Here is a 69936-nt window from a genome sequence, read left to right on the forward strand (position 1 = left end):
GTGTGAGGCACCCATTTTAATGATGGCTAAGGTCCGAGGACTTTAGAAAGGACCCTGGGTAGGTGTGGCCTGTTATTAGGCGTCGAGAACGGCCAGCGGAAAAGGTGACAACACTTTGTTCGGGAAATGACACCTCAGCACGAACTGCGGGAAGCACAGGGTGTCTTTTAGCCCAGCTGGGCTGTTTGTTGCCCACTGAAGAGAGCGACTCGACGCTTCCAACATGGCTGCGGCGCCAGCGCGGCGAAAAGCAACGGGAAGGAAATGGCGCCGGGACGTGTGGCCAGCTTGGGGCACACGGGGCGTTGGGGCGAGATGCCAAGGCCAATAGAGAGGATCTCAAGACTCCGGGTTCTACTGCCCACAGATCCCCGAAGCCTGACCAAGGCAACATGGACAGCGACTACAGTGTAAGCACAAGCCCGGCCTCAAATGCTGCTTGAGCTCGGAATGCTGGGAAAAGTCCATTCTCTAAACAGAATGCGCTACGAAGACTGCGCATCCTCGCAATAGTGGGCTGGCCAACGGCGCAAACAAAGTTACGTCGTGCAGACGCCTCGCCCCACCCCCAGCCAACGTTCTAGAGCTGGCGGCGCGAGAACGCTACGCCGGTTGCGCACACTGCTTTATTTAGGTGGACGGACAAGAGCACCCATCTCCGTCACTGACGTAAAACGATTCCTAGAATGCCTGTAGCCTCGCGAGGAGCCCTCCAGACGCTGTTTACGTAGGGTCTCGGCCGTGCGTAGCGTAGTTGGAGAAGTATCAGCGGCCGCCGCCATTTTGTGCAGTTGCTGGGAAGGAAAGGAGACGCCTAAACCGTGGCACCGCCCGGTTTGAGCGTGACCAGACCTCCCAACTGTACTAACAACCCCGATTCTCTGAATTTTGCTCCCGTCTCCGACGAGAGAGGCGGCGACGGTGGCGTCTGCGACGGGAGACAGCGCGTCGGAGCGAGACAGCGCCGCGCCTGCCGCCGCCCCAACAGCGGAGGCGCCGCCGCCATCGGTCATCACTAGACCAGAGCCGCAATCTCTCCCAAGCTCAGTCATCCGTGCCCCTCTCCCAGATCTTTATCCGTTTGGGAACATGCGCGGAGGCGGCTTTGGGGATCGGGATCGTGACCGGGACCGTGGAGGGTAAGGGGGAGGTACAGGCGGGGGGCGGGGTGGCCCGTAGAGCCTGAGGCTGGGGGAGTACAATGGCGGCGGTGCTTGGGCCTCAGGCTCGGGCGGGCCCCTCTGCGGACCGCGGGCCTGGCTTCGAAGTGACAGGCTAACCTGGTTTCTCTTGGCCCGCTCGCCGATCATTTGATCCCTGCAAGCCGGCCGCAGCGTCTGTCTGGGGAGAACACGGATGCTCAAATTTTAATCTAGGAAAGACTGCCTTGAGATGGTTTCCTTTCCGCTATGTTAGCCATCCCTATTAGAGAAGGACTGGAATTGGAAAGACCTTTTTGATTCTAAACTAGGTTTTACTCCCCTTCTGTCATATTTCGGTTAAGTGGAAACATCAGAATGGGAGGTGCTGGAGTTGCTTTCTAAAAGATCGAAGTTGGGAGAGCCAGGAGGGCAGGTGACATTTTTTTTTTAATTGCCTTTTAAAGATCCCGTTGACTTTGAGGCCTAAGCTGGGAAGTTTTGTTTTTATATATATTTAAATTAGTTAACGTAGGAAGCTTTGGGTGGTGTATTGCTAGAGAAATCCTTGAATGTGTGCCCTGGAATCAGTACAGCAAAAAGCTTTATGCCAACATTGTTTCTCAAAAATAGAGAATGGAAACTATTCACATTTAGATAAACTCTGGGTGCTTTTTATTTGGATACAATGAAAAGGGGGGCTGGTTGTGGTGGCACATGGACTCGGGAAGCAAAGACATTACAGGTGTATCTCCGAGTTCAAAGCCAGCTGATCTGCATAGTAAGTTCCAGGACTACATAATGAGATTCTACCTAGAAGGAAAAAAAAGAAGAAAAAAACAACCCTTTAAAAGTAACAAAGTGGGACTGGAAAGATGGCTCAGTGGTTAAGAGCACTGATTGTTCTTCCAGAGGTCCTGAGTTCAAATCCCAGCAACCACATGGTGGCTCACAATCATCTGTAATGAGATCTGATGACCTCTTCTGGTGTGTCTGGAGACAGCTACAGTGTACTTACCTATAATAAATAAATCTTTAAAAAAAAAAAAAAAAAAAAAAAAAAAAGGTAACAAAGCTGTTGAACTCCAGATGGACACATACCAGTAATTGCCTCACTTAGAGACTGAGTCAGAAGGTTGGAGTTCAAAGCTAGCCTGGGCAACATGCATCTTGTCTCAAAACAAGACAATGGTTAACCGAGTTCAAAGTGGGGGGCAGTGGTAGGAAAAAAAATTCAGTTAGAATAAACCTTGTAAAGGAATCTTATTTGTGGAAGCTTTATTTTTTCCTAGATCATTAAATGCAAGCATTTTTGGATTCTAGCAAGCACAATGGAAAATAACACATAACCACATTACACTCATTTGAGTTGAGCTTAAACCCTCTTAAAGACTGGGTTTTTCAAGATTGAAAAAGAACTATTTCTTAGAAGTGTTATAGAGTTGGATTAGTTGCTTCATTTACAAGTGGAGTGAATGAGAAGAAGCCCTTGTTCACTGAAGTCTTGAGTTGAAAAGCCTGAGACCTTTTAATGGTCTTGGTGGGTGTGCTCAATTTTATATTTTTCTTTCTAGTAGTGTTGGTTTAGCAGTGTTATTAATAAGGCACCCAAATTCTGCCTGCTCAATATAGATACCCAGTGAGTTCCAGTAACATTTCTGGCCATAAATAATTGCAGGGTGTTTTGTCTCAGTGCTGTGTAGCTAAGGGTTGACCTAGAATGTCCTCACTGTGTCAGTGTCCCAAGTTCAGGAACACAGATGTAGGCTGTCACACCAGGCTCTGATGAAGAGGGTATTATCTGCTACTTTTCCTAATATTAGCAGGTCTTGAAATGATATTTTTTAAAGTAGGTACTATTGAATTTTCTCCAGTGCTGTAGTGGTTTACAAGGAATAAGGAAATGAGATCTGCGGGGCTTGGTGGAAAGAGGGCTCCAGCACAGCAGAGGTTACATATAGAGGAACTCAAAAAACAAAACAAAAAAGGAAATGAGATTTTTTTTAAGCTCTGTACTTAACATAGATTAGACAAAGAGGTTATATTAGGATTGTTCTGGGAAAAGTAGTTTCTAATTTTTTACATCTTGGGTTTGGCAAGTAGCCACATCTATATTGTTTAGCTTGTCTGTCTGTCATAAAGGATATCTAAAAGACAAGACTTACTTTAGATTTGTTGGAAGGGGTTTTGTTTTGACTCGGAATCGACTGGCCTTGAACTCTAACCTTGCCATCTTGAACTTGAAGCTTTCAAGTGCTAGGATTACACATCAGTACCTTTTCTAGCTTTGAATCTTATTAACAAAACAAACACCTGTAACCTACATATTGATGTTTTTTGTTTTGTTTCTGTAACTAAATAGTTTTATTTGACCTTGGGGTGGTGACTCACATTTATAATTCCAGTGTTTAGGAAGCTGAGGCAGGAGAATTGCTGGGAGTTTGAGGGGGGAGTACAGGAAGAATGAGGGTCTGCCTCAAAACAGGAATAGTATTACTATTTTGGGAATAAAAGGGAGATTTAAAGTAAAATATAAAATTTTAAAAAAGGACAACTTTATTCTGGTTCTGTAGAGTAAACTAAACACTATACCCTGATGTCCCAGTAGTTTACCCTTGTAAATTAGAGAAGTTCTTGCCCAGCAAAAGTGGGGAAACTGGACAAAAAGCTGTTGTAAATCTGAAGGACTTCCTTGAAGTATATTTTTCTCCCTGTTGACAGTCTTGCTCTTATAGTTTAAGAGTACCACTTCCTACAAGAGCAGAGACCATTAGTTTTTATTCTATCTAGAATCTCTAGTGCCATTTAAAACTACATTTAGTTGGTGTCAGTAACTTTGTTAAAGAGCTAAAATAGGTGGAAAACTGAGATGCAAGGAAGTCGTCTCCTTTCCTATCAGGAGATGGGTAGTAATGAATCTACGTTTTGTTGTGTCTCTAGGTTTGGAACAAGAGGTGGCAGTGGGCTTCCCCCGAAGAAGTTTGGTAATCCTGGGGAGCGTTTACGAAAAAAGAAGTGGGATTTGAGTGAACTCCCCAAGTTTGAGAAGAACTTTTATGTTGAACATCCAGAAGTAGCAAGACTGACTCCGGTAAGAAGGGAGGGCGGGTGAGTGAATGTTTAAAATTATGTCAGATTTTTTTTAATGTGTTGTGATTTTGTTTTTGTATGTGGGTATTTTGTTTGTTTTCTTTTATTAGTCCTTTGATGTCCTAGCATTCACTCTGTAGACCAGACTGGCCTCAAACTCAAGAGATCCACCTGCCTCTGCTTCCCAAGTCCTGAGATTAAAGGCATGTGCACCATCAGTCAGCTTGTTTAAGTAGTTTTTGTTGTTTTTAGACAGGGTTTTGATTTGTAACCCCAGCAAACCTGGAACTTGCTTTGCAACCCAGGCTGGCCTCAGACTCAGAGATCCACCTGTATCTGTCTCTTGAGTACTAGGACTAAAGAATTCCATCACCATGCCTTGCCTTTGTGTTTTAATTTTTATGTGATAAAATTATTCTCTTTATAGAATGGTCTACATTTTATGTAGTTCCAGGCTGGTCTTTAACTTGCTGTCCTGTTTCTTCAGCTCCTGGACTGCCAGGGTTATAGGCATGGGAAGCTACACCTTGTGATCTTTTCTTGGTCAAACCCTGGCCAACCTTTATCCATGAAGACAGGTGCTCAGCTATTGAGCTATTTTTCTGCCGTGCTGCACTCAAACCTAGCACCATATGCATGTAAAGTTTAAACCACCATTAACCTACATGCTTATAAAATTAGTTTAACATTTTATATTTGTGTACTTTTAACCACCTAATGATGTATTCTCTCCAGAGGATTGTTTGTCCAGAAAAATCATATAATGGAAAGATCATTTGGGCCCGAGTCTGTTGTAGACTGTCTCACTATGTAACCCTGGCTGGTCTGGAACTTGTTTAGAAACCAGGTTAGGTTTGAACTTGATCCTTCTACCTGCTGTGCAGGGATGACAGAGTACCACCTAACCTGGCTAGGAATTACTCTTGAGTGTTTTCTCTTCGCCATGTGCATCACAAACTTGGATTCATGTAGAAAGCATTAGCATATATCATTGTGATAATAAAGCTTCTAAAATGAGGACTTTGTTGTTTTTATTCTCCTCCCCCACAGTATGAGGTTGACGAGCTACGTCGGAAGAAAGAGATTACGGTGAGAGGGGGAGATGTTTGTCCAAAACCTGTCTTTGCCTTCCATCATGCTAACTTTCCACGTAAGTGTTCTTTAATCCTGTGTTAAGGAGGGTGCTTAAAGGTTTTGAAAGTCTCAGGATTTTGTCTAAAAGATAGTAGAAATCTGGGCTGGAGAGATGGCTCAGTAGTTAAGAGCACTGGCTGCTCTTCCAGAGGTCCTGAGTTCAATTCTCAGCAACCACATGGTGGCTCATAATCATCTGTAATGAGATCTGATGCCCTCTTCTGATGTGCCTGAACACAGCAACCATGTATGCATTCACATACATAAAATAAATAAATCTTTTTTTAAAAAAGGAAACATTAAAAAAAAAAGATAGTAGAAATCTTTTATATAGCAAAGATAGTAGCTAGGTGATAGTAGCAGTTGCAGACCTTAGATCCCAGCACTCAGGAGGCAGACACAGGCAGATTTCTGAGTTCCAGGACAGCTAGGGCTACACAGTGAACCAAGTCTTCAAAAAAGGGAAGGCAGGAAAAGAAAGTAATTTAATTGGGAGTTGGGACCAGTCAAGTGGGTAAGGGTGTTTAGACAGTTTGAGTTCACATTTTGGAAATCAAATAAACATGAAAGGAGGACACAGAACCACTTCAGCACACACCCAAAATAATAAAGTTGAGTTTTTAATTTTTAAGATAAAGCCTTACTATATAAATCAGCCTAGCCTGGATCTCAGGGATCCTCCTGCCTCTGCATCCCAAGTGTTGGGATTAAAGTTGTGTGCTACCATGCCTGGCTTTGAATAGTAATTTTCTGTTTCCAGTTTTTTTGAATGGAGATTAATTACTAGTTTCAATAGATATCATGTTGCACAAATTTTTGTGTTTTGAAAGATTATTTTATATAGTTAGGTTCCTGGGGAGTCCAGAAGAAGGCATCAGAATGTCTGAGGTTGGAATTACAGTTACTTGTTAGACTTTCGTGGATCCTGGGAACCAATTTGGATTCTCTGCAAGAACAACTGAGCCATTTCCTCAGCCTCTGCTTTGCCTTTAGTGTGGAAACTTATACTAGTATTTTGCCCCTGTATTTTATAATATTTCTTCTAGGAACTTGGGGAACAGTAAATGAGCCGGTGCTATTCGGTGTGTTAGGATAGTGTTGGGTGGGCCAGAGATTGGGTTTAACGTTCTTGGCAAATAATAAAGCAGAGTAAGTCCTACCATCAGTAAGTGCTACTTTTTAAGACTTCATATGTACCCTTAGTTTTACTAGTAAAGGTAGTAATATGTTTACTTTCTTACAGAGTATGTAATGGATGTGCTGATGGATCAGCACTTTACAGAACCAACTCCCATTCAGTGCCAGGGATTTCCTTTGGCTCTTAGTGGCAGGGATATGGTTGGCATTGCACAGACTGGCTCTGGAAAGACATTGGCGGTAAGTACCAAGTTTTTGACATTGTGGTAACTTACTTTGTTATCCTAGTTGTCTTAGTTTCTCGTTTGTTCTTGGGTTTTTGTGGGTGAGTGGGTGGTTTTCCCAAGATAGTTTCTCTGTGTAGTTCTGACTATTGCTCTGTATACCAGGGTGACCTTGAGCTCAGAACAACCTATCTTGGTCCCCTTCCAAGTGCTAGGATTTAAGGTATGCCACCATGCTTGCCTCACACTTTCTCAGTTCTTAACCTCATAGTCAAAGTGCTGTGTGCAGGCATGGCAAGATGAACCTACTTTTAATCCTAGCACAAGGGAGGCAGAGTCAGGTGGGTGGATTTTTGAGGCCAACATGTAGTGAGTTCCAGGATAGCCAGAGAAGGCCACATGGTGAAACACTATCTCCAAAGAAACAAACAAAAAAAAAAAATCTCAGCTTTATGCTTAACATTGCACTGGAGTGCGGTAATTATTCTATTTTTCCCATTTCCCATTAGGTTATTGTTAATGCTGGTTTAACTTGCATCTGTTAGGCTAATGGCCTAGGTTTGTATGACATTGTTGATTCTCATTTCTCCCCAGTATTTGCTGCCTGCAATTGTTCATATAAACCACCAGCCATACTTGGAAAGAGGAGATGGCCCAATTGTAAGTGTGTTACCCTTTGCAATTTTTCAGAATAACTATTTTGAATGGTGGTTGAATTTTAGGCACTGTGCCCAGTTTAATTCTTATGAATCATCTCTCTGGCCCCTGCTCTTACTCAATTCTCACTTCTTTTCTCCATATGTAGAGATGGTATTGGCCTATCTTATTTGGGATTAAATGACTTGCCCAAAGTTGTGCACAATAAAATATGGATTTAAGGCATTCTTCCTCTTTTGTTTGTAATCTGATTTATGCCCTTGTATGTGCTAAACAGTAATTCCACCACCGAGCTCCACCTCTGAACTGAACCTAGTCTTTGAACCAGTTTTAGTAGCAAACTTAAGTGCAATTCTTTGTTTGGGGTTTTTTGTTTTGTTTTGTTTTGTTTTTTGGTTTTTTTTTTTTTTTTTTTTGGTACTGGGGGTTGAATTTACGGCTTAATGCATGCTAGGTAAGTATTCAACCATTTGTCCCTTGAACATAATTCTTAATTAATAATTTTATTAGGTTTGCTTATTCTTTTGAAAGGATTGGGTACATGCTGCCTTATTTTGTAGAAGTCAAAGGATAACTTGTAAGTGTCAGTTCTTTCCACCATGTGGATCTCGGGATCAGGTTGCCAAACTTAAGAGATTAGAAGTTGAAAGGCCAGAGAGTCTCCATGGCTTAATACTAAAAGATAAAGGGAAATTCGACTACCTTTTGATTCTCAGGGTGGTTGGGATTTGGGGGGTTGTTGGAGTTGGGGTGGCTGTCTCAGGGTTATTTGCTTCTCCCCACCCCCTTTGTTTCAGTGTCTAGTGCTAGCTCCTACCAGAGAGCTTGCTCAGCAGGTGCAGCAGGTGGCTGATGATTATGGAAAATGCTCTAGGTTGAAGAGTACATGCATATATGGAGGTGCTCCTAAAGGTCCTCAGATTCGAGACTTGGAAAGAGGTAAAAAAAAAAAAAAAAAAAAAAAAGCTTGCCAATTTCTATAAATGAAAATGAGCATTGAGTTCTTATGAGAAAATTCAGTATTTTCAATGGTGTAGAAATTCTTGAGATTGTGGTTTTGTTGGGGGAAATGTGTGACTAGGGACTTAATCTACTGTTTGTGACATTGTCCTTACATCGTGTTCTTAGATACTGTAAGTTTAGCAAGTGCTCTAACATTAAATGCAGCCACTAGGCCTGGGGCTTCCTAGTTTCTTTGTGCTGAGGTTGGATATTATGTAAGTAAGAAAGGGTTCTTCATGGACTAGATTTTTTGTTGTTGTTATTGTTGCTTTATAGGTGTTGAGATTTGCATAGCCACTCCTGGGCGTCTAATAGATTTCCTGGAGTCAGGAAAGACAAACCTTCGGCGATGTACTTACCTTGTGTTGGATGAGGCTGACCGGATGCTTGACATGGGCTTTGAACCCCAGATCCGTAAAATTGTTGATCAAATAAGGGTTTGTAAACCTGATCACTATATTTATACTTATTTGTTCCTTAATAGTTTCTTAATCTAAAGGAGAGCCTTCTTTTCTTGATAGCCTGACCGTCAGACACTGATGTGGAGTGCAACCTGGCCAAAGGAAGTAAGGCAGCTTGCAGAGGATTTCCTGCGTGACTACACCCAGATCAATGTGGGCAATCTGGAGCTGAGTGCCAACCACAACATCCTGCAGATTGTGGATGTCTGTATGGAAAGTGAAAAAGATCACAAGTATGGAAAGAGATGTCATAGCATATGATAATATAATTAAGTGTAATCCACTAATTGATACTAAGTTTGGTTTATATTTGAGACAGGGCCACACTAGGTATCCTGTGGTTGTCCTCAAACTCATGATCTCCCTTCCTCAGCCTCCCAAGTGCTAGGTTTACATTTGTATTACAACAGCTGAGAAATTGATTGATTGATTGATTGATTATTCTTTTTTTGGAGGTTGAAAACATTGCATCATACATTAGAACATTGTCTTCATTGATCTTGGATCCTTGCATTTACATGTTGGGCTTTTTTAATGCCCATGGTATAGGTTTTATGTGGGCTTAAGATTAACCTCCTTTCACCTCATTTCTGAGAAATGGGTAATAGCAAATATCTCAGATCTGCTTTGAGTCTAGTATGAATTGGAATTAAACTGTGTTGATTTACTTGAGACAAGGTCTCTATCCTTGGCAGGCCTGGAGCTCATGGTGTAACTAACAGAAGGCAACTTTGAGCCTCTGCCTCCCCCATGCTGAGTGAGATATTAGGCTTATTCCACCAAGCTTGGTTTATATGTTGCTGGAGATTAAGCCTAGGCCATCATGCATGCTAGACAAATACTATGACTACAGTCTGATTAGTTTTTGTTGTTTATTTTCCTGTGCTGTGCCCATAAAATTCAAATCCCCTGGGGCTGGAATTAGAGGTGGTTGTGAGCCACTCAGTGGGTGCCCAGCATTCCAGAAGCAGGCAATTCAAGGACAGTTGGGGCTATACAGAAAAAACCCTGTCTTCAAAAAGGGGGGAGGTAAGGTCTTTTTTCCCCTTTTGGAATAGAAGATTTTTATTATGTAGCTAAGGTTGGTCTTGAACTCTCCATCGTGCTTCAGCCTGTCAAGTGCTCCTGGGATTGTAGACATAAGCCATCACTCTTTGGTGTGTGGCTTTGGAAGTGAATAACATGTGGCTGGTGTATAGGAAGATTTTTTTCTGGGTGATGACAGCATTGTTGTTCATCTTTTCAGATTGATCCAGCTGATGGAGGAAATCATGGCAGAAAAGGAAAATAAGACGATAATATTTGTGGAGACAAAGAGGCGCTGTGATGACCTCACTCGAAGGATGCGCAGAGATGGGTGAGTGTAGCACCTAGATAGCTTTATGCCAGCAGTTCTCAACCTATAGGTCATGATTCCTCAGGTGTGGAGGAGGTTGAAAGACCCTTTCACAGAAGTCGAATACCCTGCATATCAGACATTTATAATTCATAACAGTAACAAAATTACAGTTAGTGATATAACAGTGAAATAATTGTGAGGTTGGGGATCAGCGCTGTATTAAAGGGTGGCAGTATTAGAAAGGCACTGTTATGCCCAGGCAGCTTCCAAATGACTTGTTGTGTGGGTGTGTATTTTATCCTAATGGATAATTGTGTGCATGTGTAAATGAGCAGTCTTCTATTTTGTTGCATAGATAACTTGGATCAGAATTTGTGCTAATATTTTTTTGTAAAGATCTCTAATATATAATAAATATTCTTCTGATAGTTGGCCAGCTATGTGTATCCATGGAGACAAGAGTCAACCAGAAAGAGATTGGGTACTTAATGGTAAGAACAAAACTGGGCTTGCTTTATTTGTTTTGTTTGTTTATAGGCAGGATTTCACTGTGTAGATCAGGCAAGCTTTGAACTCACAGAAATCTACCTGCTTTTGCCTCCCAGGCATTATGTGGGAAAAAGTGTGCTACTATACCTAGCACAATAAAGGTTTTTGACAACTGTCATTGTAGCTGCTGCGTCCTCTCCTCCCCCAACAGTTTATAAAGGACCAGATAATTGTACAGAAACAAGTAGTCGTAGACAGTATTGTAGACATGACCTGGCTGCATCTCCAACAACAGTTTTATTTGCAAAAATAAGTATTGTACTAGATATTATTTGTAGACCAAATACCATACCTAGCCTTGTTCTAGTTAATTGAACCCTAGATATTTTAATACATCTCCAGAGTTAAGTCTTTTTAAATGAAAGGAACTGTAGAGATGGCTCAGCCATAGAGTGTGTACTACTCTTTGAGGGTTCCATCATGCACAGATACACAGAAAATTTTAATTATTTGTTTTTGAGACAAAGTCTTACCATGTACCCTTGACTGTCCCGGGACTCAGTAAAGTTCAGGCCAGCCTTGAAGTCTCAGATCTACCTGCCTCTATGTCCTGAGTGCTGGGATAAAGGCATGTACCACCACTGCAAGCTTAACAATTTTTTTAAATGCTTAAAGTACTTTTTTAAAAATTGAAATGAGTGTGGTATAAGATATATTAAGGTACCGAGCCCATGTTATGAAGGGTGTGGGGGGGGGGCATGTCATTTACACATGTTCTTTAGCCTCACTTCCTCCCTTTTTGTTTCTCTTCCAGAGTTCCGATCTGGGAAGGCTCCTATCCTCATTGCCACAGATGTAGCCTCCCGTGGGCTAGGTTTGTATAGCTAGGTGTCTCTATCGGTGCTTTGTGTATCTTTTGGTTTAAAAATAATTTTTTTGTCATGTCAGATTGACAATTGTATGTACATACGTTTAGTCAAAAGTGGGTATAAGTGTGATTTTTTCCCCTCCCTGCAGTTTTCTTTTAACCTTCGTTGGGGATATTGTTATTAATATGACTGTTATTATTTTGGGTTTTCTGTGGTTCCCACCCCCTTTATTTTCAAAGATCTGTCTGGCTCCTAACAAACAGTCTTTGGTCTGTAGCAAGGCTTAGGCATGACTATTAGATTACAGTTTTCTGGCTGGATAGAGGGAGCCTAATTAGACCTAGCTATCAAGCTGGTTTCTTTAGTTTTTCCCTTTACTATAGATACAAAGAGGCTACTTCCATGAACATTTACTCAAAGGGGTTTGATATATAATGTCATTCTGTTAAATCTGCATTGCTCAGTATTTCTTCAGTAATGTGATTGGCAGTTATTCCTCCCTTTACCCATCATTTGGCCATAGACATGTCTGGTTTAGGAACTTAATCTGAATATGTTCTTCTGATGCTTTTAATTCCTGCTTTAAAATACATACAAATAGCCTGTGATACTTGGACTCTTGTGAACAGAACAAGTTTGACCCAGAATGTTTACATTATAAGGATTATTTTAGCTGGGTGTGGTAATACACGCCTTTGATTCCCACACTTGGGAGACAGAGGCAAGTGGTTTCTATAGTTTGAGGCAAACCTGGTGTGTGTAGTGAGTTGTTGACCAGCCAGGGCTACAGTGTAAGACTGTCTCCAGAAAAATTTTACAGCTAGGCATGGTAGTTATAGGCTTGAGGGCAACCTAGGTTATGTAGCAAGGTCTTGTCTTAGAGAGATGGGGTCATTTCTATTGGGTGGAAACCATTATTGATGTGTTTAATTTCCTGTTGAGTAAGGTGAGAAGTACCAAGTTTCCCTGTGCAATTTAACATAGACATGATACGTAATATGAATTTAGCAGTGATGGAGCCTTTTTATCCATTCGACTTAACTCCTCCTTCAGAGGTAGTGACCTGCAGCCATGGTGGGAAGGTGTCTCTTTCTTCTGAGGTCCTCTCTGCTGGGTCTGTGCCCTTAGAACTGGGGCCTGGGAAAGAAGGCAGAAGCCTGAAAGCAATCTACATAAAAGCTTTCAGTAATGGTGGTTTTTAAAACAGGCTTGCTATGTGCTGGTAGCTTCTTTGTGCATCTTGCCTAGACAATTAAAAATTTGTTCTGTCCTTTTGCATATTTTAAACAAAATCAATTGGCTACCGTTAGAATAACTTAGACTCTTCATCCCACCCTCCCTCATTCAAGTGAGGGGAGAGGGAAGGTGCCTGAGTCTGTTTCTTGTTACTCAACATCAGTGCTTGTTTTGGGCCCCTTTGTTTGCTGCCTTGTAAAAATCAAAAGGAGGGAGAAAACCCACCACAAATGGCAGAATTCTGACCAAGGTCCTACAAGATCCTGGAAAGTGAAGGCTTCTACCTCATAGACAGGGGTGCTATTTTCAGCTGAGTCACCAGGCCTTTTTTCACTTCTGTGGAGCGATGGTCTCTTAAATGATCCCTTCAGGTAAGTTCTTTGACTCCCATAGTTCATAATAGTCATCTTCAGGTGACCACTGTTCCCTTTCCACTGGGATATTTTTTATTTTGCTTTTTTTTCTTTTTTTTTCCTTTTTTTGTTTAAACTACACACTGTTGAACTAAAAGTATTGAATTTATTTCATTTTGTTTTTTAACAGAAGCTTTGATATCAACTGCAGATCACTCAGTACATGGCTGAGGCAAATCTCCATTGGCCCGATGCCACTCTAGATGAGCCTGCTGGCTAGTCCTAGACTCTCCCATTTAGTGAGTGGAGTTTCAGGACATGGCATAGGGCTTTCTAAACCACACGTTCTCCCAGGCCACTGACCAAAACATGTAACTTTCCATTTCTTACCCTGCTGCAGCATCGTCTATAAAGACAGCAAGATAATATTGTGGTAGTGCAACAGTAACCTCAGGGCAGCCTGGGCTGGAGAAACCCGATTCTAGGCTTGCTCTTAGGTGGCCTTCAGTCAGCTGTGCACACTCAGGACACCCTTCTAGCATGAAGACCTTTTGCACCGTGTCACCCCTTATCGAGCCCCTCCAGAAGTACTCCCAGCTGTTAGCATCTGAAGCCCTGGTGCTTGCTGCTTGGAAAGCACACTTCTGTACATCCAGTGCAGTAATTCAGCGTGCTCAGTTTCCCATGGTCACTCAGTGGGAGTGACTAAAGGAGCATTGTTCAAGCTCTGAAGAAGTGTTCATGGAGTTAACCCCCACCCCATCCTGCCCCACCCTTCCATACTTGCCCTGTTACATTTTTTTCTTTGTGGCATCAACGACCCAAGCCGGAGACTCAAGCTGCCCCCTGTGATAAGTGCCTTCTCGTCTTTCTGGTGTGATTCAGGACTTTAGGGGTCAGTAAAGACTGAGGAGCCTTTATTGTAATAAGAAACAGACATAATGCCCCTACTTCACATGCCCCTAACAACAGCTGAATTTTTTTTTTTTAATCTTCTCCCCCTTTCCCCTGAAATTAATCCAGTCTGGGCAATAGATGCAAGTCTGACCCTTTGGATGTAACTTTTTTTTTTTTTTAATTTTTCTACAATCACCCCAATAACCTTGGGGAGGCGTTGGAGGACCTGAAATTTTTACCTGAACCCAGGTTCTCCGGCGCTTGGCAACCAAATGGGGCTACAGAGAAGCATCTAAGCCAGTTCACAGAGCGAGCGTGTGTGGGGACTTCTCACTGCCACGGACCCTTGATGCATGCTCCCCGCGCTCCAGTGGTCCCGTGTCAGAAGGCGGAGTTTTCGAAAGGAGGCCGCCAAATATAAAAGGCAAAGAGACGGGATCGGCTGCAGCGGTTTCCCAAAGGAGGAGGGAGTGTGCATCGGTCTGGTAACAAACAGAGAATGTTTTTTAATTATTTCTATCACAGAAATCTGTGTTTTATCTAGGATATTTTCGGAATATTCTTTGTAAAATGCAGATTTTTTTCCACCAAAAATTAGGATTCTGTTATTAAATTTGCTTGTTAAGTAGGTTAAAAAACTACATTTAGCTGAAAGCATTACACTAACATTTGCATACTTAAAGTTTTAGGGGGTTATTCAGCCATGTGCAGAATAATAAATGTGTGTCTCAAGGTTTCATGGTTTTCCCCACATTCTTTGGCTATTGAATTTTCAGGTCACATAGACAATTTGATTGTTGATACAAGTACTAAGTTTGCAATAACCTTGAGTTGAGTGGAAAAAAACCTCATTTGAGAAGCTGGGCTTGGCAGTAGAGTGAAATTTTAGTGTAATGTGTTCTTGTGATTAAAAAGGGAAAGATAATATGGGTGTTCACACAAAGCAAAATAGGTGTGTATTTTGGCTTTGGTTTGCTTGTTAAATACAAGAGCAAGAGAGAACCCAATTGTTGATCAAGTCTAAGGATGTAGTGAGTAGATGAAGTGCCTTTCCATGGTGCTCTGTGGCTGGTCTGAAGGTAAGTTGGTTGTATTGTTGGTAGACTGTGCCAGGCTTCTCCCAACAGAGTAGAAGTGATTTGGCCCTGCACTTTAGTGGTGGTCACTGAGTTCTCGTTCCAGCTTTAAAAGGGGGGCACTAGGATGTGTCAGTCTGTACTCTGGTCTCAGTGTAGCTCCTGTCAGCGTACCATTACTGAAAAGGCAGGAGTTTTGGGGTACTGAACAAGCTCTATAGAATAATAGCAAAGAAGATGCAGGGCCGTGTGTGTCCTGTGTGGCACTGACCCTCTTTTACTCTGTTGGGATGAGTCTCTTTTGTGCCTACTCAGGGCAGCTACTAACTCCGTCTTCTCTCCTCTCGCTGCCGTCTGCACTTGTGCTCTCCACCTCTTGCCATGTCTTTACCTCCTCTTTCTCTGCTACACCAACCGTCGCAATGTTTCATTGATGTGGAAGATGTGGAAGATGTCAAGTTTGTCATCAACTACGATTATCCAAACAGCTCAGAGGATTATGTTCACCGTATTGGCCGGACGGCCCGCAGCACCAACAAGGGCACTGCCTATACTTTCTTTACCCCGGGCAACCTGAAGCAGGCTAGAGAGCTGATCAAAGTATTGGAAGAGGCCAATCAGGCCATCAATCCAAAATTGATGCAGCTTGTGGACCACAGAGGTGGCGGCGGAGGAGGGGGTAAGGGTAAGTCCTGGAATTTTCCAGGTACTGCCAAGGACTTGTAACACTAATTGTGCCATGGTTTCTGCTGGTTTTTCTTTGTTGGTGAGTTTTTAGTTTTTCTTTTTGTTTGTTTTGATATGGGAGGCCTCTTGTTTGGAGTTGGAAAGAACTTTGTGGCCTTTTGGGTGACCTCATTTTAAGTTGAAAAGCAAGTTTTGTCACTGTGCCACTGTTACAGCTCAGTATTTTTGTAGTTGAAAATTTAAGACCCATTATTTAAAATTTGGGTCACAAGGTGCATGTTCACAACTAGTAGTACGTGCCTGTGAATCTTTTGGTTTTTATTTTTTTAAACAGGGTTTCTCTGTATGATCCTGGCTGTTCTGGAACTCACTTTTTTCTTTTTTTAAGATTCATTTATTATGTATAAGTAGACTGTAGGGGTCTTCAGACACACCAAAAGAGGGCATCAGATCTCATTACAGATGGTTGTGAGCCACCATGTGCTTGCTGGAAGAACAGTCAGTGCTCTTAACCACTGAGCCAACTCTCCAGCCCTAGAACTCACTTTTAAAACCGGGCTGTTCTCAGACTCATAGATCTATCTGCCTCTGCCTCCCCGCTGCTGGCAAGGGCACCACTGTCCAGCCAAGCCTGGGTTTGTTTTATTTGTTTTATGCATGAGTACTCTATCTGCATTTACTCCTGTATGCCAGAAGAGGGCATCGGGTCCCATTACAGATGGTTGTGAGCCACCATGTGGCTGCTGGGAATTGAACTCAGGACCTCTGGAAAAGCAGTCGGTGCTGTTAACCACTGAGCCATCTCTCCAGCCCCAAAGGCATACAGTTGATCCTCAGCTGTGAGGTACTCTCAGGTCTGCACTCTTGGCTCCCTAGTTTGGTGTATTGAGCTTGTTTTTGTTATCCTCATAAATACTCTAAAAGGCACCAAGTTGATATAAATATTAACTTAAGAGTCTAGCATTGCAAAGGAAGATGTGTTGAGTATTTCTGTGCCCCTTTATGTATATTTGTATGTATCACATACTTGGCATTTTCTTCCCACCAGGAGGCCGCTCACGATACCGGACTACTTCTTCAGCCAACAATCCCAATCTGATGTATCAGGATGAGTGTGACCGGAGGCTTCGAGGGGTCAAGGATGGTGGCCGGAGAGATTCTACAAGCTACAGGGATCGTAGTGAAACCGATAGAGCCAGTTATGCTAATGGCAGTGGCTATGGAAGCCCAAATTCTGCCTTTGGGGCACAAGCAGGCCAATACACCTATGCTCAAGGCACCTACGGGGCAGCTGCTTATGGCACCAGTGGCTACACGGCCCAGGAGTATGCTGCTGGCACTTATGGGGCTAGCAGTACCACTTCAGCTGGGAGGAGCTCCCAGAGCTCTAGCCAGCAGTTTAGTGGGATAGGCCGATCTGGGCAGCAGCCACAGCCACTGATGTCACAGCAGTTTGCGCAGCCTCCAGGAGCTACCAATATGATAGGCTATATGGGGCAGACTGCTTACCAGTACCCTCCTCCCCCTCCTCCCCCTCCGCCATCTCGTAAATGAAACTGCTTGGCGGGAGTGACTCTTGCAGATGAATTACATCTAAAGGAACACTGTCTTTTACCCTTCTAGACCTTTTCGTTTTTATTTTTTTCTTTTCCCTACCATTATGGGTTTTTGTTTGTTTGTTTGTTTGTTTGTTTTTTTAATGCAGATAGTTAAAAATTCACTGCCAGGTTTCTTCTGCCCACCCAAAAGATCCAGTCTATAATAACAGATTTTGTAAGAAAGAATATATATACATAACTGACTGGAAAAGATTAGTTTCTTCTCCCCCAACTTAATGCATGTTGAGGATATCGAGCTATTTTTCACCTTAAAGGTATTAGGCGCTTTTGTTGGAGCCTGTTTATCTTTGGGAGGGTGGGTAAGCAAGGATGGACTGCTCTGCAGGAGATGGCGTCTGTCCTTCAGACTGTTCTCCTAACTGGGAGGAGCCAAGAGGGATTTCCATGCACACTGCCCATGTGGGTTTTAAGTTACTGAAGTTAGATTACTCAGGCCTGATGAATTTTTAAGACTGCTTTGTCAGTCATTTGGCTGATGGCTTATGTGCATTCAACAGTTTAAAAATTCCTAATTGGTTTTGTTGCCACCACCACCCCCACACTTTTTCCTGCAGTTATTAAATAATAACCAGGTTAGTGTTAAGTTAGAAATTATATTTCTGAGTTGAAGCGTTGTCTTTTTAAGTTTAAAAAAACTATAAAGTGTTGTTTTACTAGGTAGACTGGCATTTGGGTAGAGGCTGCCTGGTTTTTTCCTCCCATATAACCAGGGGCCATCTGAAAGTCATTTTTCTAGGCAGATAAGCCACTATGAGCAGTAAGCATCAGCGCTGAGCAGAAACTTCCTGAGCAGCATTTAGAAAGCACCTTTAGAAACGGCTGCAAGTGGGCAGATCTTCCTCTTGAGCTCAGTGTTCTTAGAGTAAGAGTGACTTCGTGTGCTGCTCTATCCACTTGGCCAGGCTCTCCTAAACAGGACTGCTGAAGAGCTAGTCTCATAGCCTGTTCTCTGAGGTGCTTTGTAGCAGCTGGAGTCACTTATCCTGGGCTTCCCTCAGTTTTTCACAGGTAGGTAGTGCTCACGGAGGACTGAAGCCCAGGCTCACCTTACTCTGGAGTGTGCAGGTGTGGGTGAGCTTGTCTCATCCTTGTGCTTTCCTCTGGAACTCGGAAGAGCAGCAAACGAAGTTGGAAAGAAAATTCTGCTCTTACATTACCTAAACAGGACAGGACAGCAGATGCCCCAAAGCCTCTAGTAGATGAAAGTGGTGGGGGGCTTGTGTGTGGCTGTTAATCTGTGCTGTTAGTTCACAGTGTAGTTGAAGGGAGGAGGCTCCCTGCACTCCTTGGCTGTACCCTGAGGGTGCTTGCTGCTTTATACAGTAACAGTCAATTGAGGTTTCTTTCAGGAAGAGAAAAGGGATGGTTTTGAGGGGCTCAGAAAATAAGATTCAGTGTGTAACATAACAGGTAGGTTGTCAGCACATGCTGAACATCTGCATGTGAATGCACGCTTGGCATCCTTTTGTTTTCCTTACAGACTATGAAGCCAAGGGGGATGGTGGGCACAGATGTGTGGCAACCCTGCTCTGTGCTCTGAAACCAAAGTGTGTCCTGTCTTGTCTGTCTCTCACCCTGCCAAAAGGAAGTGTCTAGTCACTGACACTGACCAGCCTGTTACAGATACTTTCTACAACCAAATTCAGATTTATTTTTTATTAAGCATTATATCATGGGCTGTCCTGTGCTACTGTAGCTCTTCAAAATACCCCTTCTATTATTGCCTCTGGGGATGAAGCAGTAGCTAGGTTGCTTACCTCCCCTCTCCAGCAGAGACATAATCCAGATAAGTAGCAGATTTCATATCTCATAAGCTCTTTTGGCCCGGGTACAACAGAAAACTAGCAGTTTTCCTACTTAGTGCAAATGACTTCTGCCTCCTGTGTCTGTCCTTTATCAGCACAGGTGCAGGTTAATTGCCTCGTGGTTTACTCCCTTAGGGAAAGGGCTTAGGCATTAGGCTGTGGACTGCTGCTCCCTAACAATCCATTGTGCAGACTTCTCATCTAAAAAGGTTGGTGGCTTTTGCTTGGGATCAGTGCTCTGCTAATACCCTTGCTGGTCTCTCAACACATTCCTGTCATTGAGACTTGAATTGTAGGTGTGATGTTAAGGCACAGGATGCTCAGAGCTATGTTACTACTATTCTTAGTTTGTAAATTGTCCTTTTGATACCATCTTGTTTTCTTTTGTAGGTATAAATAAACACTTGACAATAAAGGTGTGAACTTTTTATTACATTAAAACTTAACAGTTTAAGTGTAGTCCTAATGTTTTCCTCCAAGCAGCCAATGTTTGGAAGCTGAGTGTATTAGTCATCCTATTGAGCACCTCAGACAGGGAGGAAGAGGGTGAAATTGATGGGAGGTGCTCTTGGCACAGAATCTAGTTGCACAGTGGCCATGGTGTCCACCTCAGCTGGCAAGTGCTATTAGAAGTCCTAAACACTGGCAGAGCTGGTTATTTCCATTGTTTACAGCTTAAATGGCAGGTGGATACACTGCTCTTCAGTTCAACACTCTGAACTGGGGAGGGGGCGGTTTGAATGGATCTTCCCATTGGGCAGGAGTCATTATGGAGGAGGTATCTTGTAGGGCACCATGCTTGGGCAGATGGGCCAGGTATTCCTTTATATCCATGATGATATAAAAGGGAAGTGCCACCATTGGTGTTGAGATAGTGCTTTGCTCAGATTCACACCAGTCGTTTTAACATTAAGTCCCAAGTCTTGGCTCAAGGTCATCAAGGAGTGATCCAGATGGTTTGCTCTGGCTGCCTTAGGGATGTCCCATCTCAAACCGGCATTGGGAGGCTTAATTTCTTTCCTTTAAGGACTAGAAAAAAAGTAAAATTTTAGAATGTGCTGTACTTAAGAGACTTTAGTTCTTATCACACATACACACCTTTAAATATCTACCTGCCTTTGCCTCCCTTGTTCTCTGGCAGTCTACGCCCTGCTGTCCCTTCCAAAATGTCAGCTTCCTAGAGGAGTTTATCACAAATTCTGTTTCAGGTTACCTGTAGGCTCTGTTCCCTATTTTCCCCACCTTGGTTACTAATGCTCTTACATAATTTTAGACCAGCAAGTTGGCTCCATCTCCATAGCCCTGTGTCTATTCATCCCAGCCCTGTTTTTATGCTACCCTGCTTAGTGTGGCCACTGGGCTCGTTGAAATAAATGTGCCTTGGTGACGCAGTAACAAGCCCCTTAGGCTAATCCCCCGAGGTCCTGTGTGAACTTAGCTTTCTTGAGACTCAAGGATTATGACTGCTAATGGCTGCTTTGGAGCTTGTTTTGAGGAGTGAAGTTTCCCTCGCCAAGTATGTCCAAAGTCTGCACATTTGTGATTGCTGTTGGTCTGGGCCTCCCCATATCCACATAAGCTCCAGAAGGGATAACCCTGGCTCTGCCTAAAACCAATTGGAGGTGTGTCCTTGGAGGAAATCTGTTCTGTGTAGGTGGGCTTTAAGGGCTCCTAGTTCTCAAAACTCCCACCACACCTGATAGCAATCTGCCCTCTAGGCCAACAGGGAACAGAAAGCAAAAAATTTCCTAGTGGGTGATAAGTGGAACTATCTCCTTTCCACCCCTTGATTCCTTGACCCATGGGCCCTACTTAGGAGAAACTACCATATAGCAAATGCTGATTCAAAGCATAGATTGCCTTCATAAGAACCCTGCCCCAGCCTTCAAAGCCTGGCTACACAGTACCACATTTCCTCCAACAAGGGCATACCTATTCAAAAAAGGACATAACTCCTAATTGTCACTCCCTGTGGGCCACGCATTCAAATACGTGAGTCTATGAGGGTCAGACCTATTCAAACTTCTGCAAGTTCCATACATTAAGTGTGCATGGTGACATAGAATCAGTGTCTACCTTTGGTCACATACAAGTAGAAGAAGTCACAGTAAAAAATGGTTTGTACAACTCCAGACACCACTGAGATCTGGTCATAGAAGTTCTCTGTCTGGTACCGCCTGATCCAGTTGGCCAGATAGAGTAGCCGATAGAGCCCCAGAAAGAACAGGTAGTGAGTAGTGATGGTCTCAGCCTCTCCGGTCTTGCTGATCATGAAGAGCTGTGGCAGGATGGCCACTGACTCCAGATAGATGGAGAAGGTCCAGAGGATCTGTCAGAAAAACAATAGGCTGGAAGGGTCCATTGCTTTAGAGAACCCTTGTGTAGTGAATGCTGAAGAGAACAGTTTGACACAATCATTTACAGGGTACCAATGTAACCAAAGGAGGCTTTGAGCAAACTTACCTTACCTCCCAGGGAAGGAATGGGGCAGCAGATTGTTTCACAATAGGTTTAAGAACTTGTATTAATGGCTTTTTGCTATTGCAAGGCCAGCTGGCACTCTACCCATAGTGTCCCCAGCCCTAAACTTCAGTAGTTAAACCTTTCCATCTCTTAAGGAAATACAGACATGTAATGCCTTCTTGTTTTACAACAGTACAAATATGTCCATGAAGCATAGTTTAGAAATGACATTTTAGACAAGGTGTCAAGGAACAGCCCATAAATACCAGCATAGGGGCTGGAGAGATGGCTCAGTGGTTAGAGCACTGACTGCTCTTCCAGAGGTCCTGAGTTCAAGTCCCAGCAACCACATGGTGGCTCACAACCATCTGTAATGGGGCCCGATGCCCTCTTCTGGTGTGTCTGAAGACAGCCACAGTGTACTTATATATAATAAATAAATAGATAAATTTTCTTTTAAAAAAAATACCAGCATAGAACCTCCAGAGATGATTGTCTTTCAAAGTTCAGGCCCACTGAGTTAGCTTGGAGTGCTCTTGGAGACACAAGGTGTCAACTGAAGGAGGGTTACCACCTGTTTAACTTGGAACCTCAGGACTGCATAGATGTACCCCTTATGGTGGGGTGGGAGTGAATGCTGTGAATGGTGGGCAAAGGGCTTATAGCGGGTGTGCACCTGAAGAGGATGCTGGGAGACATCCCTGCCTTGGGATTAGACTCACCTCCATCGGTGCATAACTGTAGTTCACCAGAAAGGAAAGGCCAGTCACTGGGACCAAGAGAAACTCCAGCCGGAATGTGTCATTTTCAATGTCAAACGTTTTCCGGAACTTCCAATAGATCATGTACACTGTGACATAGGCACACAGGAGGAAAACCACCTACAGAGACATGGATGTCTATGATATTTAACACTCATGCTAAGCCACATCTATAATCCTGAGGGCTAACATGCTATTGTTCCAACGGGCTGCCCTGCCTCTGTGTATGTGTGCATGTGTGTACATGACATTTCTGGGGCCCCTAGAGTCAAGAGTTAGAGGTTTCATTAGAGTCATGAGTAGCCTCTCTGATACCATCCCAAGGGTCTTTTTTGGGGGGGGGGGGCGTGGTAAGTCTGGGCAGCCCTGGAATTTGCTTTTCTAACAATTTCCCCAGCTGTGCTAATACTTCTGGGTGGCACTAGACTAACACTGGTGACACTAGACTAACACTGGCATAGAGAGCTCACTCACACTTCACTAGGATGAGAGATGAATATCACCACACCCTGTAGCATGGTGTCACGTGCCCTGTGAAGGCATGTCAGTCTGTCTCCGTTACAAGAGGATTCATGGGCAGGACCCTACTCTGAATCTTTACCCAGCACAGGTTAGTGACGAGAGAAAGCAAGTAGTGATGGCCGAGTTCCTGTTCCGTTATAGATGATACCTTATCCTGCCGCAGCAAGGCTGGGCCTGCAGAGAAATAAACTAAGCAGGTAGGCGGCCAGCCTCCTGTAATTCTAATGGTGATTTTAAGATGCTCCCCCCAACCTCAGATTCACACCGAGTTCAACTGCTTCACAGGTGACAACATCCTCCGGCCTCTCCCACTAATGAGCTACCTGGGATCCCAAAGGATGTCTCTGAGACTTTTGGAGTGCCGCATCATCTCTTGAAATATTTTTTAGGGGGAGGGGCGTGATAGGAGGTTGTTTGAGAACGAGTTTCTCACTGTAGCCTTGGCTGTCCTAGAACACAACGTGTGGACCAGGTTAGCCTTAAACTCAGAGATCCACCTGCCTCTGACTCCTAGTGCTGGGATTAAAAGTAAGATTTTAATACTTTGCCTTAGCCATTCCATAACTAATATTCTCATTTGCTTATGACATTCTGCCTTGAGGATATAGGATCCATGAGTCTTGAATGTCTCCAAGTGCCCAACACAGCAGAGGCAGGACACATTGCACAGGTGGCCAGTCTAAAGGCCCAGGGTTCAGGAAACACTTGTTTATTGTTTAACCGTTCTATGTGATGGCTAGTTACTAGGGAATATTCAGTCCATGGTAGGGTGCCAGTGCTTATGTCTCTGTGTGTGCATGCATGTTCTTAGTAGGAGTCTTTTGAGATACTGTCTCACTGTGCTGCCCTGGAACTAAACTAGGTTGGTCTTGAACTTGGAGCCATCCTCCTGCCTCTCTGCTTCTTCAGGGCTGAGATGACATGAGTGTATCGTGCTACCTGCCCCATACTTAAGCTTGTGACCTCGATGAATCTGACAGCCACCTCTCTGCATGAAGTACAAGGACCATGGTGGCCCTGAAGAAAAAGTGCAGAGGCCCATGCCTGAAAGGCCTTGGACAGCAAGGCAGATGAGCCAGATCTAGCCCTGGCCTGAATTTGTCAGCGCGCCAGGAGTTCCCATGTGTTTACCTTCATCACTGTGTTGTAGATGGAGATGAAGTTAGAGAAGAGGTCCAGGTACCTGGTGGTGAAGACCAAAGCAAAAAGAATCTGGCTCTTCCCAGAGATGCCTGTGCAGGGTGAACAAGAAACCATGAGAATATAATCCTGAGGGTGGCCAGCCAGAAGCAGCTAACCCTGCCCCACTCCAAATCAAAGGAGTCCCTATGCCTCTTGTGGAGCTATGATCTGTCCCCACATAAAGATTCGAACACTACGTTCCCTGCCACCCTGTGTGTGCCACCTTGGTGCATCTCTATGGAGGATGCGGAGGTAGTGTGAGTCGCCTGGGAGTGGGTGTTGAGACTGTTCTGTGTGCCACCCCCAGAGCTCCAGTGGCAACCCCCAGAGCTCCACTCTGGGAGAACAAGGCACTGACTCCAGCTGCTGATTCACCAGGGAGACATGCAGGCAGAGGAAGGCACCGGCCAGCAGCACTGTTTTCAAAATGCACACATTTTAAAAGCCCTTTCCCAACTTATAAAGGTTATGCCTATTTTTACTCGTAATACAAAAATTAGGGTGCAACTCAGTGACAGAGCACTTGCCAAGCATGTGCCAGGCCCTGGGTTCAGTCCCAACATTGCCATAAGTAAGTAATAAACACCAAATGGTACGTGCAAAAACAAAGAAGCCTAAGAAGACAGACCTCTGGCCAGAGCTTGTGTATGTGCTGGAGTGTGTGTGCATGACACAGGTGTCTGGACTTGTGCCTTAGTCTCCAGATTGTTTCTTTTCTTTTGAGACAGGGTCTTGCTGAAGTCCTGACTGGCCTAGAACTTGCTATACAGAAAGAGCTGGTTTTCTAGGTGTGGTGGTGCGCTGCTTTAATTCAGCGCTCAGGAAGCAGAGGCAGGCAGATCTCTACAGAGTGAGTTCCAGGACAGCCAAGGCTACCCAGGGAAACCCTCTTGAAAAACAAACAAACAAAGGAAGAATAGTGCTGACTCTGGGCTGGGCATGGGGGCACATACCTCAGAAAGCAGTGGTAGGCCTTTGGAGTTCAAGGCCAGCCAGGGTTACCCAGAGAAACCATGTCTCAAAATTAATTAATCAATGTAAAGGGGCTGACCTCAAGCTTTTAGCAACCCTCCCTGCCTCTGCCTCCTCAGAGCTGAGATTACAAGTATGTGCCACCACCATGCCCAGCTCCAACGTCTGTCTGTCTGTCTCTCTGTCTGTCTGCCTGCCTGCCTGTCTTTTTACAAAGGATCTATTTACTTTGAGCTGGAAAAATGGCTCAGTAGTTAAGAACATTTACTATTCTTGCAGAAGACCAAGGTTTGGTTCCCCTCCCAGCACCCACACAGTGGCTCACAACTGCCTATAACTCCAATTTTGGGGTATCTGATGCCTGCTTCTGATCTCCACTGTCAATGCGCACATGTGGTTCACAGACCACTCAGGTGCAAACACATACACATAAAAGGTATAAATAAATATAATATAGTACTGTTTATTTTAGGCAGGTGTGGTGGTGCAAACCTTTAATCTCATCACCCAGTCTCTAGGTGAGTTCTAGATCAGCCATGACTACATAGTAGTAACATAACTCAAAACACAAACAAAAACGTTATATGTGTGTATAGTGCCTGCATGAATATGTATGTAACACGTGTTCCCATATGAGTACTCATATAAACATCTGGAGTGGGAGCTACAGACAGTTGTTAGATATGATGTGGGTGCTGGGAATCAAACCCAGGTTCTCTGCATGATCAACCAGTGCTCTTAACCTCTGAGCCATTTCTCCAGCCATGGCCTACTCTTTATTTCCTCACGTATCTGAGTTAGAGCCTTGTTATTTTTAATGTTTTTTAAGCATTGTTTATAAAATTAATTTACTTACTTAGTACATGTTTATGGTGTATTGGGGGGGAGGTGGACACATACCACATATGAAGGTCAGGGGACAACTCTCATGGGATGGTTCTCTCCTTTACCATGTGCACCAAATTCAGACGCTCAAACTTGACAGCAAGTACCTTAACCACTGAGACGCCTCAGCAGCCTAATCTTTAGTATTCTGAGACAGCATCTCACATACCCCAGGCTGGCCTCGAACTCTCTGTATAGACAAAGCTGGCCTTAAATTCCTAATTTTTATAGCATCTCCTTCTGTGTGCTGGGATCACAGGCTTGTGCCACCACAACCATGGATTTATTTTAGTGAAAGAGTTTCAGAGTCCAGAGGGCTCCCTTGTAGGCTTGTCCAGCTTCTGCTGAGGTTGATACCTGGTGGCGATAAAGGTCCTCACAAGAAGACAAGGACAGGGCATTGGTGCAATGCATAATCCCGTTACTGGAGATGCAGAGGCAAACCATCCTAGGCAAAGGAGCCCAGTCTCAAAAAAGGGGTGGGGTGGGTGTGACTGGGCCATGGCCCAGACAAGGACACTTGCTTAGCATGTGCAAGGCTCCGTACTCTTGACCTGACTCCCATCTCCTCAGAACTCCTGCTACACACCGTGCCTGGGCCCTGAAACAGGTCAACCCCTGCACTCCTCTGGCTCAGCTATGAGGTCATGGAGGTGGCTCCAAGGGCCAGGTACTTCCTTTATTTCCCTTCCTTGCCATGCCCACACCAGCCTCTGCCACCTCATCTAACTGCTCCCAATTACAGTGCCTGTGTCTCTGAAGCCCGAAGTCAACTGACCTCCCTGCTGACTCTGTGACACCATGCAGCTGTGCCTCGCCCTCTATGGCTTTACCTGTCTTTGTCAACAAACCATCCAGTTGCCTGTTCTGTATCTTTCTCTGCCATCCCTGTGGCTGACAGCCTCTAACACAACATGCACAAGCACACATGCACACACACCAGGAACGGTCCAGATCTAAGGCCTCCTCTTAGTTTTAGCCTGTATGTTCACTGTCTATTCCACTTTTCAGGACAATCCCACAAGGCCCCAAAAGTCAGCCAAGACAAACCTATCTCCCCATAGCCTCCTCCACCCCTTCTTGGTAAACAGCCCTTCATCCCCCTGTAAACTCATGGCCACCTTTGGGCCTCCCTCCCTCTCTCACATCCCCCCCCCCCCAGGTCACCAGGCCCCAGGTCCTTTCAGTATCTCCCTTAGCCTCACTCCCCTCTAGCCTGCTACTCTCAGATGGCCCAACTATCCAACTTGGGTGCCTCCCAGACTCCCACAATCTTTTCTTGCTGGCCAGCGGCCCCCCATTTCCATTCTCCATCCAGACACTCAAGGGCTATTTTCAAATAAAATTCTGCTTAAAGCTTTCGTGTGGCTTCCAAATGTCCTTAAAAGACCCACAGCCTTATCCCAGCTGCTGCCTGGGCCATCCTCTCTCCTGGCTCTTGCCACACCCCTCCAGCCTAGCAATTCGTCTAGATTATATTCCGAGTGAGCACAGTGTCTGCACACTGTGATCCACGTAGTGACTCTCCCTGTGCCCACACTCCCTGCCTCATTTTTCTGGTCAGACAGGACAGTCTTCGGGCAGGGTGACTTTTGTTTGTTTTGGGTTTGTTGTTGTTATGATAGGGTTTCTCTGTGTAGCTCTGGCTGTTCTCAAACTCTCTGTAGACCAGGCTGGCCTTGAGCTCACAGAGATCCACCTCCCTCTGCCTCCTGAGTGTTGGGATTAAAGGAGCATGCTACTACTATCTGGCCAGGGTGACATTTTTAATGATGAAGATTCCTAAGGTCTCTCCCATTCTGAAAGAACACTGGGCCCACATACTGGCTGCAGGCTAGCCTGGGCCTCACATTCCTCACCAATCGTCCCACCCCCACATATGTAATAGGAGCCATGTGACCAAGACGCAGGACCCAAGTAGAGTCTGGCAAGAGATGAGGATGGCCATGAAGGAACTCCTGCACGGGGTGACACAGATGGGGAAGAAACCTAGACAGAGCCAGCTCCAGGTAGGACCGGCTGTACCACCCCTTCACCAAGCCCTCATGGAGGTCTTTCCAAAGAGGCCCCTGCCCAGTTAGGACAGTCTAGACAGCAGCTCCATGGGGGGATACCTGGCTACCACATTCATTCTCCGGCCCTCTTAACCTTGTGGGTTCAGGGTTCTACTCCCAGTGGCTCCATACATGTTTGTAAGAACACCAATTTCCACAAACACCGTACCCACCTAGAACCCAGGAGGAGAGACCATGAGTCCCTCCGACTGACAGAAAAACAGAAGCCCCAGGCTACATAACTCAGCAGGACAGTGGGACAGTGGCCAGTGGCTCTGGCATTTGGGGCTGGCACCAGCAGCCATTTTTCTTTCACCTACAGCAACACATACTGATTTCCTCCAGTCCCTTTCAGTGGGTCTCTCTGTAGGTCAGCTCCCTGAGGCAGGGCATTGGGATGTCAGGGCACAGTGTCCCTCACAAGAGTGAGGGAGGGGTAACAGCACACCCCAATCCTAGCCTGAACCTCTAAAATACAAATCCAGAAAAGTCTACAGCTCTCAGATGACTACAAACCCCGGTAACTTCTAGTTCAGTCCAGAGCCACTGATCCAAAATGTGCCTGATCCGTACTCAGCCAAGTCCCTCTCCTGGTTAGCCTCCCAGGTGACATCTCAAATGCTCTCAACCTCCATTTCCAGAGTCTCAAGAGACCTGATGAGCTTCTGCCTCTGCTCCTACTTCTTATATGACTTTCCTCGTCCTGGATCCCGAGTATGACCGACTGGTCCATCCTGTCTTCTGGATTCCTCTTTCTCCTGTGTCCTTCCCAGGACATGCCCCGTGTGCCCCGTGGCTTCTGCGTTATTTGCACGATGCTCTCAACACTGTACCCTGTTCCTTGAGCACACATCCTCTCCCTCCACGTTAGCCCTCAGCTGCTCTCTGCCTCCCCAGCTCTGGTGGAGTCTGAGCTCACAACCCGTCGACATGCCTAGAACAGGTAGGGAACGCTAGGAACAGAGATGGTTGGAAGACAGTGGGCAGCTTCATTGCACGGGGGACTGCAATCATCAACCCAGCCTCAAAACTTGTTACCCAGAATGGCAGCTAGACCTCTAGCCAAACAGGGAGTCCCTCCAATTCATCCCACTCAGAGCCACTTCCACATCCCTGGGCCATGCTGGGTGTCACGAGCAAGCAGGAAAAGGCTCTCCTTGGGGGAGTAAAAGGGTCCCCCCAAGGGAAGGTCCCCCTCCACTCCTCACCCTGCAGCAAAGATACTGACAGATGCCCAGTTAAAGATGGGGCGAGGAGGGTGAGGTAGGGTTCTCCGTGAAGACAGAAGTCAGGCTCCCACATAATCTCCCGGATCCTCTGATGTCGGAAAAACTTCACTGAAGTTTTTGGAAGCGCGCGCGCGCACCCGGGGTTCCCTCTGAGTCTGAGTCCTCACCCGGGTCCCGTCCCGCCCCGCCCCGGGCGCCGCTCACCCGCGCAGCTCTTCGATCTCCAGATCTTCACCAGGAGCAAGATCATGGCCAGGAGATGGCTCAGGTCCCCGAGGATTCGGAACACGTTCATGATCCCTCCCCACGCCGCTCCCGCGCCCGCGTCGCGCGGAACTTTCTAGGGAACTTTCTGGTGCAAGGGGCGCTGCCACGTCCCCGTCCCCGCGCCTCGCGGTGCCCCAGGCCGGTGCCGCGCCTCCTCGCTCGCGCGCTCCCGCTGCGCGCACCCTTGGCCGCGCGGTGACGTGGCGGGGCGGCCGGGAGCGGGACAGGAGCCAGGAAGCAGCGTTTCCCACGTCTCCACGCCGACGGGCGGGGCAGCTCGCACAGCCGCTGTCTGTCGGCCCTAGCCCCTCCCTCTCTGGTCCTGTATTGGCACCCAGGGTTCCTCTCCTCCCCAGAAACCACAGACAGGACCTGGCACTGAAAGTCCTGACGATTTTCATAGCTCTTTTGGGGCCTGGGAGGTGACAGCAGGCTCTGCCGCTGGCAAACTCCCCGGTTTAAACTCCTGGGAAGTGGGGCTGAAAGGAGCCCTGACCCCCTCACCTACTCAACTCTGAGATAACCTGAGATATCTCTGAGATAACTTCCTTGATGGAGACAGGCTGACCCTGAGTCCCCTTTCTAGGCTTCAGTACTGACCTCCTTAAAATGGAGATGCTAACAATGTCAAAGAAGTTGAGTGTGTCTGGGATCCCCAGATGCCTTTATTTCTGTCTCCCTCTTCTTCGTGTGGGAAGACACTGGGAAGAACTTCACTGACCAGGAAAAACCCAAAAATGTCAGAGAGGTGGGCAGGATAGAGTAGGAAGAATCTTTGGTGGGCCGGAGACCTCCATTGCTACGTAGACGTGTCTCTGGACATGTCTCTTAATCTATAGCGATAGAACCGATGAACCAAGGACCTTGCTGCCTCCTCCTTGGTCCAGCCTCCCTTCCACTACTGTAGCTGGTTTCTTCCTAAAAAAAAAAAAAAAAAAAAGGCCTCTTCACACTTCCACTGCTTGCAGGAGAGGCTTTGGCGGGATGAAGACCTATTGCTACCAAGTTCACCAACTGTTTCCACGGCCTCCATTAGTCTCTGCACAGAGCCTTCCTGGGAGGCTTTGCATGTGACCAGTAGCACAGGCTCGGCCTGAGGAGTGCATCATGGAGGACCTTGGGCAGGCTTGCTGTGAATCTACACACACACACACACACACACACACACATACACACACACCCCTTTCCTGGGGAGATGAAACACTTGTCTGCTCACCCCCAGATAGGGAGCCTATGACAGACCAAAGTCCAGATACTACCAAAGTCCAACTTCATGAATTAATGAGTTTTGTTGGAGTTACTTACAGGAATATAGGTGAGGGATTACTTACAGGAGCAGGAATGACTCAGCTGCATCACTGAAGCCCACCTAGCATGGGTGACATACAGCTGACAAAGCTGGGAACCTGGAGCCCACTGTACTGCCTGCAGGCAGCTCAACAGGTTGGAGAATATTCTCTCTTTCCAGGCGTCTCAGTTGGTCTAAGCCTCTTGCAGGCAGCTCTTCTTGTCTGGGTCTTTTTCTGCAGCTGGTCTCTCTCTGCTTACTCTGGAAGGGAGGAGCCTAGGGAATCTGGTCAGTTTCCGGGAGTTCCTGAAGCTATTTTGTTGTTGTTTACCTCCCTGCTTAAGGAGCTTCTTCCTGGCAGGATGGAATGTTTTCATCTCAGAGAAAGTTTATATCAAACACACACAGATGCATGCAGGCATGTTCTCACAGACATACACAGACACATGGATATACAGACATATAGACATACACGCACAGACATACACAGACATGCACACACACACACATACACACGCGCGAACACACACACACACACGCTACTAGGAATAGCTGAGAAGAGGCCCTAAGATGAGACATGGGCACAGCGTAGGTTTGAGGGTCGCTGTCCGAACAATGTGCCCACGTAGGGAGGACACCGCCATTCTCACACTACAAACAGAATCCAGGGCCCAGAGAGGTGTCATCATTTCTGATGATCACACAGGACACCATTTCAGCCTAGAGCCCAAGGTCCAGCTTCAATCTGACCACAGCCATGATAGGGTTGGAATTCCCAGTCCCAAGAGGTGGATGGCCCTGTATCAGCAAAGATTTACACCTGACAAGGAGCTTTCCCATGATGAGAGGCAAAGGGCTTGCACATCTGTGGGAGGTCTGCATACACGCAGGGTGCTAGGTATCACATCAGACATGCTGGGCAGCTCCTCCCTGTTCAGCCTTAGAGCCCAGGGGGCAGGCAATGGAGCCTAAGGTCAGACGGCTGAGGTACATGGACCATAGCTCTCTGGGAAGATAAATGGCCCTCAGCCCTCAGTTCCTTGCCTAGATGCCTCCCCTGAGGGCGGTGGCTATTTAAATCCCTCAGGTGAGGCTACCCAACCAGCTGGCATCTCCTTCCAGTGCCCACGTCCTCCTCAAGCCAGAGAGAAGCATGTGCGACACATCTGTCCTTCTGGAAAGCAGCGCAGCTGTTGGCGAGACCTGAGGCAAGAAAAGGGCTGAACCTTCCCACTCCAAGAGACACTGGCAGGGGGGACTGGCCAAGGTCCAGAGACCTGCAAAGTGACCATCTCTGGGGCAGAAGGGAAAGAAAGAACAGGCTGGGAGGCTGCAAGGCCTGGACCATATCCAGGGTCTGCTACTGTGCCTGTGAGGCTGTGCATCTCCCTTCTCTGGGCCTCAACTTACCTGTCTGTTAAATGGGGGGGGTGGAGTGGAGAAAGAACAGTTGAATGCTTTTCAGTGATTCTGGTGTCAGGTCTCCCTGAGGCTCCTATGAAATGGATACTAAGTCTGCATTTTACAGATGGAGAAACAAAGGGCCCAAGTTGTTTCCTGCCTGCATCAGCATCCTTTCTCCTGGGTACTGTCAACTCTGTTTGGCAATGAGCTCCTCACACCCATCCCATCTCCAAGGTGGAGCATCTCCAAGGCACCAGAAAAAGCAGATGTGCTGGTTTCTACCAGTAATTCCAGCACTTAGGAGACTGAGGCAGGAGGATTTCTCAATAATAAATGAATACATAAATAGATAAGTAAATAAGAAGAAATCCAGCCTATCCCCTGCCTCCAACGATCCTTTCCCATCAGCCCCTGACAGCGGTAGATGGGAGTGACTACCACACACACACACACACACACACACACACACACACACACGCCTCGGTTTCCACACATCCAAAACTGTGCTCGCTGAGGTGAAGCCAAGGGCGGCGGGGGGGGGGGGGATTTCCCTCAGCTTAAAAACATGAGGCTTGTTCCTGTATGTTCAAGGTCAAGTCGTGGGAGAGAGTGAGGGTTGCTCAGTTATAGAAAGAAGATACACGCATACACAATCTTTTCTTTTCTTTTTTCTTATCAGCTATAGTGTTTCCTTCTAGTTCACCCCAGGGTTGAGTACCCTGTAGTGTGGGTTGACTCCCCAGCTGAACCCCGAAGACAAGAAGAGTCTATTCTGGGAGCTCCTGAGACCCACCGAAGGGTTCCCTGTGACCTGGTCTCAAACAGCCCAGCCAGCGTGGGCTCCCAGCTGCCCTTCTCTTCCTGCGGCTGGGCCCCGGGTGTCCCAGAAGTTCGATGGCTGGCAGGTCCAGGGCTGCTGGCATTTTCGGATCAAGCAGCCAAGGTTGTGAAACTTCCCTTCTGCTATGGCGCCAAGAGTATGCATTGAAAACCAGCCTGAGTGTCAGGTGCCCTGGGGGCTGAAAACAAAATCTATGAAGCCTACAGATTTCTTCGGGTGCCCAGTGGGGAGGGAGGAACTAGTCACAACACTATAAGACCCAGTGGATGGAGTAGGAAATCTTGTTTGAGGAAGTTGGCAAGCAGGATTGTAATTAAGGAAAAGTGTCAAGAGTTTTGAGTAGTAAGAGTTTGCCTCAAGAGCAAGACCTGGAAGTAAGGAAAGGCCTAAGGACAAGGAGGTAGGTGGTGGCCCACTGTCCAGAGCCTGCCTCTGCCCTACTCTGTAAAGGAGGTCAGCAAGGGGACATTGGAACAGATGGTCTTCAGGTTAGGCAGAGGAGTTGGGAGTCTCTGGCTTCAGCAGCCGAACTGAGAAGCTGCTCCGTTTAAACTATTGTATCTCTCAGGTCCACAGCCTGTGTGTATATTTTTACTGACTCGGAGGGATGGTGACAGGGCCAAAGTTAACAAAGTTATTGGAAGGACCAAGTAAAGATCAGTATCTGCTGCTCGATCCCCTTCGCAGGAACCCGAGGCCCAAAGAGGGCTTGAAAAGCGGACCGAAAGGAAACACGGACCCGTGCAGCCTGAGAGAGCAGATTCCCGTTCAGCAGCGCCTTCCTGGAGCGTTAGGTTTCAGCTGCTAGAAGTGCTCGGAATTGACTGTGCGGGGTGGGGTGTAGGGGTGACGCGGGTTTACGCACATCACCGCGCTGTGCTTCTGAGCTGTGGGTGCGCTACGCTTGGAGAGTTACTCTAGGGACAGGTGTCGTTTTGCGGAACCCCAAATGCTATGGTCTGCAGGGCTGCTCTAGCCTGGTACCTGGAGTCCTGAGTAGGGCAAGGCCCGAGATGAGGTTCCCACGGCAACCGCAAGCCGCTCCCCGCGTCTCCGGAGTGACGAGGCGCGAATCAAGACCCGGAGCCCGGATTTCTGGAGCCGAGCCTCGGAGCGTGGCAGGAGAGAGATCGCGGCTGGCCAAGTGAGGAGGGGAGCCACGCGGCCTTTCGTCCTTGCGCGAGCATCCAGCAAACTCCACTCCCACTCATCCCAGCCTCAGTGTGGCCATCAGCTGCGGCTAGATACCCTCCTGGGGATTCCTTGCCTGCTTTCAAGGTGGGGAGACAGAGGGCTAGACAGCCTCCCAGTATCACTGGGTGAAGTGGGCAAAGCCAGGCCCTGTCCTCTGTGGCTGACATTCTAACAGAGAACTTTGCAGACAAATGGAAGACAGGCAGGTCACAGGCACTTTCTCTGGTTCGAGGACCAGCCCAGTTAGTGACCTGCTGTGTGGTCTTGAAGTCTCCACTCCTCTTCAGGTCTAGGAGATGGAACATTACAACCAATGTCTCAGAGTAGCTCTCACCAAGTGTGTGACATAGTCACCAACTTTAAAAGAAGCTGTCAATCTGCAAAGTGCCTTGCACATGCCAAAGGCCATATCCAGCTCTGTTTTGGTCCTGTCCCTCACTCCAGCCCCAAGGGCAGTCTTTGTGACAGCCAGCTGCACCAGGAAGCTTGGTCTCAGAACCTTCCATGCCTAGAGGTTTCAAGCCTGCAGGTGAGTCCAACCCTACCTTTCTCTCCCCATGGACAGAGCCTGGGACTGTTCTCCTGGAATCTAAGACTCTGTGTGCCCCTGTACAGAGGGATTTGCAGAGGTATGGCCTGCCACCTACACGTCCACCCGTCCCTCAACTCTGTGACTAAACAGATCAAGCAAGCTTCTCACTCATGGAGGTTGTCTGAAGCCCAGAACCTGACCCTGGATAGAGCCCATTTGGTACAAAATACTCTTCAAGGGCTATGTGATGGGTGTGAGTTTGGATGGTTGCATTGTGAACATGTGTGTGCGTGTGCGTGTGCGCGCGCGTGTGTGTGTGTGTGTGTGTGTGTGTGCAGTTTGGAGGATGTGTGAGTCTGTGTATGTGAATGTGTGTATTTATGGCTGTGTGGTGTGTCATGTGGTATATGATGTTCATTCCTGGCGTGTGAGTTTGCTGGGCATCTACGTGTGTCTTTCTGGATGCATATCTAGATAGGCCTGTGTGGGCTGCTCTCATGGCATGCAGGAGTGGATGTTTGTAGCGGCTGGGACCTTGGGTGGTGTGTGTATAGGAGTGGTGTGGGTGTGCCGAGGGTCTTGGAAGTAGAGGATTCTCCCTTCCTTCTCTGCTCACCTGGCGACCCTTTTTCCCAGCTAAGGACTGTGCTGAGACCACCGGGCAGGCAAAGGTTAGCTCCTGTTCCCTCACACAGACCTGTGGCTGCTCAGGTCTGTGACCACATATACCACCAGAGGCTAGGATGGATGGGTGAGCCTGGGGCCAGGGCTCGTGTGACACCCCTCACTGCCTGGCCTCCTCCCCTCCCCACAGCAGGAGCAGCAGCAGGAAAGGTTGGCGGAGGGGGGCTATTTTGGGAGCATCTCCTTAGCAACAGCTGCCACTGCCGTCTGTGGCGGTTTTTCTATAGGTGCTAAAATATTCCACCCTGGTGACTGAGTGCTGGGCGGTGGGTGAGGATGGGACTGAGGGCGGGAGAGACCCCTACAGTCTTTCATCCCCGGGGCTGTCACCCTGGCATGCTGGCTCACTGGACCCTCTAAAGGTCCTTTTCCCACTCAGGACCTCTCCACTGGGAGGTGTCAGGACTATGGAGCTTTGAGGCAGGCCAGCTGTATCCTGATCTGATTTCTTATCTAAACAGCTGGGTGGCCTCAGTTTGCCCCATCTGTGGAATAGGCTGGCTGAACTCTCAGAAACTTTCTAAGCCAAAAAACAACTAACAATAACAAAAAGTCCCCCTCTGGACTCAGTGACAACTGAGTTTTCCAAGAAATATTTATTTTATGTATAGGAATACACTGCAGCTGCCTTCAGATGGTTGTGAGGCACCACGTGGTTGCTGGGAATTGAACTAAGGACCTGAGGAAGAACAGTCAGTGCTCTTAACTGCTGAGCCATCTCTCCAGCCCTGACAACTGCCATTTCTAAGTGCACTCCTAACCCAAGGGCTCCCACCCTCACTCTTCCAGCTCTATGTTCAGGGTCTCCAGACCACTGTGGGACCCAGGAGGCCTGAGCAGATTCCTGGAGTAGGTGGGTTAGTGAGCTCTCTGCCCACCTGGAATGACCCTTCTTTAGAACGTAGGTAGGTGTTGAACTGAATTCCAGTCCGGGCTTCTGTGTTTGTTTGTTGCAACTGAGCCAAGGCAAGACATTTCTTCTCTGGACCTCAGTTCTTCTCTGTGTCCAGGAGTTGAGGAGAGTTAAAGCCTCTGCTTCACAAAATCTGAGGGTCAGATGGGAGATAAAATAGGGGCCCGTGGTACAAGGAACAGATGGGAACACTTCAGTGTGACACTTGTTCCTAGAGACAGTTGTCTCTGGCCACTGAAGCTATGCATTCAACACCAGCCTGTGCCTCGTCTCCCCATTGGAAGTCTGAAGCATAGAGTTCTGGTAGAGACTCAGGCCGTGGGTGATTCTGAGGGCCTGAGTGCGGAGCTGATGGGGTAGTCTGTGGAGTCTCAGGTTGCCCGCTCTATCCTGCCCACCCCACCAAACCTACCCTGTCAAGGCATGTTTCTGTAATGGCTGAAGACTAGTCCACTGCCTTCCCAGGCTAGAGAAGCCTGTCCCACTACACATGAGGCCTCTCAAGTTGGTCCAGAGATTTGTAACTTACCAAAGGGTCACACAGGTTTTAACACCCAAGCCTGGACCCTTTACACACACGCGCGCGCGCACACACACACACACACACACACACACACACACACACACACACTGCTAGGCTTCCTACCTCTCATATCGAACAGGGCATAAGCTACTGGACCATGACATGGCCCTGTGGCAAGGTCTTCCTGAAGCCTTCAACCGTCCTCAGAACAAAATGTTCAAAGTGGGGATGTCTCTTATTCCCCTGCTTTACCCAGGGAGGGGAAAAGACCCAGTGTGAAGAGGAGACCCAGCCAGGGTGCCTGGGTGATTATTTGTTGGTGGACAGACTCTATTTCCTCGTGCCCCTAGACCTCTTCTGGTTTGGAACTGCTCTGCTCTCCTCTCTCTCCTCACCTAGCATCCCCTCACCATCCCCCAACAGCTGCCTTCCAGGGACTCAGCAGTCACCCCACAGTGCAGCCCAAGCCCAGCAAGGTGGCCTCATCCCTCTGGCAGACTTTTGCCTAATGACCTGGAGAAGGACAAGTAGCCTGCAAGAACAGCTGTGCTGAATCTAACAGGTCCTTCCTTCTGCTCGACCCTTCCATCTTTCTGCTCTCTCTCCCCTGCACTCACCACTCCCAGGGAAGCCACTGGACTTGGGGGGGGGGTGGTTGGTGTGCGGACAACTGAAGATCACCACCCGCTGTCCCTCAAAATCTCAGTCCACACAGAGGTGCAGGAGATCCCAGACGTCTGTCAACTGCGAAGTGAACACTTACTTTGCTGGAGGGCGGGAATCTCTGCGTGCACACACACCAGGGAGCATCAGTCCTGGCTGTCTGCCCGAGGGCACAGCAGGATAAGGAGAACAGACACTGCACAGCAAAGGTCCCAAGTGCTAAGGAGGGCACCGTGGAGGAGCCTGCTGCCAGCACCCGCCTGCCTTCTGCGACCTGTGCTCAGGGTGCTGTTAGCGCTCAGTTTGTGGGAAGTTAAAGAGAACCTCGCTCAAGGTCATGCTGTTCCTAAGTGCTTTCTCGAAGCCAGGTTGGTCGGATTTCCCTTTCAATAAGACCCACGCTATGCGCCAAGGGCTGGGAATAGGTGGGCCCTGGGTGCGGGCTCATTGAATGAATAGGTACTGCTGGGCTTGGAACGGCAGGAAGGCTGACTGCAAAGGAAGACCAAGGGCATTCCAGGCAGTGGGGAACAGAGCGTGCAGGCAGAGAGAGGTGTGAAGGCATCTGGTACGTTCTGGAATCCGTGGGAATTGGGGGGACATGTGTGAATATACGGTGAATATACTGACAGCGAACCGTACTGAGGAGTTGGCGACAGATCCTTTGGCAAAGGGGGAACCCACAGAAAGATGGTTGTGTGGACTTTGTTTTATGAGTCTTGTCCTGGAAGGTCTGCTTGGTACAGGAGGCCAGAGACTGGAGACTCAATCAGGTCTCCATAAACTTGTGCCTCCCCTACCCCAGATCTTCTCTGTGATCTGGGCCTCGTCCTCCATGGCCAGACTCCAGCGGGTTCAACTGCTATCTACTTTCAGGTCTTCTAGACTCCTATGGCCACAGAGAAGCACTTTCCTCCTGGTCCCTTAGAAGACTAGAGCACAGTGACACATGCTCAGGGAAAGTGGCTGGCTCCTCAGGAACTGGGAGGTGCTTCCAGAGTGTGAGACCCAGACCTGAGCTCCCTGGGGGTGATAGGGGAAGGAGGGTCTGGCCCTTCTCTTATCAAGATGCTATCGAAATGCCTCCATAGTTAAGAGGTTGGCTGATCGGGCAGAGGACCAGAGTTCAGTTCCCAGCACCCACATGTCAATTCATAGCTGCCTAAAATTCTAGTTACAGGGGATCTGAGAACTTCTCCTGGCTTTCACAGGTCCCTGCACATATGTAGTATACATGCATGCACACACACACACACACACACACACACACACGCACACAGGCACCTGTACACATATACATAAGTAAAAAAAGGAAAGACAGATTAATAAGATGAAGAGAAAACAGGGCCTAGTGTTTGTTTGACCTCCACCGCACTGGGTGACCTTTTGCGAAATTATGGATTCTGAGTCCTCAGTTTCTCTGTGAACTGGAGCCGTACCGACTAGGTGACTCTTAGGGTCCTTTCAAAAGAACGACCTCTGTCTCGTGAAGTGGGGGTGCTTAGGGCCCTTAGCTGCTAGCGCTTTGGGAAAGAATGCAGACTGCCAGGGCCACCGGGACCCCCACGGCACCGGTCCCCATCCGCTCCTCTGGGCTCGGAGAACCCTCCCCACCTGTCCCCGGGGGCCTTGCAAACCCGGGAGCGGATCCTCGGAACGGATCGCGGGAGGAGCGCGGCGGGGCGAGGAGGAAAACCCGGGCAGGATCCCCGCGAGAACCGGACGGCGCAGCCCCCGACCCCTGCCCGAGTGGCGGGTCCCGGGCGCGAGTGGCTTGCCCGCGTGGGTCAGACACACCGGGAAGGCCGGGGCGGGGTCCGTCCGGGGCTGGCAACCCGGGCGCGCGGCCTCCGCAGCGGGGCGCGGGTCACGTGTGAGGAGGGGCGAAAGTCTCCGAAGCGGGGCGCGTGCTGCGAGTTGGGAGTTCTCGGCGCGCCGCGGGCGGCGGGAGCTCGGGCTCCCGGGCGAGCCGGGGACGCGACGGAGACCGGGTCCCAGACGGAGGGGGCGGCGGCGGGAGTGGGAGGGACGGCGACAGAGAAGGACACAGCCGGCCGAGGAGGAGGCGCGGGGCGAGGCTGAGCCGGGGCAGGGGCCGGAGCGCAGGGACCAGGTGCCACAGCCCCGCGGGAGGAGAAGCGGCACCGGAACGCAGCTGCGAGGACCGTGTGGCAGGCGCGAGGTGGCCACAGAAACCGGAGACCCCAGAGCCGAACAGCGAGAGGGTCGCGGGGCTGTGGGTAATAGCGGGTATCGGGGCGCCCTGGGCCCCAGGACCCCACGACCCTAGCCCGGACTCCACGATGCTGCCGCCCAGGCGGCGCCCAGCTCTTGACGCGGGGCAACACTGAAAGTTGCACAGGGAGCGGCGCGGGACGGCGCGGAGACCCCGAGACCCACAGCGGCCGCCTGGGTCAGAGTCGACATCGCGGGCAGGCGGCGCCCGCGCCCCGAGCCCGGCGCTCCGGACGCCGTCCGCCAGACTGCGCCGGGGGATGTAGTGGCCACTCGCCGCCCAGACCCTCCTCGGACCTTGCGCCCCGGGGGTAAGCTCGGGCTCGCCCAAGGCGAGCGCTCTTCGTCCGTCTGTCCGTTCCAATGTCTGTCTATCTGAGGGAGTTGTTTGTCCGGCAGTCATCTATCTGACCCGGTTCCTGAAGGGTCCCTCTGTGGTTCTGTGACTTCCCCCGGAGCTGGCGCGCTCTGTTTATTTGGCCATCGAGCGTCGCCTCTGGGTTGCTGTTGGCAATGGAAGGGAGATGGATGACAGAGATTTGACCTCCTGCCCTGGCGATGGCCCTTCTCTGCCCCCCGCCCACCTCCATGCCAGGAGCTGCAAGGCAGGTAACTTGCAGCAAGGTGGGAAGGGGGCGTCTCTGCTTCCCACCACCCACCTGCAGTCACTGTGAATGGTTCTGAGTATGACAGAAATCTCCCTTCTGCTGAGTTAAGCACCTGCCTTGTGCCAGATAACCCCAGGGTAAGTGAGTCCGGTAGTAGGCGAAGTAATGAGGTAACAGTAAATGAAGCATTTCTGGGATTCTAGTGGTGGAAATTTGAGGCTGTAGAGAAGGAGAAAGATGCTTTTCTTCTGCAAAGGGGAAAGAGCGAAGAGTCACACAGGAAGAACTTCACCACCACCTGCAGAATGTCCACTAACCAGGGTCAGCCTATTCCCATCCCTACCTACCCACAAACCATGCAGGGGGACCCAGACTTCAGGGCAGGGAGAGAGAGCCCAGTGAAGCAGGCAGCAGTGCCCTCTAGGCTCCACACAGGGCTGCTGTGACAGGGCCTAAGAGCAGGAGAGCACCAAGTAGTAGGTTGAAGGACCCAGGGAGGGGAGGAAGTATCTAGCCCTGGACAGAGAGAGGCTGGATCCAGGGATCTAATATTCACTCCACCCCCACTCCCACCCAGTCCTGCACCTTCCAAGACAGCTAGGAGCCCAAGAGCCATGCACAGCCTTGACTTGGCTTCTTACAAGGGGAGCAAATGGAGAAACAGGACAGTTGGGACAAGTGGAGTCCGGAGGGCTGAGCCTGGAACATTCTGCTCTGCCTTCCTATGGAAGAAGGGTCTCTTTCTGGAGTTTTCCATACTGGGCATCAAAACTCACTCACCACTTGGTCCAGGCTTCAGAAATGAAGCCAGCTTAGCTGAGGAACTAGCATCCTGGGCAAGTCATGCTCCCTGAGCCTCTGCCAACACATCTGTGGAATGGGGACACCAGACCTGCCCCACTGACCTCCAATGCAGGGACCCCCGAGCTCTGTGAACAGAAGAGGCCTGGTAGGGTGGAGAGAGGGGTGGGCAGCTGGGAGTAAGGACTCAGTTTACTTTGAGGGAAAATTAGTTTCTAGCAGTGGCAAGAATATGGCTGGAAATACAGAACTGACAATGACGGGGGTGTCTAGGCATAAGTGTGGGGGGGGCTTGGGACTTGGGAGCTGTACCTAGTGAGTCCCTGTGTTACCCTTAAAGAAACATCTCTCTGGGGGAAGAATAGGTGACTGGCCAGACAGAAATGTCTGTGGGCTTCTGCTGGGGTGACCTTGGGCAGTTAGCTTGACTTCTCTGAGTCACAGTTTGTATAAGTGGAGAACGGGACTTCATGTCGCTGTCCAGGGCTTGCAGACAGTGTCAGGGCCCTGGGAAGAGCTTGCAGAGCCAAGGCATGCAGTTTCTCAGGAGACATTTGTGGCTCGGAGGACAAAGTCACTCTAGGATGCTGTGGGAAGATGTTGGGGCTTAGGATGAGAGGGAGGGGGAGGAGGAACTGTGTGGGCTTACACAGGGCGGGCTGGTTCTTAATGTGGATCTGGGGGAGGCGGGGGCGAGTGATAAGGGGGGTGTGAGGAGGAGGGGGCCCCCTCTGCAGGGACCACTGAGTCACGAGGACATGTAAGCGACATGACAACCAGCAACGTGGTAACCAGGAAACAAGCAATGGGAATGGAGCTGGAGCAGTGTTTCGTGGTGGGGGAGGGTGGATTGGCAGCACCCAGGCTTGGAGGGTCCCCGGTGGGTTAGGCTGGCTGGCCTGCAGGGGGTGCAGACCCGGCAGGCTGGGAAAGAGTGGAGGTGTAAGAAGTGACAGAGGAGGGGCCCAGGGGCTCTGCCGGGCAGGGGGGCTCCTCTGGTCCCTCCCAGGTTCCTCTTTTCCTGCACATCCCCACTCTCATGCCTCTCCCCCTAAGATGCCAAATTTGGCTCACGCAATCTGTCGTCTCTCTTCTGAGATTGGCACGGGGATGGAAGCCGAGTGCATTACATCAGCGCCTGATCCCCCTGCACTGGGGGAGGGAGGGGAAGGACCAAGGACCCGGCCAGGCTGGGAGCGCGAAAGGGCAGCAGCCAGACTTCAACTTTCTCGCTTGTCTCCCAGTTGCTCTTCTTACCCTAATCTTAGTTGTAGGGGGAGGCTGGGGAAGGCCATGCCTAGCCTAGAGGTGGGACCAGGATTCCAACCTTAGGGAGGTCCCGTGACTGGGGCAGGAAGTCAGGCCCTGTTGCTGTCTCCCGGCCTAGTTGGGACCAGAGAGTTCTCAGGACTTGGCGTGTCATTGCCTCACCATGTGACCTTGGGCAGATCTCCTTGTGTAGTGGAGTTTACATCTGTATAGTGAATGTTGGTCACTTTTAGTATTAGTGATTCCCCCGAGAGGGGTCACTTTGGCTTTCCATTCCCTCCTTATGCCTCCATTTCCTCACCTGTGAAATGGATACAGTGGCATGTTCAAGGTCACTACCTGGACCTGGACATGAGTTGTGGCACAGGAGAGAGGGCAGGGATCTGGCTCCAAAGCCACAGATAAGTAGGAGTCCTGTGGCATTCCACATGATGGCCAGAGATGGGGGGCAGGCCAGCGTGGTCTTCATGGAGACAGGTGGTGTGGGAGGATGGTCTCGCACACGCAGAGGCTTTACACTTGCACCATTGATCTGATTCGGTCATTGTACAAGAGTGAAAACTGGGACCCTAAGGGACAAAGGGGTCCTGGGGCCACAGTGATGGCCGAGGCGTAGAGGAAGCAGAGCTCTGGCTCCTGGGTTTCAGTCCCTTCTTGGAAACAAGCAGACAAGAGATGTCTTCTTACTTTGGCTCTGCAGAACAGGAGCCCCGAGGACTAGCCCTGGCACCACCTCCTCCTGCTCTTCTGCATCCCTATCCATCGCTCCGTCAGTGACTTTGTTCTCATTCATTTAGAACTCATTTGCAAACAATCTTAGGCCATCCCTGTGAGGGACAAGATGAGTTTAGGGTTAGGCTAAAACGCCGTGGTCCATCCATTCTAGAATATTCCATTCTAGAATATTCCTCTCCCTGGCTGGGTTTTAGACAGGAGATGGTTTAGTTGCCCCCAACAACATGACACCCCCTCAGGGATCCTCTGGGGGAAGAATTTATTTTTATAGATGAGAAGACGGGCTTAGTGATTAGGACTGAGCTGGCCAAGCTACCCAGAGTCAGCGTATAGATGGCCTGTTATCACGGGAGGCTGAGAAAGATAGGTACCCACAGTTTGGTGAGAGAGTGAGCACCCTTCTCCTAGGGCTGGTCAGATCGAACTGGCCCTCCTGCCTGGTGACTGTCACCTCATGGGTGACTGTGAATGGCTTCTCCTTCCACCATGGGAATCCTTGGGTCTTTGATATTTCCCAAAGATGTACTAGAAGGCCATGTGTACTGCTCACCCGCTGCCCGTCTGGAGGATACACTGCCTGGCCAGGTATGAGGCTACAGGCTTCAGCAAATTCCTCATCTTTACAGCATCCCTCCATTGGTGATTCACTGTCCCCATACTACAAATGGAGAAGTTGTAGCCCAGAGAGACTGTGCTACCTGTCCAAGGTCACACAGCAAGCAAGTATGGAGGGACTGGGTTTGGGTTTGGACTGATCTGATTCCCGGGGGCCGTCAGTAGGGCTTCCCCAGAAAGAGTGGAAAATATTCCTCCCCTGGGCTGGGGTTTGGCAGGAGATGGTCTAGTCGCCCCCACAGCTTGACACCCCCTCAGGGATCCCTGGGGGCTCCGTTCTGGAGACGGATACAGTCATGAACCGCTGGGAAGAGCACATTTTATAGACAGGAAGACGGAGATGGCCCAAAGTGACCAGAGCATCCGCATTCAGCTGGGCACTCTCTAGCCCAGGGACTCCCGTCTCCTGCACCGATGGGTGAGCGGAAGGGGCCTTAGGTAAGATGGTGCCACAACATAGGGCTGTGGATTCAGACTCTTGAGATGTTGATCGCTCCATGCTGGAACTTCCAGAAGAGTCAGATTCTGCCATTCCACAGAGCAGAGAGCAGGCATGGTGGTCTTGTTTGTAGTCTTTGCGCCTTGCCTCTAGATCACCTGCAGGCATCAGCATCATGGCCTGATGAGGTTCGGGCTGTGGAATGAGAACCCTGTCTGTCAAAGGATCGTCTAGGAGACAATAACCTCCTTAGTTGTAGCTCTGTGTGACCTTAGGTCAGTGAATTGCCCTCTCTGAGCTTGGTCTGACCAACAAGGTGATAAAGTTATGGAAAGAAAAATCTCTTTGCCCTGAGTAACTACCGCTGGACTATGTCACCTCTAAGTGCTCCTCCCTCCTTGTGAGGACCCTGGACCCTAGAAGGGGCAGGCGGGAACCTTGGGCGCTGGCAGAACCGTTAAGCCTCCTCGGCCAGACTCAGCCCTTCTTGGGGTGTGGGGGGATCTCCAGGCTCAGCCCTTCTTCTCTTTTTCATCTTTATTTTTCTCCTGCTCCCTCTTCGCTGACGACGTGGGCTGATCGCTGCTCAAACTTTTAATTCACATGGTAATTGTAATAATAACATGGGCCGAGGCCCCTCTGCCTGTGACATTGCAGCTGGCGGAGCTGAGCTATGAATAGAACCTGAGTCACGCACGCACGCGCGCTCCTGCAGGCGCGCACTCTGCTCCTGGGTGGTGGGTGGGGTGAGGCATGGGGGCAGAGGGCTCTGGATCCTGACCCCCCCACTTCTAAAGGCCTGTGCAACAGCTGTCCCCACATGTCCCCAACAGACCGCCCTCTGGTTCTGGAGTAAACCTGTAGGACATAGGGCACGGTTATTTGTCATTCACAGAAAGGGAAACTGAGGCTCCGTGAGAGAACATGGCTGCTGGGGACATGTGGGACTGGATACGTGAGGTTTGGCCAATGCCGAAGCCACAGTTCTGTCTCAGGACACACGGGCCAGGGGAAATGGGGGGGCGGTGCTCTGGGTCCGGGCTACTAGCCCTGAAGTAACCACCCACCCACCTGCATGCAGCCGGGACACACAAGAGCCTTGCCCAGGGTGATGGTGCTATTGTTTGGTGACAGGGAGATTGTATGTAACAGAGAGTGACCTCGAACTTCTATCCTCCTGAGGATCTAAGATCCTCCTGGGGGCTAAGATTACCAGTGGGAGCCGCTACCTCTGTCTTATACAGTGCTGGCTGAGGTCCCTTTCGTCCACACTAGACAGTCACAGCTCCGGCCCTTACAGGTTGTCTTGAGGGAGTGAGCAGGAGGTGCTAGACTTTCTAGTCTCAGCCAGAGCCCTCCACTGTCCCATGAGCAAGGTACCCCTGTTTCTGTCTGAGAAAACTGAAGCTTGGTATTAAGAGCTTTTACCCCAGACACCACAGGTATATTCTCTAGACCCACGTATGTGCCAGCCCCCAAAAGCCCAGACCCTCTTTTATTTGATCTTCTGCCACCAACCTGGCACTGCCCCCCACAGACTGTGTCTCCCTCTCTGCCCCTCCCCCCCAACTGCTCTTCTCTTTCCTGTGGTTATCTAGTCGGTCTTTAGCCAGAACATGGCCTCAGCAGGCAGGGTGAGGTGAAGTGTCCCTGAGAAGACACGCCATTGGGCTGTTATAGGTTATCAAGAAAGGTGAACTTATGTATTCCCCATCCCAGTAGGAGCTGTGCTGGGAGAGGAGGCGTCGTCATGGTGACCTACGGATGAGGATGGGAGCATGTGTTGAAGATGCCTGAGGGCCTGTGGTGCCTCCAGCTGGGCAGGGATGAACTGGGCTGTGCAGCCGCAGGTGGGCTGAAGAGAAATGTCACCTCGACTTTAGCCTTGTCTCCTATTCCTCTAGCAACTCACCTGGGACAAATGGCCAAGGGACCATTTGCCTGATGTCAGGCAAGCATTTGACTAGTGAAGGCGGCAGAGTTGGGGCAGATCTGCTCTTGAGAGCCTCTTGGGCCCATGACACCTGCCCCTCTTTCAGGTGCCTGTATCTTTGAGGACCAGGGGAAGGGAGATGTTCCTCTCCTGTGCAAGTCCACAGACGTTAGACAAGGGAAGAAACAGAGCCTGTCCCAGTGCTAGGAGGAAGGCTCAGCCACTCACAACCCTTTGTGACCTTCACTGGGCCACACTCTGAGGGGGCTCCTGAGCTCTGTGAAGCAAGGGCTTCTAGTGGGGACATAAGGACAGTGAGGTGAGTCTAACTTTTCCTGTGCAGCCTTTTCTGTTGCTGGTGCCGGGATGGGAGAGACCTGGTTTCCCATGGGGCTGAGGTCCTGCCATCTCAAGGAGGTATCAGAGTTAGCCCAGGTGTCCTTATCTGGCCTCTTCTGACTCCATGATTACTTCCTGTCCTGCCCATGGTCTGGGAACAGACAGGATGGGGTTCAGCGAGGCACAGACAGAAACCATTCCCTTCAGACATCTTGTCTCTAGTCACTGGTGTCTGTTCCTTCATCCCTGCTGAGCCCTTGCACCCAGGTCTCTCTTCCTGTCCTCGGACCTGCTGCAGTGGGTGAGCCACCTGGCCATGCAGCTGCAGATCAAAGCTACCTGACCTTGGAGAAGTCCTAGCTAGGCACCAGGGCCATCCCACCCCCACCCCAGGAAACCAGACAGTAAATGAACAGGAGAGAAGAGGATACAGCTGGGGCAGAGAGGCCAAGGTCACATCTCAGGGCTGTCCTGGGTCCCCAAGATGAACCCTTCAACCAGCTGAGCCTCACTGCTTGCAGTCGAGTTGGGTTGCCTATCCTAGGAGGTCTGTGAGCAGCACCTGCTGAGGGACAGCAGAGAGTCCTGGCACAGGGCAAAGGAGGGACCTAGAACCCAGAGGAACATATTGTGGGGACTGCAGCGTGAGGTCCACAAACAGTCTGTTGTCTCAAGTATTCATATGGCCTCCAATGAGGTCCCTATGTCTTTGCCTCCCAGAGCCCATGGCATGCCGGTAGGTGTTTGCTTGTCTGGGTGGAATAGGGGTCGAACCCCAGGCCTCAAGCATGGTAGCTGCATCCTTCCCCTACTCGCACCCCCATCCTCGTCTACACTGTTTTCTGTGTCTACCTGTTTTGCGACAGGGTACCACTAAGTTGCCTTGAACTCTGCGGTCCCTGATGACCTTGGATTTGTGCTCACTTTGCCTCCACCTCTTCAGTCCCTGTGATGACTGGCCCGGGCCACTAGTCTTGGCTTTGAGGGAAATGTTACTCCAGTTTCTGCTCCTTCTCAGCCCTTGTCACTCTTCCGGGCATGGTTTTTCCCGAGTCACACGGGAAGATCTGGGTGTGGTGGCTCAAACTTGTAACCCCGATTCTTTGATGGAGTAAAGCAGAAGGATTTGCTACGAGTTTAAGGCTAGCATGGGCTACGCGTGGTGAGTTCTGGGTCAGTCTGGGCTACAGAGTGATATTAATAGTCACGTCACAGGCAGGGCCTGACGTGCACACCACTAAAATATGAGGCATGTGTGAGGAGAAGGAGTGTCTTAGGATATCATTTGTGTGTGGGGGGTGTGCATGCTTATTAATAATACATTATACACCATATGTTGCTTTTACTCTGGGTCTTGTTTGGAGCTGAAAAGTCAATGCCCTTGGTAGAGATCTTGGAGACAGTATTAGTAGAACCCCCCCCCCACACACACCATGTATATATGGCTATCTTTTCTCCCAGACCCTCGGCTCCAAGTACCCAGAGCTCTAGGAATCTGCTTCTCTGCCTTGGAGCATCCTCCTCTCCTATGCCCTGCCACCCACCGAACCTGGGTCCCCAGACCCCTGAAACCAGCTGTCCCCAGGACCTTAGTCCTACCTGATTGTATCCCAAGCTCTGTCTCGGTCAGCTTCCTCTGCAGCCTAGAACTCACACATCTTTAAAGGGACCCTTTCTTAAGGCCCCCGACTGTGTAGACTCTTTGGCTCTTGTTTTGGCACAAGACACTTCATAAGATCTGCCTAGGCAGACCTGCTCGGAGCACATGTGTGGTTTTTTTGTTTTTTGTTTTTGTTTTGTTTTTCCCTTTTGGAAACATGGTCTCACTGTGTAGCTCTGGCTGTTCTGAACTCACAGAGACCCACCTGCCCCTGCCTCCCAAGTGTTAAGATAAAAAGGCATATGCCACCACTGCCTGGTTCTGAGTATCAGAACTAAAGATGAGCGTTACCATGCCCACCTCAGAACTAACTGCTTCTCCCATAGCACATAGTGGGTACACAAAATATCACTGCTCACAGTGTGCTCTCCAGGGCATTGATGCAGACACAGCAGGCAGAAAGCTCAGGATGCTGTTAGGTGGGAAATGAATGGATGGATGGATGAATAGATGGACAAATAGATGGATAGGTAGGTAGGTGGATGGATGGATGGATGGATGGATGGTTGGATGGATGGTTGGATGGATGGATGGATGGATGGATGGGTGGATGGATGGGTGGGTGGAATGGCTGGAGCTGGTGGAAAATGGTCTGAATCTGTGAGTCAGCACTCAGCAGACTGGAAATGTTCTTTTAGCCACAGTATCTTGGCTATTGCTGAATAGTGTTGGGATGTGACCACAGTTCCTATCTCTGTGCCCTCTCCCCTAGTCCCTGCCCCACCTCCCAAACTATTGCTCTCCCTAGGACACAGGATCCTGAGGCAGGGCTGCCAATCACTCCTCTTTGCCCCAGGACATTCAGGACAGGGTTCTGTGGAGGCCTGAGACTTGAGCTGCTCTGTCCCCAGTCCTCTGTCTCCTCTGTTCACAGCTACTGTGCCGTGTCCTGTGATGAAAGACACAGAAGGTCTGTGCTTGGGGCCACCTCTGCTCCCTCATTACAGTATCAAAAATAGCTTGTCACACTCCGTGACATCGCCCGGCTCAGGCCCTTCACGGGAATTATGACAAGCTGCACAGATCTCACGTCCTTGTCCCTTGTCAGTTGTATGTGACGCGTTTACTGCATGTCAGGCTGCGGGACTCAGGGTGAACAGTCAAGAACCCTGCATGAATAGACCAATGACATAAGGCTCATGAGGGCCGGAGGAAGAGGATGTGGCGGCAAAGTACATCTTTGAGTCTAACGCCTCCGTCAGAACTCCAGTAGGAAGGAGCTAAAGATTCTTAGAGTTTCACTGAGAACGGTACAGACATCCAGTGCAAAGTTCCCGAGGCAGGGGACTTGATATGTTGGACAGGACAGGGAGAAAGGCCATGTGGCTGGGGTTGGGGTAGGGAACTGGGGCAAAGTCACTGAGATGTACAACCTTATTTGGACCCAGAGTTCACCTTTGGGATTGTGGAGAGACCCCCGAGTTATGGCTGGAGAATGATAGGAATCCTTGGTGGGAAGGAGAAGGTTGTGGGTTGAGCTTGAAGCTCTGGGGACATGGGATAGAGCATCCAGCATCCTGTCCCACGGACCTGTTCCTCAGCTCCCCAGGAGATAAGAATAGGAAGGACCACTCCGTTTGGAATGATGACCACAGCATAGCTGTAGTGTTGAGTGACTATAATCTCCCCCTGTCCTTGGTTTCTGGAGGTGAGGGAGGTACAGGGCTTAGGCCTGAGCCGCCCTGGGAGGGCTCCCAGACTGAGCAGGAAAAGTCAAGAGGCAATGAACATCTCTTAGCCATCTAGCAGAGCGAGTCCTGCTCTGAGGGAAATGCGGCTGCTGGTATTTTAAGGCTCAGGACTGGATGAGATCACGGGTGGTGGGGGGGGGGAGTTCAGAGGAGTCGGGGAGGGAGGCCAGTGATGGAGGGAGGTTGATGGCTGTTACTGGTGACTGGTGGCTGAGCCTATGCTCCCAGGGTATGTGACTTATAGAAATGGCAGGAGGCAGGACAACCTGAGAGGGGCTCTCAGGTCTGGAAGAGTCAGGTGAAAGATGGGAACTGATCACCAGCTCCTTGAGAGAGCAGCCTTATAGGGGACAGTTTTTGAGGGTTTCGGAGAAGGCTCGGTGGGTGAAGGACTTGCTATGCAAGCATGAGGACCCGAGTTCAGATCCCCAGATCCTGTGTTAAATGAAAGGCATGGCAGTGTGCTTGTAACCCCAGCATTGGGGTAGGTGGGGGTAGGCAGAAACAAGCAGCTCTTGGGACTTTTTGGCCAGCCAGTCCAGTCAAAATAGCTACAGGTTCATCGAGAGACTCTGTATCCAAAAAAAAAAAAAAATGTGGAGAGGGTTGAAGAAGAGAGCCAATAGCAACCTCTGGCCTCCATGGGTCACATGCACTCACAGAAGTCACAAGAGCAAGTATGTGCACTCACATGTGCACACTGGCACACACATGCATGCATGCACACATACCACAGAATGGCTGCATCTTAAAATTACACTCTCCGGCCTCCAAACTCGACCGTTTATACCCCTTACCCTCCTCTGTTCATCTTTGCAGTGCGCCTGTACATCAGGTATTATTCCTCATTTGGTAGCTGTGACTTAAGAAATAAGGCCTGTCTCTCAGAGCCCCGCGGTCCCCAGGGAACATGTTCTTCGACCATCTGAGATCATACTATTTGTTGAGGACCTCAGGAGTGCTGTGACCCTGCTCTGACCAGCGCACATCCATCCGGTGCTAATTTTAAAACTCACGGGTGTTTTCTATAGGTGATACACTCGTACGATTCTAAAATTAAAAGACAAACGAAAGAAACAGTGAGTATTCTCCACTGCCCTCCATTCCCAGCCACCTGCTTCCCCTCCCTCCGAGCAGTCGGTGTCACGGGTTTTCCTGGGTCTGCATCCAGACGAGCAAGAAGCAGCGGCAAGTATGTGTAGCTATAAACTCCTCTCCATTTTCACACGAGGCAGCGACTCTACACGCCGCCTGTCGCTCATCTTCCCTACCCTTTTCCACTTAAAAATACATCTTGCAGACCCACAAGGCTCCCTCCCGAAAGAGCTGCCTCCTTGGCTTCTGTGGCTGCGTGGTGCCTCTCATGGATGGGCAGCTGGGCTGCTTCCAAGCTGTGTTTCAACAAGGAGGCTGCCTGCCTCGCTCAGCTCCCGTTCCCCATGTGTGCCTGGGTGGCTGTGAGAGAGCTCAGCCGCCACATCAGGGTCCTGGTGCCCTCTGGCTGGGCACAACCACCCAGAGTGAGAGAGGAGGAAGGAACAGGCAGGATACACCACCCTGCCTCTGAATCCCCTAACCCTCCTCTTGTATCATTTCTGGCCCCCCCCCCCCTTTTTCAGACAGGCTCTCACTACACTATGAAGCCCAGGCTGGCCTGGGATGTTCTTTGTAGATCATGCTGGCCTTTCAACTCCTACAGCCTCTGCCTCCCAAGTGCTGGGATTAAAGGCATATACCATTACTATGAGCTTTTGTTTTTACTTTTTTGAGACAGGGTTTCATGTGCCCCAGACTAGTCTGGGATGCTCTATGTGACCCAGGCTGGCCTGGAATTCACTAGAGAGTCAAAGATGACTTTGAACTCTCATTCCTCCTGCCTCTACCTCCCCCATGCTGAGATTGCAGTCCTGGGCTGTGCAGGAGCTTCTTCCAGAGGTGGTGCCTTGCTGGGGCAGCTTGTAAACTTGGGAGACATAACCTTCAAGCTTCAGGAACACCCCCTACCCACAAGCCTCAGCTCTGGCGTTATGGGCTCTGTTTGCTGGGATCCAGGGCCAAGGCAGAGGTAGTGTGGGTGGGTGCTCAAGCCTACCCAGATGGAGGCGGGGACAAGCAAAGCTGGGCATCTTTCATCCTATTGTCTCTCTCCAGCCTCACCTTCCCTAGGAGAACTCAGTGGGTGAGGGGGCCAGGGGTCACCTGGCCTGATCTCCCCTCATGGGATTGTGTGGGAGGCAGAGAGCATCTCTGTCCATTCACACCTAGTTCTACAGATCATCCAGGGGTTCTGGAGTCTGGCAGCTGATGACTGTTGGACAGCTCCATCTGCAGGGCCCAAGGTCACCCACTCTGTTACCGGGTTACCCACCACCAAACCCTGTGGACTTTGTACTGCCGGCCCCCTTCCCCAGCCCCCTTCCTCCTCTCCAGCCCCAGCCATTCTTGTCATGGCTTACATACTATTCTACTTCCGCAGCAGACCCGAGGTTACTCTCAGGAGCCTCAGACCTCAACGGTGGGAACGATTAGGATGCTTGAGTCCAGGCTGGACCGTAACTCACTATGTAGCCCAGGTTAGTCTTAGACTGCAGGCTGCTTGCAAGCCTCTCATTTCCTTGTCTTTCTCTACTTCTAAGACAGGAACGATGCAGGTACCTTTTCTGAGGTCCCCATGAGGCTGAGAGGAATCGATCTGCACAAAGCACTCAGAGCGGCTCCTGCTCAGAGTGAACGCACGCTGATTGCTCGGGTGTGGATCCTGCAACATGGTAGCGCTGGTCAGGAGAGAGGAGTGTGTGAGGGATCCCGGGGTCTGGGGGAAGGCAGCAGGGCTCGTCGGGGCTGCCCTGCACCTACAAACGTGTCCTTTTGTAGTGGAGATGCTGAGGCTGAGCTACCAGTGAACCTTCCCGAGCCTGCCTGGCTGAGTCCAGTCTGTGGTTTGCTGCCGGGACCATCGCTCTTACCCATTTGCTCTCAGGGCAGAGAATGACACCCTGTGTGACACATTTGTCTGGCTCTGGGTGGGTCCTGATTGTTGGGTCTGAGATTCCTCCTTGGATCTCGGAACAGGAGCGTTCTGTCCCGGAGCAATACACAGGCAAATGTGTCACTCACCCTGGGCAGGCATGCTGTTTGTTCTTACAGTCTGAGACAGCGAGATCCGTAATTAGCTTTACCTGCAGATGAGGTACGCTGGGTCCAGAGAGGTGGGGTCTGGCCTAAAGTCACACAGAAAGGGATTGGGAAGGACTGGAGAGAGGTCAGTTGCGTGCTTCCCTTGCAAGTGTGAGCGCTTTAAATTTGATCCCCAGAACTTGAATCAAATTCTGGGTGTGGTGGTGGGTGCTTGTCATCTCAGGACTGGGGACAGAGTCGGAAGCTCACCTCCTTGTCAACCCCCAGGCCAATAAGAGACCCTGTACAAAGAAAGTGGACAGCATTTCTCTGTTGCCCTCTGGTCTTCCATGCAGTAGTTTACGTAGGATAAAATGTTGGGTGTTATCACTGGGAGAGAAAGATGGAGATAAAGGAGTCAGATTTCCCACATCAGAGGAACAGGATAGGGGCCCGCCTGCAGACAGCCATATCCCCGCTTCTCCGAGCTTTTTTCTTTTGAGACAGAGTCTCACTTTATAGCTCTGGCTGGCTTGGAACTCCTTATATAAACCAGGCTGGCCTTCAACTCACAGAGATCCTCCTGCCTCTGCCACCAGAGTGTGGGGACTAAAGGTGTGTTCTACCATGCCTTCTCTGAGGAGTGGACCAGAAAGGTCTCCTCACTTACCCTAGCAAGACCAAGCCTGGGAGGCCTCAAAGCTGAAGCATAGGGCAGTGTGTACTCCCAAAGGTTGGGGTCTGCATACAAATGTCTCACTTTCCCAGGGGAAATCTGCCCACTTTCTATCGGCAGGACCCCTATTCCCACTGCCTGTCTGAGGTTCAGGGGACTAACAACAAGGAGTCTCCATTTTCTTATATAGTCCCCACATGTCCCCTCTTTCCAGGGAGTTGTGTAGGGTCCCTATTTCGCAGGCAGCCGTGGGTGAGCCTGCCCAGAGCACCTGTGTGGTAGAGTTAAACCAGAGTTCTCTCCCAGCCCCTGTGCTGTGCCCCTGAGTCGCTGGATCTTAGAGACCAGTCACTTTGGAGTTTTATCCTTAGCACCCCTGGGGCTCCTCCCACTGTTGGATTTGTTCCCAATGTAGCAGTTCTCCAAGCCATCCTAATGATGGCCTGCTGAGGTCCGAGTTCCAGTGCCTAAGTATGGAGGTATGGATATAAAGGCACAAAGTCTTAGAGCTGAGACTCAAGCAGAAGGAAGCATCGAACGGGTCATTTTCATAGTTGATCTGAAGCTACTGGGAGCAAGACAGCAAGGGTGAAGGGGCACAGAGGAGTCGGGGCTAGCCGAGGGGCAGTTAGGTCAGTGAGAGGCGAGGAGGGAGGGAAGGGACTAGATCCCAGAGGAACCAGGCTGAACGGAGCATCACAGCAGATGAAAGAGGCCAGGGGCCAGGGAGTGCAGGGACAAGAGTGACCTAGGATCAAGAGGACTCAGACCTAAGTGGGAGTCTGTCCTACCTTGCTACTTTTGCTGTGGCTCATCTCCCCAGCTCTGCAGCCTACAGCTCCCCAGAGGGGAAACAGCAGCCGGAACCCTTTTGTGTTTCAGTAGCTGCTTAATAAATACATGTTAGCTGAACAAAGACACCAGCGATACCTCGGTGAGACGGGCAGGCCACGGCTGCTGTGGAGTCTGTGCTTCCAGAGCATTCCGTCTCCCCAGCACTTTAGAGACAGGGCCCTGAGCCCGAGGTGTGAGACTGCCAGAGAGTGCTGTCTCCCGCCATGTTGTCTCTCCAACAGCAGTGACCTAGAAGATCCGTAATAGGATAAACAGGCAGGCTGGCTGTCCCGCAGCACGACTTCCTCCGCTCTCTGCCCATCTGCTATTGGGGCTGGCAAGGCCAAGGGAGGTTCCCAGGGAGATAACCCACAGCATCAGGTCTCTCACTCTGCCATGGTATCCAGGATGTGTGTGTGTGTGTGTGTGTGTGTGTGTGTGTGTGTGTGTGTGTGTGTGGAGGGGTGGGTAGTGAGTGGTTGTCCTTACAGCCTGTGGGGATCCTAAAAGAACCATTGACATTAGACATACAGCATGGTACAAGCTGAATAAGGACGGTGACGACACCTCCACTGCTCGGCTTGCTGGACCAGAGGCTGTGGGAACCCTGGGCCACCTTACCTTCCCCTGCTTCTGCTCCAAGTTCCATGGCCTCAAAAAGCCCAACTGGAGGACAGGTGGCCCGAGGCTGGAGGATAATGCAGTCCTGGGAAAGAGAAGAATTTGCCTGGGGCTTCTCCACAGGGCAGGGCACAGGGCTACAGCATCCTTTGGTGCACACTTGGTGGACAAGATGGAGACCCGGTCTGCCTTCCATAGAGTTTGGAGTGGGGTCATGCAGCTGCCTGGACAAGCAGGGTTCAGAGGAGGAAGATGCTGATCCATGCTTTTTGTCCCCCACTGTCCTCCGTAGCCCTTCTCTTTGAGCTATCCTTCCAGCCTCTGTATCCTTTCCCAGAATTCCCATGTGATCAAGGAAAGCTCTCTGCCATGCAGTGATCACATGGACACGAGGACCTGGCCAGCACTTTTCACTGGTGAGATGTGCACTCAGCCCACACAGTGGCAAGTGAGCCTCACATCCCTGCCTAGAAGGCCTGTGGTGTCAATGGCAGCTGCTTGTTGGAGCAGCGGGGACTACACACAGCTACCCTCGCTGTACCTGAGAGAACAGTGCTGGGAAAGTCGCTTTCCTAAGCAGGGCTATGCACAGGGTGAGCATGAGCCTTAAGAGTCAGTATGAGGCATGGGAGGTGCGCCAAGAGCCTGCTAGAGCCTTAAGGGCACAGAGGCCTGCAGAGCTGTGGGGCTCGTGATGGGAGGCTCTGGGGAGCATCTGTTGAGCATGGAAGTGAATATCTGATACACAGGGATAGAGTGTTAAGGCTGCTAGCAGAGGCTTCTCTCACCTTGGCGGTTCTGAGGGAACTCCGATAGCCTAGAGCCATGAAGGGTCCCGTTGGCTACTCACCCCAGGACCCCTTGTGAGGGTAGATCTCACAATGGGCCAGCACAAGTGAGCTGGTCCTACCAGCAGAGTCAATGTTCCTTTGTACCTTTGGAGGGAACCTTCTACAAGATCCTCCTTGGACAGTTAATGGCGCTTGTTCGTCAAAGGCCCAGATGTCAGGCCCTGTCCTCTGCCGCTCTTGCAGAGGTGCAGGTTATACCTCAGAGTCTGCCATAATGAGGTGAGTACCCACTTCTTCCTGGCTCCAGGCCCCCCAGGCTCCTTAGGAGAAGAAAAGCCAAAGGCCTGTCTTCCAAAATATCAGTGCGGTCAGGGACCGCACACAGCCACCTTTTGAGACCCTCAGTGGCTCTGTCGGGGCCTCCCTTAGCAATAAAGCAAGGATATTGGACGTGGCTACCTTGTGTTCCTTAGCTGTAAGCGTCTCTGGTGCAGATGAAGTTGGAGGCCATAGGGGAACACAGCAGGGGAACCCAGCTAAAGCTAGGGGCATTGTAGGCCCAGTATTGTATTCTGGACCATACCCGAGAAGCCTAATATTCTATGTCAGGAAACTAAGGTGCAACCAAGTCACATGACCGATCTGGAATTTTGACCCAGGGAACCCCTTGGGGTGGAGTGGGGTGGGGGAGGTAAGTAGGGTCGAGTAGGGTGGCCAGGCGGGCGGGCAGGAGTGAGGGCAGGGTGGAGGGAGAGGGAGACTCTGGAGAAAAAGGCAGGGGAAGAGGCTGTTGATATCTAAATTATAGCATTGGCGCGCACCGGTTGCTGCGGCAACCAAGTTGTCCTGAACCAGGGAAGTGTGTAAACATTGCCACAGATGCACAATTAGACCAGGAAGAATAGAACAGAAAATAGAAGCTTCCAGACTTATATAATTCTAGGCCAAGATGTTATCAGAAACCCAGGCTGGGTCTTGGCTCTGTGGCCTCGGGAGCCTGAATATGACTGTGCCATGTCCTTATGCTCAGACCTCAGTAGCAGGGAGCTCTGACAAGAGTCTGTGCCCTCCGCGAGTCCAGCTGGTGGGCATGCCACGTGGGGTGACAAGCCTCTGCAGCAGGGTGGCTGGCTTCATCTTCCAGAGTCTTGTAGGAATTTTGATCCTCAGTTTGCATATGCAGAAACCAGAAACCCAAGCTCTGTGAAGGAAACTGAGGCAGGAACAGTAGCTGCCTCACCTGTGCCCAGGGTCTCTATCTTGGAGCTCCCAGAAGGTGGTGCCTCCTGAGTCTGGATCCATTTCCTTCCCAGCTGGCCCCTCCCCATTTCAGCCAGCTGCATGCGTCCAAGGGCAGAAGGGCTAGGTTCTCCCTTCTTGACCAGCACACTCAGTCAAGCCCCCTGTCCTGCTCCTTGGGGACAAGGAAGGGAATCTGGGGATCAGAGGCACTCTGTCTGGAGACACTCACTCCACAGTAACTGTTAGCCACCGGGAGCTCTGAGCATTTGTGCAGAAGCTAAGCTGGGAGGCAAATGGAACAAAGCTGGACACAGAATCAAGTTGAGCATCAGAATGGCAATGTGGTTCAGTAGTAGAGCACTTACTTGTTCAATGTGCCCAAGGCTATGGGTTCCGACCCTACCACCATCAAAAATAAAAAGAGGTTGGCAAGAAACCATGGCTAATAAGCCTGCTTGCCATGCAAGCCCCACAGCCTGAGCTTGATCTCCGGAAATCAAGATGGGAAGGGAACTGACTCCTGAAAGTTGTCCTCTGTTTTTGACACACACATCCCACAGCAAGCATGCCCCTTCCGACCACTGAGGATGAGGATGAGGAATTGAAATGAAGGGTGAAGCGGGGCATCAGTTTGGTTCTACATTTGGGAGGCAGAGGCAGCCATACCTGTGGGTTCAAAGCCAGCCTGGTCTACATAATGAGTTCCAGGTTAGCGGAGGCAACGTGATTAATACCTTGCTTCAAAAAACAGAAAATAGAAAAAAAAAAAAATAAATACACATATAGAAGCTTCCAGAACAGTGACAAGCTGGAAGGGCCACACTGACCAGGAGTAGGATCTGGATCCTATTCTTTGTTGGTCAGACCCCAGTCCAGGGTGTTGGATCAGCCTTGGGGACACAGGCTTAGGCCTGGTCTCCAAACCAACTCTCTGCCACAACCCCTCTGAGAGTCAAAGGAAGTCTTGCAGTCTTGTGTAGGATTTTCTGGTCCTGAGAGTCTGGCGGGTGGTCTCTTTACAATACCTCTCGCTCTCCAGCACCTGACCTGTCCCTTGTCCCCCACAGGCCCTGCATCTCCCCAGGTGACCACGACGACGGCCTCAGGTCATGCACGGACACAGCCGAAACGGGCAGGCCCACGTGCCCAGGCGGAAACGCCGCAACCGCTTTGTCAAGAAGAACGGCCAGTGTAACGTCTACTTTGCCAACCTGAGCAACAAGTCCCAGCGCTACATGGCAGACATCTTCACCACCTGCGTGGACACGCGCTGGCGCTACATGCTAATGATCTTCTCCGCGGCCTTCCTCGTTTCCTGGCTCTTTTTCGGCCTCCTCTTCTGGTGCATCGCCTTCTTCCACGGTGACCTGGAGGCTAGTCCCTCGGTGCCCGCTGCAGGAGGCCCGGGGGGCAATGGTGGGGCAACCCCGACAGCCCCCAAACCCTGCATCATGCATGTAAACGGCTTTTTGGGAGCCTTCCTATTCTCGGTGGAGACACAGACGACCATTGGCTACGGGTTCCGGTGTGTGACAGAGGAATGCCCTTTGGCGGTCATCGCTGTCGTCGTCCAGTCCATTGTGGGCTGTGTCATTGACTCCTTCATGATTGGCACAATCATGGCCAAGATGGCACGGCCCAAGAAGCGGGCGCAGACCCTGCTGTTCAGCCACCACGCCGTCATCTCCGTGCGTGACGGCAAGCTTTGCCTCATGTGGCGTGTGGGCAACCTGCGCAAGAGCCACATCGTGGAGGCTCATGTCCGGGCCCAGCTCATCAAGCCCTACATGACACAGGAAGGTGAGTACCTACCACTGGACCAGCGGGACCTCAACGTGGGCTATGACATCGGCCTGGACCGCATCTTCTTGGTGTCACCTATCATCATAGTGCATGAAATCGATGAGGACAGTCCACTCTACGGCATGGGCAAGGAGGAGCTGGAGTCGGAGGACTTTGAGATTGTGGTCATCCTGGAGGGTATGGTGGAGGCCACAGCCATGACCACACAGGCCCGCAGCTCCTACCTGGCCAGCGAGATCCTGTGGGGTCACCGGTTCGAGCCTGTGGTCTTCGAGGAGAAGAGTCACTACAAGGTGGACTACTCACGGTTCCACAAGACCTACGAGGTGGCTGGCACTCCTTGCTGCTCTGCCCGTGAGCTTCAAGAGAGCAAGATCACGGTGCTGCCCGCCCCACCGCCCCCTCCTAGTGCCTTCTGCTATGAGAATGAGCTGGCCCTCATGAGCCAGGAAGAAGAAGAGATGGAAGAGGAGGCTGCGGCTGCGGCAGCCGTGGCTGCGGGCCTGGGCCTGGAGGCAGGTTCCAAAGAGGAGGCGGGCATTATTCGGATGCTTGAGTTTGGCAGCCACCTGGATCTGGAGCGCATGCAAGCCGCCACCCTTCCGCTGGACAATATTTCCTACCGCAGGGAGTCTGCCATCTGACCTCCAGGCCCTGCCCTCCTCTGTTCCTGCAAGAGCCACTGCCAGGGGTGGGACATCAGGACAAGCCTTCCACTCTTAGGACAGAGTTGAACACGGCTCTGTGGACCTGGAGGAAGGTGGGGGCTTCAAAGACTGAGATCCCTTCCAGTTGACTGCAGGGTCCAGGACTGGGAAGAACCCAGGTACTTGGCCCTGATGGCCTGGGCCCCCTGGCATCTCCCCACGGTGGCTCTGGGCCCCCAGACCTTTCACCCTTTCCCCAATGACCCTTCAAGGATGTACCCCTTTTGTTCTCAGGACCTTGGGGAAGGCGGCTGGACTGCTGGGGGGGTGGGCATCATGGGGTTCTGGGTGGGCAGGGTGGGTCTGGGGGGAGGGGGAAGGGTGTGTTTCTTTTGCATGACTGTGGTCTGTGCTCTTGACTCTTGTTTGTAAATATCTATAAATGGAAGAGATGGAGACACAAGTCCACCTCTGCCCATTTCTACCTGTGAGACAGAGAGAGGCCGCCACCCCTCTCTGTGCACCCCCATCCAGCCTCAGCCCTACCCAGATGGCTGGTCCCTTGAGACCTTTGAAGCCGGCTCTATATGGTGTTGGGTTTGAGTACAAAGGGGACTCAGAGGTGCAATGAGTCCCCCTCCCTCCTTGCAGTCCCCAGATTGATGATGGCGTTTGTAACTATTTTTAATAAAGCATATGGTCCACTAGAAGTAGGCTGGTAGAGAGAGGTGAGAGAGAGAGAGAGAGAGAGAGAGAGAGAGAGAGAGAGAGAGAGAGAGAGCAAGCATGCATGTGGGTATCTTTAAAACTGTTTTGTGTGTGTGTGTGTGTGTGTGTGTGTATGCAGGTGCACATGTGTATCCTTGTGGAAGACAAAGGACAATCTCAGGTGTTGTCCCTCAGGAGCCATCCACCATCCACCCTTCCTTAAAAGATTTATTTTCATTTGCATTTGCATGAGTTTTCCCCCCTGCATGTGTGTGTGTGCATCTGATTCCTGCAGAAGCCAAACGGGAGCATGGAATGCTCAGGGAAGAGAGTTACAGATGCTTGGGAGCCACCACGTGGCACTAGGAATCTAATCTGGGTCCTCTGCAAAAGCAACAAGTGCCCTTTACTGCTGAGCCTTCTCTCCAGCCCCGTCCGCCTTGGTCTGTCACTGGTCTGGAGCTCATAGTTAGACTCATGGATCTCTTGTCTAGGGCCAGCTTTTTATTTATTTATTTCTTTTTTTTTTTTTAACTTAGGTGCTGGGGATCAAATCTAGGTCATGCTTGTCTTTCGCTCATTGAGCCTTCTCAGGGGTAGGTGCCCTTCCTGAGATACACAGGGACCTCTGCCGCCTTGTAGTCAATGGAAGGCCCCTGGGTGGGCGTCATAGAAGCTAGGTCTGACTCAACTCTTTGTACCTCAGGGAAAGTAGGAAGTGCCCACTGGATTGACACACATGCTGTTTGCACACATTTGTGTCTCTACACACTACAGAGGGAGGCTGCAGAACGCCATGGTAGGAGGGGCTCCAGGAACCTACTGAAAACCTGGTCATAGTCCAGATATGGTGTCTGTCTTGCTGTGGGACCTCTGGCAAGTCCTTCCTTATGGGCGCCATAGTTTGTGTTATGTGAAGAGCCTGTTCTTCAGGGTCTGCGAGTAGCTGAGGGCTCCCACTGGAGCCAGGGGAGCCTCTTCTACATGGAGACTGATGCTGGGTGGGGGCTGTGGGCCCTTCCTCCCCCTATGAATCCCATCAGGTTCCTCTGGGGTGTTTACAGTATAAACTTAAGAGTGGAGGCTGGCGGGGGTGGGGGTTCTCAACTCAACCATCCCTTCCTCTGCATCTTTTTATATTTTATGTATGTGAGTACACTGTTACTGTCGTCAGACACACCAGAAGAGGGCATCAGATCCCATTACAGATGGTTGTGAGCCACCATGTGGTTGCTGGGATTTGAACTCAGGACCTCTGAACGAGCAGTCAGTGCTCTAAATGCTGAGCCATCTCTCCAGCCCCCTTCCCCCTGCATCTTATTGGGCAATTCATGTCATCAGGAGCCCACTCTGGTGCAAAGTGGGGAAAACAGTCTGTCTCTTAGGAACGGAGCAAGTTAGTGTGGAGGGCTGCCCGGAAGGAAAGTGCTGGATGATCTAGCTCTCTTGAGGGGCTGACTTCAGCTACTCCGTTCTACATGCCAACCGTGTGCCCAGCGCCCAGGCTGTAGAAAAGCAGAAAGTACCCTGTGTGATCTCGGGAACCTCTATGCCAATATGCCAGCTGACCTACTGTGAAGGTAGGTGGGTCTATGAAGGATTGCACTGCACCAGCCCTGGCCACAAGCAACCACTTAGGTAAATACAGCACACCCAGCATGCTTTAACGGTTTGACAAGGGAAACTGAGGGTTCTTTTATGAAGAAAGGCTAACTTGGGATCCAAGACACCCCCAACCCCCTGCAAGGACTGAGGTCTCATGTAATAGATGAGGACGTAGGATCCTGGAGAAATAAAGACTGGATCTCATATGCTGATTCAGAGGCTTTTCCTCTCCAGTTATCCGAGGCCAGAGAGACGGACCTAGGAGGCTGCCTGCCATGCTTCCCAGCCCTGTGATCGCAAGCGGACCAGTAGCCTTTAGCAGCCTCCCAGGGCTGGAGACAAGGATGAGAGGTAGCACTCGGCAAAAGAAAAGTCTCAGTTGCCTAGCCACCCATGCTCACCCCAGACCCAGGTAGCTTCTCAGGGATGCCCTACTGTCCGGCCCCGGGAGGATGGCCAGGGAGGACCTCCTCTCCTGCTTGCCCCAGGTGATGGGAAGCAATTGACTCAGCTCCAGTTTCCTGCAGGGCCCAGAATGTGGAATAATTTCCCGGCCCCCTAGAAACATTGTTACCAGTTAGCCACTTGCTCAGACTCTTGGGGGCAACTGTGTCTTTTTAGACGACCCGGATCCTTTCTCAGACCACACCACCACCACCACCACGCCAGACCTAGGGTGCAAGAGAGCTCAACTGCATTGCTCCTGGCAGGCTGCAAGCTCAGCTCTGCTGACTCACCTTCTCTCTCCCACCTGTTCCCCTTTCACAGCCCTCCCACCCGCTTCCCAGCTCCGTGTGCAGCTCCTCTGATCTCTCCTTCCCCACTCTCCTGGTGGCTGCATCTGGGGGCGGCAAGCCGCTTAGATACCTTGGTGCTCAGTCATGCAAACTGGTTAGCAGCTGCAGGGACCTTTGGAGGTGTCACCACGCCCTTTTCTGCTCAGCCCAGGAAAGATGGGCCAGCCTTTTCTAGCATAGCGCCTGCTCTTCAGTCTGGAAGCGAGGCCACTGGAGGACTTGAAGGGAGCACAAGTGTGGGAGGGGACCCGAGAGGAGGAGGGTGTGGTCTCACTGCAGGTTGCCTGGAAAAAACACCATTCAAGAGGAATCTTGGCTCACTGTGGCTTCCTCCGAGATGGCTTCTGGAGTTTTCCTTAGGAACTTAAAAAAGCTTAGAGAGAGTTAGAGAGGAGCCCAGGTGGCATTCAGCTACGAATTGTCACTATAAGGCCTTTCTTGGATCACAAAGGCTTCTTCCTGTGTGTAGTTTTTCTCATGTTTTCTGGATATGGACTCTTCTGGATAGTATTGTATGTTTTGTTAGTTTTGTTTGTTTGTTTTAAAGATTAGGTCTCATGTAGCCCAGGCTGGCCTCAAACTCAATGTGATGGTGATCGAGAACTCCCAAGCCTCCTGCCTTTGCCTCCCAAAGGCTGATGTTAAAAGTACCACCACTCCTAAGCAAATCTTCCATCTTTGGAGTTTGACAGAAGCAGATGGATCTTTGTGAGTTCCAGGCTAGCCTGGTCTACCTGGCAAGTTCCAGGACAGCTTGGACAGCCACACTCGAAGACTTTAATCTCAAAAAGCAAACAAAGAAGCCCGGAAGATGAAAGACTCAGCATTCACATGCTTCCGTGAAAACAAGCTACCCCTTTTTAGGGATGGGAAGGTTTCAACACTTCAGCTTCCCTCTTGGTTTGAGGAGGAAAGATAAGCCATCAAGGGACAGTGAAGCCAAGGCCCTTGGCTCCCCATGGGCCCCACTAAGAAGGAAGGTTGTGGATTCGAGAGGCAAAGGTGCCTAGGTCGGAATTTTGCCCTTGGGACTTAGCTGTGTGACCTCGGGCAGGTAATTTTGTCTCTGAGTCTCTCTCTCTCTCTCTCTCTCTCTCTCTCTGTGTGTGTGTGTGTGTGTGTGTGTGTGTGTGTGTGTGTGTGTATGCGCGCATTCATATTTCTATCTTACACTTTGTATGGATTCAATGAGATCCTGTGTGTGACCGGGCATGGCAGATACGAGGTCTGGCATTAATTAATGATCTAAATAAATGTGAGTGGCCTTCGAAAAGGTTTGATCAATTTAACAATAAATGGCACAATTAGTTTGAGAGCCGACTTGGAGTTTCCTGACAGCCGTGGGGGAGAAGAGACTATCATAAGCCCTGAGGCAAGAGAGGGAGCACTTCCTTTCTGAACTACTGTGCAGCCCCGGGCTTTATCTCCTTTCTCTGGGCTTTATCTCCTCACCTTCAAGGTTAGGAGTTGGATTTCATGGCTCCTGGGGTTCTGGTGTGTTGCGCAAGCGTGGAATCTATTCCTGGCTCTTTCTGAAGACGGTGGGAGGCCTTGGGAAGAGAGCAGGTTGGACAGAACCGGAACTTAGTAAAGTCAGCCAAGCCTCTTTGCTACCTCCCTCGGGCCCTAGGGACCTGCAGGACCTACCCTCTCACTGTCTACAGACTCCCTCAAGTCTGGCTTAAAATCATTTCATGGGCCAAAGCGCTGCCTAGGTCCCTGTGGTTAGCAACAACATCAGCACCAGGCATCCTTCTACATTCTACCCTTGACCTTAGCACATGGCCCAGAACTGATCATGACTGATTCCAAGGAACTCATTCACCTAACAAATAATTTATGAGCCCCTGCCTTAAGCAATGGAGGCTCCGGCAAGTGGCTTTGGCACTAAATCAGAGCTGTGCCTGGAACCTGGCCCTCTGCCCTTCAACACTGGGAGGCAGGGGTTAGTGTTCAGTTTCTAGCCTGGGACCACAAATTTCTACCCTGATGGGTGGGAGTGGATGTCAGATTTTCCAGTGGCATGATGGGAAAAAAGACAGGAACACTGTGGGACCCTGTGTATGGGGAGGGGGCAAGTCTGGGACAGTAGGCTGATGGACACCTGGACTTTCTTCCACCAGTGCCAGAGCAGGGGTGATAAACCTTGTAGTATGGGGACAGCAAGGCTGGGGGCTTGAATGTCAGACTGGAGAGCTAGAGTTTTCTTGCAGACAAGGAGCTGGGCAGGCCGTCTGGGAGCAGACGTAGAGAGGAGGGTGGAACCCGGGAAGCTCTGCTCTGGCTGGCTCTGAGTGGGCTGAGGCGGGGCGGGCGAGGAGAGCTTACAGACCCTTGTCAGTCCTCAAGTCTCAAGGCCCCTGAAGAAAGCTGGAGGAGATAGCGGGAAAGGGAGGGGCAGCCTGGGGCCCAGGACTTGCCAAGCCTCTGAGAAGTCTCTGGGTGGGCAGTGGAGAGACACAGACAGGTTAATGACAGGGAGTGGAAAGGGATGGACGGGTTCCAGTTCCTTCTGACAGGTGAGGGGAGGTAGGGCATAAGCGACTGAGCTCACGGAGGAGGAAAAGAAAGAGGCTATTTATGGCCTGGTCCCTGTGGGGAAGGCATGCGTAAGGAGGTTTTCTCTTCCGCAGTGGGCTTTGCCACACACTGGTGGCTGGGAGAGGACTCAGGCTGAGGGGCAAGAAATGCTAAGTCTACTGAGGGGTGCTGGGAGAATGGGGGGAGGCTGAGCAGTGAGTGACAGGTGAAGGTGGGGAAGAGAGAGAGCTGGAGATGAAGCATGGACTCCAGCTCTGGGCTCACAGCATCTCAGCCTATTGGCACGACATGAGTTGCAGCCAGAACATTCCTCCAAAGGTGCCTTTTGTTAAAGGTTTGGTGGCCAGAATGTGGCAGTGTTAAAAGAGAGGTGGTGGACCTTCGGGAGTTGGGTCATTGGGAGGCAGGTCATCAGAAGGTCCTTGGGGGGTATGGTCTTGAAAGCTGCCCTGAGGTAGAACATGTGCTAAGTATATGCACAAGATCTGACGTCCAGAGACCAAAGAGAAACTTTCTGCAGGGGAGAACCTTGAAAACCAAGAGCCAAAATATACCCTTTAGGCTGAGGCTGTGGCTCAGATGGGAGAGTGCTTGCCTGAGACACAAAGGTCCTGGGTTCGATTCCCAGTGCCACACCGGGTGGGGTGGTACCTACCTGCATTCCCAGCACTTGAGAGGTGGAGGCAGGAGGATCGAGAGTTTAAGGTTATTTTAAACTACAGAAGTTGTTTTAGGGTGGCTTAAGCTGCATGAAGTCCTGTTTCTCCCCATCCCACCCCCCAAAAACCCTTCTCAACATACATCTCTTTCCCTATTTAGTTGCTTTTTAAAGGTACTTTGTCACTGAGATAGAACACTGAAGGCAATTCCAGACGCAGCCACATTGCCCAAGCATGAGCTGACCTTCTCTGAGACGGTTCTGAATGGTGGTGCGAGCTGCAGGCAGGAAGAACCACCAGTTAGATTCAGAGTCCTAAAGGGTCGAGCTGTGGCCACCAAGGGAGAGAGTCATGGGAGACCAGAGACACAGCAAACCCAGAAGGGGGCCAAGGAAGGGAGATGAGAGCTCACAAAAGTCCCCTCTGTGTGACAAAAGTCCCCCCTGTGTGACAAAAGTCCCCTCTGTGTGACCTTGCCAGAGGTCTCATAGAACCAGGAAGCTGGGGACAGCTCGGCTGGGTTTCGTGGAGGCAGGCAAACCTCTCCACAGCTGGCCGAGGCACTGCTTGCTCATCTGCAGGAGGAGGACATGAGGACCGCCACCTTGGGGCTGCTCTGAGTGTCCAGATGAAGCACTCAGCCCAGCTAATGGCTGTTATTTTTATCCCCAGCCTTCAAAACTCACCTCTCAATTGAGATACGGGGTCGACTCTGGCAGACTACCAGACAACCGCAAAGGCTCTTTCTAATCCTTTTCTGCAGTGGCTGGCTCCTGCCCGGAGCGAGTCTAGTCCTCAGTCTGCTGGGTGAAGAACAGGCCCAGCCAGCTCAGAGGCATCTGAAGACCCTCAGCTGCTGGACCTCCACACTGAAGCCAGGGCCGCTCCACTTCAGGGCTGGTTTGCCTCAGTTTCCTGCAACGTCTCCCGCCTCAGGGGGCCACAGTAGGATGTCTCGTTCTCCTTCTAGGGAAAGTTCACCCACCAAAGTATGTAGTAATCAGGAACGGATGGCAGACTGGATGTGGGGTAGGAAGGGAGCCCAGTGCCGGTCTCTGGGACTTGGGACTGCCTGCCTAGCCCTCTCTGTGGAAGTACAGAGAGGTTGGATTTTAGCAAAGCTATGACTACATCTCTGTTGGGAATGCCTGCATTTTCCCTGCATTGATCCTATGCTGCCGTGGGAGAGGTGAGGTCCAGAAACTGCAACCCTAACCCAGACCATAGTTGTCTTCACTGGAAGGAGCCATGCATAGACGATACCTACTGGTTTTAAAGACCTGGTATTAAAAACAAATGTAACACGCATACACGCACACACGCATGGGAGAGCAGGGGATTTGTCTCGGTGGCTGGAGTGCTTGCAGGATATCGGTGAAATCCTGTGTTCTCGTTTGCTTCCTGACACTGTGATAAAATGCTCTGACCAAGCTTCGAAATGGTGGCAAATGCCTTTAATCCCCACAGAGGCAGGTGCATCTCTGTGAGTTCAAGGCCAACCCGGTTTACAGAGCAAGCTCCAGGACAGCCAAAGCGACACAAGGAACCCTATTTCAAAAATAAAACAGGGCAAGCAAGCAAGCAAACAATACTTTGACTAAAAGCAGCCAAGAGAGGAAAGGATTTCTTTCACCTTACAATTCTGGGTAATTGTCTACCATCGCTTAAGTCAGGAACCTGAACACTGGAACTGAATAAGCAGAGACTATGGGCGATGCTACTTATTAGCTTGCACCTAGGCTCCCTCAGCCACAATCGGCCTAGGGATAATACCGCCCACAGTGGGCTGGAGCTTCCTGTGGCGACCATCAATCAAGAAAATGCGCCCTCCTCCCTCCCCCACCAAACTGATGAAGTTCTGTGTTTCTCTGTGATTCCAGTTTGTGTCAAGGTGACAACACTAACCAGCACACTGGGTTTAATTCCTAGTGCCCTCCCCACCCCCACATCAGATCCTGTCTACTTCCAAAGATGGTCGTGTGCACGATTTCTTTTTGTTCATATAAGGCACCAAGAAGATAGCTTCAACAAACAAATCACAAGGACAATAAGAGGTGGAGTGGGAGACAGTGGAGCTGGAAGAGGTTTGGTTATCTTCCCCACCCCATTGTCCTTTCTTGTCACCACCCTCCTGTGAAGTCCGGTTCCTCCTACTAAGTCCCTGTCCTACCTTAATGTCTGTGTATGCTCCACCACATTTAACCAGGTTGCTTTCTTGGTGCAGTTTATTTACAGTGGTTTTACCACCCAGGCATACAGTGTAGTCAGTGGAACATGTGATGACCAGCCACAGTCTCTGGGCTTCTTTTACATTCCAAAGTAAACAGTGCTTATTAAAAGATGACATCGGAAGTCAATAGAGGACTCTCTAGATGGTAGTGGTGGAGGTTTTCTGTTTCTTTTAGGGTCCTGATGAGTGCAGTAGTACACCTTGATCCTAGCACACCAGGAGGCAGAGGCAGATAGACTTTTGTGAGTTCGAAGCCAGCCTGATCTACACAGTGAGTTCCAGGCCAGCCACAGGTAATAGTGTGACCCCTGTCTTCAGAAGTAAATAAAAATCTACTTCTTGAGGCTAATACTCAAAGATTTAAAGTTGCTCTACAGGACATGAGATTTGCTGGAAGTTGGTATGGAAGCTAAGAGGTGTCGGGTCTAAGCTGGGAAGTCACTTAGGGGCTCAAGCCACACTATTCTCTTTTGTATATGCTTGGAATTTGCTAAGATAAAAATATTTTTAAATAAGAAACTGAGTCACCTCTTAGTAAGGCCCCCTGGCGACTTGGAAGTGGCTTGACTCAGACAAGAAGAGGAGGCAGCAATGAATTGCCCTTCTTTGTTTGGAAAAAGATCAAAAGAGTTGTCATTATCACGATGTCAGGTGAACTAGACTTCAAGGCAAAGGCATTTTTAGCACACATAAAAGAAGACAACGCCAGGAAGATGTAACAATTCTAAACTCTTACACACTTCCTAACGCTAGTGTGGAGCTGGAGAGGTGGCCCAGGGCTGAAGAGTGTGCACCCTCTTTGCAGAAGGCTGTTCGGGTCCCAGCTCACAGGTGCCTTTAACGCTAGTGCCACGGGATCTGACGCCCCCCTTTGGCCTCTACAGGAACTGCATACAGAACATTACAAGTAAAATCTGTTTTTAAATGTGTATGTAGGAGAAAACAAGGCGACCTAGACAAACCTAGCACAAATTACAGATTTTCATTACAGCTTTTCAGATGAAAAATATGAAAAAAAAATCACTAAGGATAGAGAAGATATCAACAAACCAGAAACTCAGTATCATTAGTAATCAGGGAAATGCAAATCAGGCCACAACGAACTAGAATCTTACTCCCACTAGTTTGGCAGAAATGATGAAGTTGAGGAGAGCCAGATTTGGTGAGGATGTAGAATCTCGGGGACGCTCATCCACGCTGGGCGGGAGTGTGGGCTGCTTTATCCTCCTTGGAAAATAGTTCAGCCTTGCCTAATAAAGTTGAACATGTTGCACGCATGCTAATTTAGCAATTCTCATCTCAAATTTATTATTTAGGGAAATATATTCTATGGTCCATCTGTAAGGGAAAAGTCACAGGAGGAGGGAGGAGGCGCGTCTGTAGAGGGCCTCAGAGATGTGCTCCCAACATCAAACTCCAGGAGCTATGAGCACATAGGTGAATATCATTATTCTTTTTCTTTAAAAAAAAAATATATTGTTTTTTGTGTATATGGGGGTGGGTGATGTGTACATGAGTGCAGTACCCACAGAGGCCAGAAGAGGGCGTAAGATACCCCTGAGCTGGAGTTACTGGTAGTGAGCAGTGGATGCTGGGAACTGAGCCTCCGTCTCTGTAAGAGACAGACACCTGCTCTTAGTGCTGAGCGGTCTCTCCAGCCCCTGTACTGTGTTCATACGTCTTTTGCATGTATATCTTATAAAATGCTATGTTTACATACACTTGCATACACATTGCATCCCTACATAA

The 69936-nt window shown here is 49.9% G+C and overlaps 3 protein-coding genes across 4 annotated transcripts; 2 read left to right on the top strand and 1 right to left on the bottom strand.

Annotated features, from left to right (window-relative positions):
- The first annotated feature begins 782 nt into the window (after positions 1–782).
- DDX17 (DEAD-box helicase 17) lies at positions 783–17578 on the top strand. Of its 2 annotated transcripts, none has more exons than XM_080939356.1 (13): positions 783–1139; positions 4080–4230; positions 5280–5379; positions 6607–6740; positions 7319–7384; positions 8179–8320; positions 8660–8820; positions 8905–9077; positions 10091–10201; positions 10613–10674; positions 11487–11546; positions 15546–15788; positions 16839–17578. In XM_080939356.1, the coding sequence occupies exons 1-13, from the start codon at positions 1090–1092 to the stop codon at positions 17342–17344; spliced, it is 1959 nt and encodes a 652-aa protein (XP_080795482.1). In that variant the 5' UTR covers positions 783–1089; the 3' UTR covers positions 17345–17578. The 2 variants fall into 2 exon arrangements, with proteins under 2 accessions (XP_080795482.1, XP_080795483.1); XM_080939357.1 differs by having other exon boundaries at positions 15546–15782.
- A 2047-nt stretch (positions 17579–19625) lies between these two features.
- KDELR3 (KDEL endoplasmic reticulum protein retention receptor 3) lies at positions 19626–29673 on the bottom strand. Its single transcript, XM_080939358.1, has 5 exons — positions 29487–29673; positions 24092–24192; positions 22400–22558; positions 21291–21543; positions 19626–20243 (listed from the first exon to the last, which is right to left on the bottom strand). The coding sequence occupies exons 1-5, from the start codon at positions 29575–29577 to the stop codon at positions 20203–20205; spliced, it is 645 nt and encodes a 214-aa protein (XP_080795484.1). The 5' UTR covers positions 29578–29673; the 3' UTR covers positions 19626–20202.
- Positions 29674–58306: 28633 nt separating this feature from the next.
- Positions 58307–59644, top strand: KCNJ4 (potassium inwardly rectifying channel subfamily J member 4; the record flags this gene model as incomplete). The annotated part of the gene is made up of 1 exon (XM_080939190.1): positions 58307–59644. The coding sequence occupies one exon, from the start codon at positions 58307–58309 to the stop codon at positions 59642–59644; it is 1338 nt and encodes a 445-aa protein (XP_080795316.1).
- Between the last annotated feature and the right edge of the window lie 10292 nt (positions 59645–69936).

The sequence above is a fragment of the Micromys minutus genome (genome assembly GCF_963924665.1).
Source record: "Micromys minutus genome assembly, chromosome: 27".
Lineage (NCBI taxonomy): Eukaryota > Metazoa > Chordata > Mammalia > Rodentia > Muridae > Micromys > Micromys minutus.

Excerpts from the sequence above, each read along its gene's own strand:
- KDELR3 (XM_080939358.1), bottom strand. The coding sequence starts at position 29,577 with ATGAACGTGTTCCGAATCCTCGGGGACCTGAGCCATCTCCTGGCCATG. Across the intron at positions 24,193-29,486 it reads GAGATCGAAGAGCTGCGCGG|GCATCTCTGGGAAGAGCCAG; the intron begins GTGAGCGGCGCC and ends CACCCTGCACAG. Across the intron at positions 20,244-21,290 it reads CTACTTGTATGTGACCAAAG|TCCTTAAAGGAAAGAAATTA; the intron begins GTAGACACTGAT and ends CTTTTTTTCTAG.
- DDX17 (XM_080939356.1), top strand. The coding sequence starts at position 1,090 with ATGCGCGGAGGCGGCTTTGGGGATCGGGATCGTGACCGGGACCGTGGA. Across the intron at positions 6,741-7,318 it reads GCTCTGGAAAGACATTGGCG|TATTTGCTGCCTGCAATTGT; the intron begins GTAAGTACCAAG and ends ATTTCTCCCCAG. Across the intron at positions 10,675-11,486 it reads AAGAGATTGGGTACTTAATG|AGTTCCGATCTGGGAAGGCT; the intron begins GTAAGAACAAAA and ends TTTCTCTTCCAG.